This window comes from Pinus tabuliformis, chromosome 5_1, assembly GCF_031772625.1.
Source record: "Pinus tabuliformis cultivar Carrire ecotype Pingquan chromosome 5_1, CPIR1, whole genome shotgun sequence".
NCBI classification, from domain to species: domain Eukaryota; kingdom Viridiplantae; phylum Streptophyta; class Pinopsida; order Pinales; family Pinaceae; genus Pinus; species Pinus tabuliformis.
In genome coordinates, this window is record NC_142305.1 from 789,601,942 (window position 1) to 789,674,030 (window position 72,089).

Sequence of the window (72,089 nt, forward strand, 5' to 3'; positions counted from 1 at the left end):
TCAACAATTAGTTATGTCAAGTTGTAGTGTGTTGCTTCTTTAATGAAATTCAGCTTAGTATTAAGACTTTTCATGGTACGTTAGACTTTCAAGTCAAAATATATTTTATTTGATAATCTTACTCTGAAGGTAATTAAGAATAATTCTTTTAATGAAAAATGATTTACAAAATATCTCAATTCACATGTAATGCTTCTCCAATAAACCAACTAACAAATTCTACTTCATTTTTATATGATATATAATTTTGTTAAATAGGAAAAATCATATATTTTATTATTATTATTATTATTTATTATTATTTTATTTTTTTTAAATTTTAACTTTATACCATATTTTCTATAATTTAAATTTTAAATTTTATTTATTTATAAAATAATAATAATAATAATTTATTTATAAAATAATAATAATTTAAAACTCTGGAAAGTGAGTCTATTATTACGATGTCCTTTAATTTCTCATGCTATGCTGCATGCTCCACGAGGTATCTTTAGTTTAACCATATATGGCTATTTTTGACTTCATGGCAATGCATGAAGGTGGATGTGAAAAACATAAAGAAATTTGTAGGTGAAAGTACAGAGGTGGTGAATGCAAAATCATCCCAGGATAAAGGGAAAATGATTGCCCAAATAAACAACCATGAAGAGAACGCAAGAGAAGAAACGAAAGGAGATTCCACCAAAGTTTCCAAAACTCGGGCTCAAGTTATTAGAAATTCTGCTAATAAGGAAGGAGAAACAAATATTCAAGTTGACAACATGCAAGATAGTGAAGGCAAGGAAAGATAAAATAGGGCAGCAAACATAATTATTAAAGGAGTGAAATACTATGGGAAAAATGAATGTACTCTTGACCTTGCAAAAGACTTCTTGAAAGACAAGTTGCTATGGCAAGGACAAATATGCCAAGCATGGAGGGTGGGTAAGTTTAACGGGGAGAGAGCCAGGCCCATAAAAGTCATTATGCCTAGCTTGCGTGATAAATATATCATTCTAAGCAAGAAACATCTCTTGAGGGGTTCTCATTTTTTCCTAGAAAAAGATTTAACTATAAAACAACAGGAGGAAAGAAAGGAGGAAACTTTAAAGGTTAGGGCAGCAAGAGATGAAGGAAAGAGAACATGGATTTATAAAGGCAAAGTTGTGATAGCGCGATTTGGACCTCCTTCCAAAGCAGAGCAGCAAGATGGAAATAAAGAAGATGCAACAAACTCTTCAACAGGAAATCAGAAAGCAAGGTCAGTATGGGAAAGCAGGGACAAAGAATCAAATGTGAGTCTTGCATGTCAAAATAAATAGCAATAAAGTCATACCAAAGTTTCCTTAAGATTAGTTTGTTGGAACTGCAGAGGTTACCCATGGAGACGAGGACTTGGGTTAGGGCTTATTGTGGAAGATAGAGACATAATTTTCCTCATAGAAACACATGAGCATGAAGGGTGCAAGACACCTCTATTTGAAGGATACTGGAAGATGGCAAAGTGGAAAAAGGCAGCAGGGAATGGAAAAGGGCATGGTGGTATCATGGTTTTAGTAAGGGAGAAATAAGGTCGTCTCATTCAATTAGAAAAAGAAGACTCAAATAAGCAATTCATTTGGTTTAAAATATCAGAAAATGGAAACCACATCAGAATTGCAGCATGCTATTTTGCACCGTAGGTTTCAAAAGTCTACAGAGGTAGAGAGCTTGACCATAAAGATCCATTTGCAGCCTTAAAAGCGGATATTGCAACATATTCGTAGCTAGGTGAAGTCCTTATAGTGGGTGATTTCAATGCTAGGATTGCAAGTAAGCAAGCTAGCATTCTTTGTTGTAAATATGATTGTGACCCTATTTGGCTTACAGAAGAAAGTAATCATCAGTGGGAAAGAATTTTAGAGGGCAAGGGTTGCAATATCTTTGATGAACAATTGCTTACTCTATGTGGGGCCATTGATTTAGTCATTTGTAATGGCTTGACTAGATGGGAAAAGTTCGGTAATTTCACTTGCAATACTTACAATGGATCAAGTGTGGTAGATTATGTAATTTGCTCGCATGGTTTGTGTGATAAAATGGAGGAATTTTTGATTGGAGATCAACTGTGAGACTTGAAATCAGATCACAAGCCAATTTATTTATGTTTCTCTTGGATTGGAAAGAAACAAATAGAGTAAAAAATTCAGCATGTCCAACAAAATCTCCCACAGGGAAGAATTCTTTTGACCCCAACAAATTGTAATACCTTCAAAATGACACTAGATAGGCTCTTAGAGAAGGAGAAAATTACAATTCACAGCCTTCATAGCCATGAATGAACACATTTAATTCAATGCGCACTTGCAAAGTGCAAAAGAGAAAAAATTAAGAAGTTTGAAACAAATTTCTTTCCGGTTAATGCTTGGTTTGACGAGGAATGCAAAAAGGCAAGGAGAATGTGGAAAGAGTCAAACAAGGATAACATAAATCTCAAATCTTACAAGCAGTTATTAAGCAAGGAAAAGGTCGATTTCATGGTTTCAAGGAGGGACGAACTTATCTTCCTTGGGAAAAATAATCCAAAATTATTTTGGAAGGAGCTCCAACTGAAAAAGATACAAATTGGAAATAATATTATAGCTTCTAAATGTTTTGACTATGAAAGACAACTCTATGAGCAGGTTCCCAAGGTTGACCCTCCCCCCTTGGTCAACACTGATATTGAACTCTTCACAGTACAAGAGGTAGAGATGGGTATCAAGAAGTTGGGTGTTGGAAAAGAAAAAGACTTAGCTGAACTCCAAGAAGAATATCTAAAATGGGGCTCAAAGATTCTTGCACCTCACATTACAAAAATCCTCAACAACATCATACAACAAGGGCTCCCCACAGATTGGACAACTAGTCTAGCAATACATATTTTCAAGAACGATGACGTCAATAATCCCTCCAATTATAGGACCATCACGATAAACCCTTTGTTTGCAAAGCTATTTGGAAGCATTCTAGAAAACAAAATTAGCAAGTGGGCAAAAGAAATAGATAAGTGTGCTAAAGGGAAAGTAGGTTTTAGACCTAAACATTCCATAGTTGATCATTGTATAACTTTAAGGCATATCATTGAAACAGTTTGGGATAAAAAGGAAGAAGTCTTTTGTTGCTTTGTTGATTTCAGAAAAGCGTTTGACTCGGTTCCTAGGATAAGCTTTGGCATGTAATGGAGGAACTTAGGGTTCCTAAACATTTGAGAGCAGTTGTGCATAGGCTGTATGAAGAGGTGAAAGTCAAAATTAGAACTTCATCAGGCATTTCTGAAAGTTTTAGAAGCGATATCAAGGTCAAGCAAGGTTGCCCAATGTCTCCTACCCTTTTTGGTTTATATATCGACAAGCTTGAGGAGTGGTTAAATTCGCAAGGGGGTGATGGTATCTATTTGGGCAAGTTTGTTATAAGGGTTCTTTTGTATGCAAATGACCTTATTCTGATTGCTAAATCGAATCTTGGTTTGCAAGAGAACTTACTATCCCTTGAGCATTTTTGTAGAAGTGTGGGGATGCAAGTCAATATCAGAAAAACGAAAGTAGTAGTTTTCTCTAAGAAAAGAAAACATAACCAACATAAGTTCTATTTTGAAGGCAACATGCTAGAAGAAGTTACAGATTACAAATACCTCGGAATTGACTTCAACAAAAATCTAAGTTGGAATGATTGTAGAAAGAAAAGAATTTTAGGGGATTGGAAAGCATTTTATGATTTTCAAAATAGGTGTATAGAGGCAGAGTTATGGGACTGGAAAACCACTCAAACTCTTTTTGGGCTTTTAGTGATTCCAATGATTCTCTATGGTTGTGAACTATGGGCCAACAGTACATTCAACATGCAGTGGAGACAAATTGAGAAAATTCAGAAGCGTTTGATTACAAGCAAATTTAAGATTAAAAGTGCAGTTCCTTATGTTATCTTGTTAAGTGAAACAGGGACTGCTCCTATTGAAGCAATTGCTATGGTGTGAGTCATAAGGTATTTAAAAAAAAATTGAGCAAATGGAAGAGGGTAGATGACCTAAGGATGTATTTAATGATAGATTGTGCAAGAGCAAAAACACTTGGATGCAACAAAAAAACAAATGGTTTAGTAAATGGGGTATGTGCTTGAATGCGTGTCCCATAAACAACAAAGAGATAAAAGCTTTTGTTATGGAAAAGTTCCACAAGCGTACTTGGGATAAGGAGCTAGGAAGAAAGAAAAAGTATTATATTGAAGTGTTTAATCCCACTCATAGTCATCAACCAAAAGCATACATAGAGGCCAATATCTCTTGGAGAGCCAAAATTCTTATTTCTCAGTTAAGGACTAATTCTCATCAACTCCGTTGTGAAACAGGGCATTGGAAAAGGCCAAAGGAAGTGTGGGAGGAAATATTATACATTTTTTGTTCTTCCGGAAAAGTGGAAACAAAAAACATTTCATTTTAGGATGTGAGACCTTCAAAGACAACATGGAAGGTTATGCAGGTATGCTGGCAGCTAGCTCTTGGGATAATCTATTTAGCAAGGGGTTTGTCGAGAAGCTGGGAGCATTTATTTTGAACCTTCACAGAAAAAGGGCTGAATACATCAAGCAAATGAAGAAGCAATTTGTCCCATAGGCTATCTTTAGCCTCGTAGACATTAAAATGATTTCTTTGTTTCTTTCTTGTTTGCGTATTCATAAAGATCTTAAAAGTACAAATTCATTTGCAATGACCATATTGCTTCGGCCTCTTGGCCTTCGCCTGCTTATTTAAAGGTAAATGGCTGGTAATATACTTTATTTTTTTTAATGTAATTTAATCTTTATGAGATATTTCTTCATGTGATTTCTCTAACTAGGTTGAATACGTCTATATCATTAGATGTGTTTGATTGTCTCATCAAATATTTTAATGGCGGTAAATTATATGTATGGTGGTGAATTATATGTTTGCTTATGCGTGATCTTTTGGGTTTATGTGACATGTAATAGGTTTGTTTTTTGTTTTTTTGTTTTTTTGTTTTTATTTATTTATTTATTTATTTTTTATTTTTTTTTATTTTGAGCTTTGGAATTATGTTTATAAATTTTATTAAAGTATTAATATTATTGTATTTTTTCATATTTACTTTTTCTCATAAAATTTTAAGCATGGAAATTTATTTTAAAGTTTAGAAATTTTGGCGAATTTTACTAATTTTTCATAGACAAATTATAAAAGGTTTGATGATATTTTGTAAAAATATCAAGAATTTTTATTACATTATATTAGTTTGTATAAGATCTTGGTGATTTTTTAGGTAAAATAATTTTATACTATAAAATTTGACCAAATTATTTCTAGAAAAATAGAAATTGACGATTTTTTTGAAGTATAGAAAATTAACCCACCTACTAATATTAACCCTAAAATTTTCTCTAGTTTTTTTATATGTATTTTTTTCTAATTTACTATATTTTAAATTTATTCATGTTTAAAATAAATTTCTCAAATTAAATTACAAAGTAATTTTATTTTATTTTTTAAACAATTATTTTATTCTTTTTAATACCCAAATATTTTTCCCTTCTAAATATATAAAAATACTTAACTTTGATTCCAAAGCTATCTGTTATGTCTTTTGAAAATGAGCAATTAACTAACTATTTTAGCTTTCTTCAAATCAGATAAGGTATGTTTTAGATTCTCGTGATTAATAAAAAATAAATAAATAAAATATAATAAAAACTTCCCATATAATTATTCTTAGAGATTTAAAAATTTCAGCACAACAATATTCATCCTATCACACACTTTTCCATTCAATTTCTATACACCATTGTATTTTATCACTTTTGGCAACTTTTCCAATTATAAATATAATTTTCAAATAACTAGATAGAAAATAAAATAATGGGAACACTCTTAACAAGGATAATTTCACCGTATCGATTTTGTGTTACTTTGGATTTTAAGTAACTAATTAATTTATTTTAATCAATTAATTCAAGCTATGTTTGGTCTCCTTTTTATGCATCTGGTATGAACCAAATTCTACTTGAATGAGATACTTGCCAATTTAAGTTGTTTGACATTGACATATGCAGTTATACATAAAAATATTTTTAAGAGATACTTATGCAAAATATTAAAGTCTAACTGCCAAATTTATTCCCAAAAAACTGTTATAAACTTTTTTAATGGCCAAATTCCTTACTCTGCTTATGATTGGGGACTTCAAATTACATACTTCATGATCAAGTCATATATTTTAAGCAATTTTGGCTTTGTTGGTATGGTCACTTTGAAAACTCAAGAGATGCAGGTCTTAATGTTTTTGTCGGCATTTTTGTAACAGAGGTTTAAAAGGAAAAAATTTGAATTTTATAAGGTTTTATTTTATAAATTCAACTTTAATTGAGCACAAAAATATGTGGTTATTTTTTGCAAAATGTATTTGGAGTTATGATTTTTGCAGAACTGGCTCTGTAACAGTAGAATTAGATTAATTCACATTTTAATTTTTTAAATTGTAATTTTATTAAGTAAATATCAACATAGAAATCTAATTCAAAGGCGATAATTTTTTTTACAAGATTACATATTTTTGTTGTTTAAAATTCATTTTTGAATGTATAAATAAATTTAACCTCTTCAAAAATCTTTGGGACACTTGAAATGTGCAAGTCATAGAGCTCAAACTTATCATTCCAAGAAATTCTCACCGAATTTTCAATGAAATCAACCAAAAAATATTGCCCCAAAAAATTAAAAACATCTCACAAATAGCAAAGAGTTAAATAATTTTGTTATGGAGAAGTTCCTTCAGCACATATGGGGAAAAGAGTTGGGTAGAAAGAAGAACTACTATGTTTAGGAATTTAACCCCCCTTGTGATCTCCAACAAAAAAAAGTACATTAGAGCCAGCGTTCCGTGGAGAGCAAAGATTTGTATTGCTCAATTAAGAATTAACTCACATCAACTTCGGTGTGAAACGGGATGGTGGAAGAGACCTAAAGAAGATTGGGACGGTGGAAGAGATCTAAGGAAGCTTCGGAAGAACGGGTATGCACTTTTTGCAATTCAGGGCAGTGGACATTTTATTTTGGAATGTGATGCTTTCAGAGACCTAAAGAAGCTTGGGAAGAACAAGTATGTACTTTTTGCACTTTTGGGGCAGTGGACATTTTATTTTGGAATGTGATGCTTTCAGAGACAGTTATGGGAATATGTTAGTATCAATTCCTTGGCATTGTCTTTTCACTAAGGTGACTCTTAGAAGGTTGGGTCAACTCATCATCAATTTGAGTAAGAAAATGATTGAATTAGAAAAGGCAAAAAACAAGGAGGCCAGTAGTCCCATAGACTGTTTTTAGTCTTGTGGATGTTAAACTATCATTCATTCATTCATACAATTAAATTACACATTTTTAAATACTTTAGTCTATTTATTCTATGTTTTGGAGGGTTTTCCGACATATTTTTGGGTTTAATTTGTCCAGAATCCGACATCACAAATTTGCGTTGTAAAATCTCCACAATGCAAGTGCCCCAAGTGTTTAATCTCTATATGCAATAAAAAAAACCCATTTTAAACAACAAAAAATAAATTTTGAGCAAAAACATCACATGTTTGAATTGTAAACTCTCCACAATCCAAATGCCCCAACTGTTGAGTCTGTATATTAAATAAAAAACCCATTTTAAACAACAAAAATTAAAATTTTGCCAAAAATATTTAGAAATTCCAACAAAACTCCCAAAAATAACAAATTAAACAACACCCTTTTAAATTATACATTTCTAAAATAAAAACTTAAATAATTTTTATTTTTAAAAGACGACTATTATTATTGCTATAAAAAAAAAAATCCCTACATTTTCCATTTTTTTTTCATTTTTCTTATAATATTTGGTAGGGATTTTAAAGTATAACAAAACAGTTTTCCTTTATTGTTCTTTTTCTTGTGTAATACCTCGATGCATCATCAAGTTCACACCTTAATTGATTATTACTGCGATTCCACTCTGCTGTTTAAACTTTCTCCTCTACTAATGCTGCTTTCTACTCATTTCGACATGCAAATCTTCTGTATTATTATCTTAGTCTTCCTTGAAAAGAAAATCCTTAACTCCTACCTATTCATTTGTTGAGTTTATATTTCTTTTCATTTCTATTTTTTTGGGCTTACATAGGTTTGTTTTATATATATATACTCATAGTTTCCTCATCTTAGGGGCATAGCAGTTAAAATGGGCCTTTTCAGTGTTTATTTATTATTATTATTTTAATTTTACAATTTTATTAAAAAATCATTTGATACATGTATAAATATGTTCATTGTTTGTTAATTACTAATGTTATAATATAATACATCAATTTTCGACTTTTAAAAAATGGTTATATGATTTAAAATTTAATGGGTAAATTATTTCAAAGTTTTGAGGTATTTTAGAATTAATATTTTAAATTTAAATTTTATAATTTTTTTATTATGATATTTTTATATAAAAATGTAAGCATAGTATTATTTAGGAGATGATAAATATACTTCGTTAAAGCTCGAAATGAATAGACATTAAACAACACTGGGGATAATAATGCTTATCACAAAAAATACTATATTACATACACAAATTTTTATTCGTAAGTATTATTAATGATATTTATCGTCACCAATATTTTTCAAGGACTTTACATGCGGAAATCAATTTACTTCCTCAAACATTATCTCCTAAATCTATAATTTGAAAAAATAAAATTACATTTTATATTATGTTAATTTTAATTAGAAAAACACATTATTAATGAAATGTGGACTTAGTTGCAATTATGTAAAGAAGCAAAAATAACATTTCTTCCATCTTCCTACTCATCACTCCCATGGTTGTGTACAAGAGTATTTAACCAATGAAAACAATTTAGTCTTTTGCCCGCAATGGAATAATAAATCTTTAATGCCATCCTTAGGTTATTTGTTTGAATATGGAAAATCAAAAGTCTTCTAAATGTTTTCAATTTTATGACCTATTTACAAGAAATGTGATTCAAAACTAACTATGGCTTAAGTTTATTTTTACTTTCTTAACATGGTTTAACAACACTCAACAACCATTAGGTAGGAATCAATCACATCTATTTGTGGTATAAAGAGCTCTTAGCACTGAGTTAATTTCCATTAATGTTGGATTCTTGTAGGTATCAAATCTCGAAGGGTGTTTAATCTCTCCATTCATTACTAAGTAGAGGAAAAATCCCCTATGAAGTTTCATCATTTAATCACTAAATCTTGTTACCAGCTCATGTTTTTATGCTCAAGCTTCTAAAAATAGTTTTTTTTTTATAACAAATCAATGATCCTTGACGAAGATTCATTAGAGATATATCACTATGGCATTGATTTTGAATCCTTACTATGTTCTTATCTATATTAATAAGGAATTTTTCTTAGGCATCATGCAATTCATATCATGGTAAGATTCAATAAATGTGAAGTGAGGCCACCCATCATCTCATAGAATTAAGTAACATTTTAAGAATACAATCACAATTATAATCAACGCTCCTTGCATGAGGGCACTTGTTTGATTCCTTGGACCTCCTTTGACATTATTTTCCCTTAGTAACTTTGTATGATAGGAGCATCAATTCTTTCTTTTTTATAAGTTGTTTGGAGTAAATCAAGATTCCTTGCATATGGGAATTTGTTTACGTCCCTCCTTTCAAATTCCTTTTCCTTGGTTGCTCGAATCGTCGAAACATAATTTCTCTACTTCTATACATAATTTGAAGTAATTTATGGTTTCATAATTGTTTTCCTTGCTCTAGTTTTCTCTCAAGTATCCCACATAACATCAAGGGAAATCAATTAACTTGGGTGATTATAAACCTAAGCATTGGGGTTTAAAAAATCTTATGTTCAAATAGCACCAACAATAGGAGTGATGTATGTGTATGGATTTGTTTTCAAGTGATTTTGATACTTACATATAGGATTGTATGTTAATATACATGTATTAATGAATTTCTTATCCTCCCCACCATACTAATTTAGTTATCAAGTTGGGCCCTAAGTTTATATTCATATTTATTTTCTTATTCTTTCATTGTAATAAAAGTTGAGAATTGATATATTTCCTTTATGTACTTCATAAATTACACCTAATTCATATACAAATATAAGCTTACAATGTGTAGCAGACATGAACATTCATGAAGAGTGGGATCAAGAACACCTCAACACAATATGGTAACTTGATACATAACATCTCCAATGGACATCACACTACTATTCTAGGGTTTCAAGGAGTTCAAAACAACCATCATCCTCTTATTCTTATGTATCTTACCCATTCAACTATCTTACTCCAACTTACGTAGGCAGGATAGTGTGTGTTCCATCATAAGGGATGCATTACGCCTAATATCATCAAGAAAATAATGGGGTGATTGAACTTCTAAATATATATTTGTGCTTATCATCCACAAAGTAATGCATAGGATGTGTAATAATCCCTTTTGTTCCTCAAGTGAGGATGGTAAATACAAGTTAGCTTCTTAATACCTCATTAAAACCCAACAAATAGACAACCCATGTATATTCATTAGACATTCATCTTATATTGCATTGATCCATGCACTGTGACCTAGTTGTTTTGAAAGTCTTTCCTTTGAAAATTATATGGAGACACTTTTAGATGTTAAATCTATTGTATCCAAGGAACATCTATGTGTTCCAAATAACCAATGGGTCTCTTTAGGAAATATTTCAACATATGTACATCCTTGGTCAATAAAAATTTCAAATCTCTGATGATCATGAAACAAGAACTTAGGAGATGTGCACCATACACTTGTTAAATGGTGACAAGGAATATAATACATCATTGCATATTATTTCAAAACTAAACAAATCAAGGAGATGTTCAATAATGCATTGCAACATAACCAATTATTTAGAATCATTACAAGATATCCAAAGGATATGAGGAAGTTATGCACATATGCAAGTATAAGACTCAAAATAAGTTATACATATATGCATGGAATACAAAATAATGGAGAATTATCAAGAAAAATTACATCCATTCTTGTATTTTATTTCTCTACTCTAACATCATCCATGGAGAGGTTCAATTCACACAACTAACAAACCAAACATGAGTGAACTAGTAGAATAAGCACAACCAAAAACAAGTTATGATGAGTTCAACTTGACATACATAATTTAGATTATTAATTTATGGTGAAATTAATAATGAACCTTATTCATATATTAATTAAGTCAAACATGAAAAATACATTTGCATGGTAGACATAATTTTATGTTTACATTAATAGATAAAACTTTACAACGAGATATAAATGACATGTATCTAGTTAGAAGAAGAACTCACCAAATTACTAACTATTCAATCCATTTACAATCCCAATACAAGGTATAAATTATTTAGCTAAGGAAATATGAAATGCTTCAATTCTTGTTTGTTCATATTCTATAAATTACCCTATATAATATCAAATTAGGGAAGATAAAGAAATAGAGAGATGACTATGATATGTCAAATTCTTTAATATCAATGCTCAATAATCCAATAAGTTATCCATTTGCGCTAGTAGATCTATGATGACTTGGGTTGTGTTTTCATGATAGAGTTTGGCATGCCAAGGTAGAGTGATAATTTTGTCGCATGAGCACAATTTGAGACAATGCCACTAGATCGTAGAGCCCAAATGTTGTGACTAGGAGTATTAGTTCATCTACATAAATTGTCAATCTGATACTTTGATCTATGATGGATTTGTCTAGTATAATTCACTTATCATAATAATAATTACATGTTGTGCTAATCCTTTGATAGAAGGACAAAATCTATGTGCTCATACAATAAGTTCTCTTTAGTATGACTGCTCTATCCTTGTACTTAGTCTTTATTTACCTTTGTGGGATCAAACATTTTTCCATGAGAGTTATTTATTACCAATAAATATTCTACTTATTAGGGGAAACAAAATTCAATGTACTGTAATATGTACCACTTATTAGCATGGGGTAACTATAATTTTATCCCAATGTGATAAAGTTTTAGGGGTCCTTATCTGGTTGCTTTATTCATTATAGAAGTATACCACCCTCTAGTTTTGCACCAAATTCAATGATAATATCTTTCTAAATCAACATCACATATTATTTTGGATTAGTATCTAATATTAGTTCATAGAGATTTAGGAAATATACAACTAATAATAGATGAAAGCCCATGAAAATTAGTAGATTCAACTTGCACTACAAGGAAAATACCCTCTAGCATAAGTTTTTGCGGAAGCCCCTATAAAAATAGCCTAAAAATCCATTTGTAGCGGAGGTCACTAGCGGAGTTGGGTGGGCGATGTTTTAGCAGATGTTTTTAAACAGTGCGTCCATAATACGTTAACACACTGGTGTGTTACTGTAACTATATTTATTGGTGCTTAATAGCATATGATGCATTGTGGCAGAGTTATTTTTTATAAAAATAAAAAAACAATGGTGCCAAGTACATAATGTGCACCATGTGTATACTACTCAATAACGCCATAAAAGGGTTAAATTTTAAAAAATGTCAGTCGTAAAATTATTTTTTCTTAGTCTGGTGCTATACTCTCATGATTCCTTAGTGTTAAACCCATATGCGAATGCCTCGATGCATAAACAATATGGTACATCATTGTGGGGTTTTTAATTTAAAAATAGCGGTGCGTTGCTTATATTATACACACTAGTGCCATTAATTGAACGGAAGACCTCGATGCTTAATAGAAAACAGTGCATCATTGCAGGGTTATTTTTTATATAAATAAAAAAAACAATGCACTACGTATATAAGGCTTACTAGTGTGTATACTATTCTATAGCACCAAAAATGGGTTAAATTTTAAAAAGATAATACTGGTCGTAAAATTCATTTTCACTATTTTGGTGCTATACCCACACAAAGCACTAGTGCTTTTCCTTATTGCGAAAGCCCCAATGCATAGAAACATGGTGCATTGTGGCAAGGTTTTTAGTTTAAAAAATATTAGCGCGCTACTCATATAATAATCATCGATCCCATTAATAGAATTGTACGTCCCAATGCTTAATAAACAATGTTGCACCATTTGAGGGTGATTTTTTTAAAATAAAAAATAATGGTGTGCTAAGTAACTCTGGAGCATTGGTGTGTACACTACTCAATAACACTAGATTAGTGTTAAATTTAAAAAAATATCGGCTGTAAAATTCATTTTCACCATTCCGATGCTATACTTCCATGAAGCCCCAGTACTATGACCTTTTCTGAACCCCCCAGTGCGTATGCAACATGGTGCACCATTGCATGGTTTTTAATTTAAAAATAGTGGTGTGTTAGGTGAATCTGGAGCATTGGTGTGTATACTAATCAATAGCACTAGACAAAGGATGTTAAATTTAAAAAAGTGTCTATTGTAAAATTCATTTTCACCATTTCGGTGCTATACTCCTATGAAGCACCGATGTTATTCATGTTTTGAAATGCCCTAGTACATAAATAACATGGTCTAATGAGGTAGGGTTTTTAATTTAATAAATGGTAGTGTGCTTCATACCTAACTTATAAAAAATAAGCCTTGTTGGTCAAGTAACTATTTGGTAACCAAGGTCATAGTTTCATTGATCCACTATTGACACATCATCTCAAAGTGAGCCTAACAATATGTGTAGAAGCGATTCATTCCAACTTCCTCCAAATTTAAATTCGACTTTTAGGATTCTAGAGGTTTAGATTGGTTATCTCCTTTCACATGGAAGGATTTGAATGGCTTGTAATTTGATGTCCCCTCCACAAAGTTATTCTTAATATCAACAATTTCATTGGATAATATTGAAGGACACCCTCTGAGTCTATAGGTTCATTTTCCATAGATTTGTGGTCAACAAAAGCGGTATATTCCCCACAAGTGTAGCTTTATTTACTTCACATCATCACTTTCCTCCAAGTATGAGCATTTCTCTTTACACATTTTCGACCTCTTAAAATTTTTCAACTAAAGCGGTTTTACCATCTCTTTTAATAAACATGGAAATCAATATATGCAAGCTAGACATGTAATATTCCACTACTACTACTCCAATCAATTGAGCATTAGTAGGGAATTTGTTAAGGATAATGTTGTAGAATTGATTAAAATATTTAATTATTCCCTTATTCTCCATTTATATAGTATAATTTCTTTCATAAGGGTAGTAAGAATTCTCTCTTCACCAAATTTATTAAGGAATTCCCCTTCAAATCACCCTTGCCTAATGGAGCCAGCTAGAAAAATATAATACTAAGTAAACACTTTATTCTTGAATTCAAAGTGAAAAATATACAAACCACATCCTCATGCTCAACATTCATAAGCATTATATCAAGGTAGAAATTCTGAATATGATCTTTAAGAGTGCTTGACTTTTTGGGATCATTCTTAGGTAAAATCCTCATGGGATGCTTAGGCAAGTCATGCAGTTATCTTGCCATGTTCTCTGGTTGTAATGTTATGTTTAGGTTCAGCAATACCATCCAAGAAGAAAAAACGCTGCTGCCGCGAGCCGAGAGCCCCTGCCTGCCCCCGCTGCGTGCTTCCGCCCTGCCCCCAGGCTCAGCCTGGTCGGGCCTCATCGCCCTTGCCCTCGCAGCGCCCCTGCTAGGATCCCCTCGGGTCCCTCCGCCGCCGTTGCCCTGATTCTTCGCTCTCCCAGCGGGCCTGCCATGGCAGGATCCGCCTCTCCTCCTCTTGGCCCTGAGATCCAGAAAGAAATCTTTGACTCTCTGCTGTCTGAATCTTCAGATCCAAGACCAAGGCCTTCTCAAACTAAGTTTATCAAAAAGCTGGACGAGATTCCTGAGGTGGATTTGCCCCCTGCATTACCAAGGAAATCAGCTATAGCTCTCGCAGAAAGAGGTCTGGTTGGTCAGTTTACTGGGCTCTGGCCGTCACCAAGAACTGTTCAGAAATGGGTGGAACGAAACTGGAGCCCAATGATCCAGGGCAAGATCGCCATAAGATTTTGTGGACGTGGATTCTTCACATTCTTGTTCGAATCAAAGGAGGATAAGAACCTCATCTTCCGCAATGGGCCCTATTTCATGGACACAAGAGGCTTATACCTGAACAAATGGACCCCGGAATTCGATCCGGAAATGGATATCCCAAATGTTGTTCCTGTCTGGGTACGCCTCCCCCATCTCCCACTTCACTGCTGGGGGGATGAATCGGTAAGAGCTATAGGCAATGCACTCGGAAAATACATCGACAGATCGGAACCAAGAGAAAACATGCACGCATGTGCAAGAATCTGTGTTGAAGTCGATCTCGGGAAAGGACTACCAGAAGCCATCAAAATCAAGGTGGACAAGTGGATGCACATTCAGCAGCTGGACTACGAACAACTCCCCTTCAAATGCAAGGTATGTCACGAGTATGGCCATTTTGCAAATAGATGCAGTAAGTTAAAAGTAAAAGAAATAGATATTAATGAGGAACACACAGAGGGGCCATGGGAACAAGTCAAAAGGAGAAAACCCTCACAAAACCAGGGCCCCAGTACCTCAGTTCCTCCAGCATCAAGCATTCCCCCCCCGCCTCCTCCCCCCCCCACTTCAACCTTCCCATCGATCTCCAACCCCTTTGAATCCCTAGTAGCTGAAACCCCCTCATCACCTCCTCAATCCCCTCGCCCAGCCTCTCCATGCACAAACCCCCCCCCCTCCCCTCCTCACACAGTTGAAAGAATTCTCACTAGAAACAAAGCAAAAGAAACCAATCAGCAATCAGATCCACCAAGAAAAGTGGGCAGGAAATCGAACAAGGAGCTCAGGGACGAGACAGCAGCAAAAGAAATGGCAACAGGGACTCAGCAACCTCTGGATTCCTATTTGGGACGGCCAAAAGGCAGCGGCGAGAAAACAAAGGAGAAAGCAGGATCCCACCCTTCAGCGGGTAAATAATGATCTTGGTCTCCTGGAATTGCAGGGGGATGGGCACCCCTCCAAAATTAAAAGCCATCAAGGACCTACTAACTCAGGAACAGCCAGACATCCTTCTAATTCAGGAGACCAAACTCACTAATCAGGACTTTCTTCACCAAACCCAGCGATTCAAAAACTTCTCAGGCCTATCCAATGATTCCGATGGAGCATCAGGAGGGATTGGAACACTATGGAATAAAACAAAGTGGGAAATCAACAACTCTCATCAATGCACGTGGTGGATTAGATCAGACCTAAAGAACAAAAGCTCACAGGAAGTGTATCATATCTACAACATCTACGCCCCCAACCACTACAGGGACAAAGCATGTTGCTGGAACACCTTAGAAGAAGACATCTCCTCTATACAAGACAACAGATTGATTCTAGGAGGAGATTTGAACCTAATAAGGAATGTGCAAGAAAAATACGGAGGGAAGTATCACACAGACCCTTCAAGAGACAAATTAGAAAATATAATACAGCTCTTCAACCTAATTGACACCCCTCTGTCAAATGGGAATTATACCTGGTCTAATAAAAGAACAGGTGCTCACAACATCAAGGAAAGGCTGGACAGGGTATTAGTTCAGGAAAGGGTAGCAGAAAGCTACTCAATCAGGAGCAAACTAATTCATGGTTCCGCCTCGGACCATAAGCCGGTGGTCCTCACTCTGGACAAAGGTCCAAATCTCGGCCCTCTTCCCTTTAAATACAATAAAAATTGGGACCTCAAAGAAGATTTCAGTCAACTCATTCAAACTCAATGGGCAAGAGAAGTAATTGGGTCGCCATATTTCGTTTGGGAAACAAAGCTGAAGCAGCTCAGGACAGCGATAAAACAATGGGCAAGGGAGCAAGCAATAATAGACAAGAAAAAGAAAACAGATCTGCTAAACGAAATGGAGCGCTGGCATACCCAAATGGAGCAAATTCAATACACAGCAGAGGATAACGAGAAGGAAAAGAATCTCTACAAGGAGCTCTACCGGCAAAACCGCGCAGAGGAAGAGGAACTTAGAACAAAATCTCGCTGTCTCTGGTTAAAGGCTGGAGATAAAAACACCTCTTTCTTTCACAATAATATCAAACTCAGAAGAGCATGTAACCAAATAGATAAAATCGAAGTAGCAGGGGTTGAGCTGAAAGACCAAGAAAAAATAAAAGAGGCGGCATACAATCATTTTAAGGATCTTCTTACAGCAGACAACCATCATCATGACAGCGAGACCTTCCTCAACATAATCAAGAGCAAAATCACAGAGGAACATAATAAGGAGCTGGAACAAGAACCCTCAGAAGAGGAAATCAGAGAAGTCATCTTCAGCATGCAACAAGACAAAGCCCCGGGGCCGGATGGCTTCACAGTTGCATTCTACAGGCGACATTGGGAAACAATAAAAAAGGATCTGGTAAGAATGGTAAAGAACGCCTTTAGAAATCAAAAGGTAGGGGAAAATACAAAGTCCACCCATATAGCTTTAATCCCTAAGGAGGCAAACCCCAAAACCTTCGATAGATTTCGTCCCATTTCGCTTTGCAATGTCTCATACAAGCTCATCACCAAAATCCTTGCCAACAGAATAAAGAAATTCCTCCCTTTCTTAGTGTCTGAGAATCAGGGCGGTTTTGTCCCAAGTAGGCAGATCATTGACAACGTCATCCTAGTCCAGGAAGCCATTCATAGCAGCCTCAATAGAGGAGAAAGGGGAATGATCATAAAATTAGATATGGCAAACGCTTTTGATCGTGTGGACCACTCCTTTCTCACAGCAGTCCTACTTAAGTTCGGCTTCTCCTCCCTTTTTGTAAACATCATCAAGGGATGCATCTCCAATCCATGGACTGCGCCTTTGATCAATGGACGCCCAAGTAATTACTTCAGAAGCTCAAGGGGGCTAAGGCAAGGCTGCCCCCTCTCCCCCTTCCTTTACATTCTTATGGCTGAGACCCTGAGCGCTCATCTAGAAAAACTCCGAAGTAAAAAAGAAATCACGGGCATCCGCATTGAAAGGGGAACAAAGGAGATCAATCACTCCCTCTTTGCGGATGACACACTCTTAATCGGAGGAGCATCCAGTTTGATGGCCAGGAGATTTAAAGGAGTTTTGGATGCCTTCCTTCTAGCCTCGGGGGGGAAGCTAAATAACAGAAAATGTAAAATTTATACATGGAATGTCCCTCTCCAGATTCAACAAAGGATCTCCCAAATCCTAGATATTCCTCTTCAAAGAAGCTGGAGTTCCTTCTCTTATTTGGGCCTTCCTCTGGCCAAGGAGCACATTAAAGCAGAGGTTTGGTCTAAACATATTGAGAAGATGAGAGGTCTTATGCAGAGCTGGGGTGCTTCCTGGCTAAACCTGGCAGGTAGAACTATTCTTATTAAAGCGGTCCTCTCAGGCCTTCCAATCTATCAGTATGCGATAATAATGGCCCCTGCAAGCATTCACAAGCATATGGAACTCATTATGAGAAGCTTCCTCTGGCAAGGAGGAAAACAGGACTCAAAGAAGTTTAGTCTTGTCAATTGGGACCAAGTCACCCTTCCGTATGAAAAAGGAGGTTTGTCAGTAAAGATCCCAAGCCTATCCAATCAGGCCATGGGGCTCAAGTTACTTTGGAAGATCATTTCAGGACATGGATCTTGGTGGGTCGAAATAATAAAAAGGAAATATCTTAATGGTCCGAACTCCAACATCCTTCAAGATCCAATTGTGGATAGGCCGTGTACTCCAATGTGGAGACTGATTAAAAAAGTCCTCCCTCACTTCAAAGAGAATGTCTCCAAGAAACCTGGCAGTGGAAAGAATGTCAAAATATGGCTTGACAGAATCATGGGATCAAGTCCCAGAGAATCTCTCCAAGAACTAAGACCCCTTCAAATTTGGATGGAGACTCATAACATATCCTCTTTATTCGACATTTCCTCATGGTCCCAAAATAGATGGTTAGAATGGAAGGCTTTAAACCTGCCCCCGGATCTCAGAGATCAATGGTATAAGCTGAAAATATCCCTATCTGGAGCTGCCCCAATCAATAAGGAGACGGAGGACAGTTACATTTGGGACACCTGTGGGGGCAGTTTCTCAGTGCGTGAGGGCTACAAATCATTGCAAGACAAGACTCACAGTGCAAGCTGGAACCTCCACAAGGCAGCCTGGAACAATGAATGCATTCCCAAGGTGAAGCACTTTAATTGGGCCCTTCTAAAAGGGAAAATTCTTACTGCAGAAAACTTGAGGAAACGAGGAATCCAAGGTCCCTCGATTTGCTGCTTTTGTCAAGCAGAGGAAGAATCCATTCTCCACTCTTTCCTTCAATGCACTTTCGCACAAAACTGCTGGAAACAGCTCCTTAGCCCTCTGGAAATCAGAAGCAGGGATGACCAGGTAAACAACTTGCAGAGAAACTGGAAAAAAAATTACCCTCTGAGCAGGAAAGGGAAAAGAAACCTTCTTCGAATCTGGAATTGTATCCCGGCTACCCTCTGCTGGAATATCTGGCTGGCAAGAAATCATTATATTTTCAAGAACGAGCAGATCAAAATAGACAAGATAATCGCAAGGACTATAGCAGGGATCTCTGAGGCAATCAGTGCGAATCACATAACTCTCCCTGATTTGCAGGGATGGACAAAAGAGGAGATGGATTGGTACAAAAGGTTCAATATCAGCCACTCCCAAAATCTATCTCCCCAGATCAAAACCAAGCAGAACGGACACAATTGGAAACTCAGGGGGGACAAAGATGAAGTAAATAATTGGATCAGAGCCCAGAATCGTCCCCTACTCCTCTTTGATGGAGCATCAAAGAGCAACCCCGGGAAAGCAGGCGCGGGTGGAATAATTAAAGACCAGATGGGGAACACAGTAAGCAGCTACGAATGGGGTCTCGGGCAAGCAACCAACAATGAAGCGGAAGCCTACAGCTTACTTTTAGGTGCAACAATTCTTCACAGACTTGGTCTACAGGATGCCTTAATCCTCGGGGACTCAGCTATAATAATCGCAGCCATGAACACAGGAAAGGATTTTTGCAAAGCCACCCTCAACCGCATCAAGGCAAGGATAAATGACACCCTCAGCCACTTGGGAAAAACCACCTTAAAGCACGTGTTAAGGGAACATAACGCAGAAGCGGATAACCTTGCAAATAATGCGGTCAATCGCCAGCAGGGACAGGTCAGAGACAACACCAGAATATATGAAAGATCCATACCATAAGGTCTGCAGCTGCCAGTCTGATCACAGGGCAAGTTTCATCAGGAAAAGTCAGAAATACGATCTCAATCTTGGTCCTCCCACCCGCGCTCATAAAATCCTCACCAAAATGCCGGCGTCTCCCTCCCCACAAGACCCCAGAGCCTCCCCTCCTCGTGACAATCCCATGCTTCCTCTGGGCAAACATCCTTTCAACTCCATTGATATGCGCCCCCTAAATCTGCTGCCCGATTTCCCCTCTGCAAACTATCGGAAATATCTTGTCCACCATCATTATGAAGGCCCTCTCCCTTGCTCTTATATTCCCCCTTCTACTCCTCCTTTTCACCAGTATATCGAGAAGCAGTTCGGGCGAGAAGTTCTCACTGAGCCCTGTAGACCCCGAGGAAGCAAGAAGCGGCTCCTCGCTCCGGTTCAATTAGCAAGCAGTCAGCAAGACAACAGGCAGGACATTACAAGCACCTCGACTCTCCACGAAGCTATCAGGTATAACAAAAGCTATTCGCAAGGTTATTTTCTGTTAACCAGTGTGTACGCAGTCATGGCAGAGGGACAGCAGCCGGAAGCTCGGGGAAGAGCAGGCCCCCGCGAGAACCCTCTCGACCGAGTCCTGGAAAACGACTCTTGCGACCTGTGCAAAGACCATTGCTTTCTGATCGCCCGTTTCATGAAGCATCATAATGACCTGCGTGAAGACTTCATCGCTGATAGCCGATCCAAGCGTAAGAAATTGGAGAAACGTAAGAAGGAAATAGAGAGCCTCAAGGACAGATGTGAGCACCTAGAGGAGGCACTCAAGCACATTCAGTCCATCACAGCGAGTATGCAAGCAGACGCCTCCACCAAGGAAAGCCAAAAGGAACAGCAGCAAGAAGATCACATGGAGGAAACCGTCAATCAATTCTGGTGTTAATCTCATGACCTGTAAAATCTGCCTATTAGATGGCATTTTTGTAAGACAGTATAGCAGATATCTTTTTCAGTATTTCTTCCTCAAGTTAATCTTTCAGACTTCAAGGGCTGCGTCCCAGCTTAGTTTCTCCTCTCTCACTTTTCTTCCAGCATATCATGTATCTTCTTCTGCTCTTTGCAGTTTTTTATAATACATAAGTACTCGATCTTGTTAAAAAAAAAAATGTTATGTTTAGGTTCAAATGATTAAGATCAAGGTGATTCCAACGGTGATGGTCATATCTAGTTCAATGGTTGAGGGATTTCTTCCAAGGAAAGTTTAACCAAATATTTTGTCAAATCAACTAGCACTGCTTGAGTTTGGAGATGGATTCCATGGGTCGACCCTCCTCTCAGTAACAAAGGTGAAATGGGTATCTCACTAATATATCAAAAATACACTCAAGGTGGGTGATAGAAAGAGTTAACTTAAGGTTTTAAAACAATAGAAAAAAATATCACAAGGTGACTTAGTAGTCTCAAAAATAGGTGGAATGTCTTCATAAGTGGATTCTAATTTGGATTATCACATTTTTTAGGAAAAATACTTTCATGAGGTTCACATGTTCTCAGGTCAAATGTTTGTCCATGAGAATATCAAGTATCTCTACCAATCATATAGCCTAGTGGCCCTCCTTCTGACACAATTTCTACTACCATGGGAAAAATTCACTTCAATAAATAAGGTTGCTCCAACATATGAAGTCCTAATTAGGCCTTGTACAATTTGGGATAGGAGACCCATCCGAATTCTAGCTTGACAACCATTATTCAAATTAGTGGGGTGTAGCAATTGAAAATGTAAGATTCAGTGTGCAAATTCTAGTTAATCTAAGTATTAATGGAAAACTATTATAACTCGTCCTAGCTAGGAGAGAACTAATAAAGGAATTCAATGGTCAAACTAAAAATCCCCAGTTGCACTTCCAAAATAATCAGTTGTTAAAGAAAATAAGAAACTTGTAAATAATTAATGGTATAGTGTATTACCTAAAACAATAGTAATTTTTAACCATCTATTTATCAAAAAAAAAACTAAATAGTAACTAAGATGTAAAGCCACAAAGTTCACAAAAGAGTAGTCAACACAAGAACATCATAATCTTGTAGTCCGCAATCGCCTGAATCTCGAGACGCTCTTCGAACCGATCGTATACTTTATTGAGATAGGTAAACTGAAATTCCCCCTCTGAAAACCGTACATGAGAATTTCCCTTCATACGGCTTGAACAAGAACACGCAAATGCTTTTGGACATGAATAAATAAATTTTGGAAAAGAGATACTTGAGGGTTCGTTGCCTGACCGGCTGGAGAAATGAAGATCATTCGAAACAATCCAGCATTTCTATTAGAAGACTCTATAGTGCCAAAATTTCAAAAAGTGCCAAAATTTCAAGTCGGCTCATCCCTATGATAAATCACTATAGGCCCTTTGAACGATCTTTTACCCTATTCGTGTGATATCAGTTCCCTAGAAAAGAACTAATATAGACGATTTATAGGAATTATCTTGTCGAGATCTCAATAGATGAATCAATCCAAACCTCAGATTTCAATTAGACCCCGATGATTTTATCAAATCCCCAAAAGGTTCTCTGGGTAATAACCTTTTCATTTTCGCTCATTCGACGAAATATGCTAACTAAGAGAAATCAAATACTATATCATTCTTTGGTCATAATTAGCATAATTATGAGAGGGGATAGATCCTTCGATTTATTATAGGAAATACCTCTTTCAATTTCTTTATTGGAAGTCTGGTGACGAGGAAATGATAGGTACAAACCATAGTTCAGATCTTCTGGAACATATCTATGATAGACCTCGTGCTCTAGAGATTCAATATTCTAGAAATTAAATATCCAACGAGGTAGGACCATCTTGATGAAGATAACAGATCGGTCTTCTGTACTATAAATATGGATCGATTTCAACAAGTCGCACACCCATATTCCAAAAATCCTTAGAGAAAAGTAATTACACGATCAAACTATTGGAACAAGATAAGCTAAAAACTCAAAGCCACTATTTGGTCTGGGTTTGAATCCCTCAGTTCTTTTTTTTTCTTCAAGAGCTCACCAGGTGAATTTTGGAGTTCCTTAGCCCCAACTAACCGGAATCCCATCCAATAAAACGGAAGAATTATAAATCTCCAAGATAATAGATAGGAATACTGCAAATAGAGCCATTGTAAAACCCATAAGAGGAGTAGTTCCCCATCCAGGAGCTACTTTACCATATTCTGAATTAAGCGGTTTTAAGGTTGTTCCTACAAGGGTTTCTTTTGGCGTGGTTTTGGAAGTATCATCAATGGTCTGTGTAGCCATAGAAACTATTGTATTGGTTGAGATCTGTTAACTTTGTTATTATATGGTAAACATACCATGATATTGGGATCACCTAATAATGGAAACTGCAACCTTAGTCACCATCTCCATATCTTGTTTACTTGTAAGCTTTACTGGTTATGCCCTATACACCGCCTTTGGGCAACCCTCTAAAAAACTTAGGGATCCTTTTGAGGATCATGAGGACTAATTGAAAGAATGACCTTCCCTATAGGGAAGGTCATTCTTTCTTTGATGGGAGAGAAAGAATGACGATTTGGAGAAGCAAAATTATTTTCCCCCTTTAGTCGGAAGTTTGGGTGGTTCTCGGAAGAAAATAGCGAAAAAGATTATCCCTAGGGTCGATACCAACAGGAATGTATAAACCAATGCTTCCATAGATTTGATTTGATCGTAATTTACAATTATGGAGATAGCTTTCGTACTAATATTTATTAGAGAAGAGATAGGAGCAATATCATACCACTTGTCTTTTAGTAGTTGGATCTCCCAGTTTTTGGAATGCTCCAAATTCTATTCGATCATCCAGATCCGAGTCGATACCAGCAAAAACATCTCTGAATAAGGTCCTAGCACCATGCCAAATGTGTCCAGAAAAGAAAAGGAGAGCAAATGTAGCATGTCCAAAAGTAAACCACCCCTTGGACTACTACGAAAAACACCATCAGATTTTAGAGTAGCACGATCTAATTCAAAAATTTCACCTAATTGAGCACGTCTAGCGTATTTTTTAACTATAGCAGGATCACCTAAACTGACCCTGTCAAGTCCACCACCATAGAACTCAACAGTTACACCTACTTGTTCAACACTATACTTTGATTCTGCCCTCCTAAAAGGAACATCGGCTTTCACAATTCCTTCTTTGTCCACCAGAACTACTGGAAATGTTTCGAAAAAGGTAGGCATACGACGTACAAAAAGCTCATTTCCCTCCTTATCTTTGAAGATAGGGTGTCCTAACCAACCAACAGCTATTCCATCTCCATTGTCCATTGCACCTGCTCTGAATAACCCCCCCTTAGCTGGATTATTACCAATGTAATCATAAAAAGCGAGTTTCTCGGGAATTTTGGACCAAGCTTCTGATAGGTTTAAATTCTCGGGAAACCTATAAATCTATCACTGATCCAACTAGGACACTTTTACGGGACGAACCCCAAAGGGAAACTGAGGATAAATGACAGCAGGTGATTGGATTCAAAAATTGTTCATATCGGATCATTGGTTCCGAAGATATAATAATATGGAGAGGACCTGATTGTTTGTCCGAAGCATGAACAAAATGGGATAGAGGCACCCTCTAAAAATACAAGTTACTCACATTTGATCTGATGGTCAGAGGCGGATTCGGAGCTGGACAGTGGTAGTAATTCCCAAAATAAAAAGATGGGGAGAGGAAGTAAAAAGAGAGAGAAGAGAAAAAGATGTTTAATATGCCTCCTATGTTATCCATAACATACGAAAGTATTAGCGTAATTTGATAAAGTCATTCATTCTGAATGCTACATAAAGAATATAAGCCAGATGATGGAATAGAGAGACCTAGGATGTAGAGAATCGGGACATAGAGAATACAATAGATGCTCCTTCTCATCTCGATTATATTTATTCAATATATGTGAATATAATATACATCCAGAAAGTTGTATGCCCTGAGAGAGGCTTGTACAGTTTGGGAAGGGATTTTTATTCATCGGAATAAGAGTCTACTTCAACCAATATGCCCTTAGGCACGGCTATACACAACATAGAAATAACACTTGGAAAGGGTGGACAATTGGCTAGAGTGGTAGGTGCTGTAGCAGAACTGATCGCAAAAGAAGATCGATCGGCCACATTAAGATTACCATCTGGAGAAGTTCGTTTAATATCTGAGAACTGCTCAGCCACAATTGGACAAGTGGGTAATATCACTGCAAACAATAGAAGTTTCGGTAAAGCCGGAGCTAAACGTTGGTTGGGTAAGCGTTCTGAGGTAAGAGGAGTAGCTATGAACCCTGTAGACCATCCTCATGGAGGTGGGGAAGGAAGAACCCCAATTGGCAGGAAAAAACCTGTGACCCCCTGGGGCTATAGTGCACTTGGAAAGAAAAGTCGGAAGAGAAATAGATACAGTGATGCTTCAATCCTTCGTCGACGTGAGTAAGAATGGTTGGATATCCATAAAAAAAAAAGGAAAGAAAGGTAATTGATCATGGCACGTTCACTGAAAAAAAATCCTTTTGTGGCTAATCATTCATTGAGGAAAATTAAAAATCTAAACATAAAAGAAGAAAAGAAGATAATAGTTACTTGGTCCCGGGCATCCGTCATTGTACCTGCAATGATCGGTCATACAATTGCTGTTCATAATGGGAGGGAACATTTACCCATTTATGTAACAGATCGTATGGTAGACCACAAATTGGGGGAATTTTCACCTACCCTACTTTTTCAGGGACATGCAAGAAACGATAAGAAATCTCATCGTTAATTGAGAAAGACTTGTCATTCATTAGGGAGGATGGAGTCAATGGGAAATAATAGTCCAGGTCCAGAGATACGAGCTTTGGCGAGAAATATACGTATGTCTGCTCATAAAGCGCGTAGAGTAATTAATCAAATTCGTGGTCGTTCATATGGACAAGCACTTATGATATTGGAACTGATGCCTTATGGGGCATGTTATCCCATATCACAATTAATTCATTCTGCGGCGGCGAATGCAAATCACAATATGGGTTTGAGCAAAGCCAATTTACTCGTTGGTAGAGTCGAAGTGAATGAGGGTGTTGTTTTTAAAAGGATTCAACCTAGAGCTCAGGGACGCGGTTATCCAATACAGAAACCCACTTGTCATATAACTATTGTATCGGAGGAAATCTCCAGATCGAATGATCCGATTATGTCAATAGAATCCCGAAAAAAAGGATATGTATGGTGCAGAAAATAAATCCACTTGGTTTTAGACTTGGTGTAACTCAAAATGAGCGTTCCCATTGGTTCGCACAACAAAGGAATTATTCCAAAGATCTCCGAGAAGATAAAAAAATACGTACTTGCATTGAAAATTATGTACGAACGCATATAAAGAGCTCCTCGAATTATGGAGGAATTGCACGTGTAGAGATTCGCAGAAAGATCGATTTGATTAAGGTCAAAATCTATATTGGATTTCCCAACTTGTTGTTAATAGAAGGTAGGGGTCAAGGAATTGAAAAATTAAGAAACGATGTACTAAATATGCTCGATTCTGTGGACCGAAAACTTCACATTGCTATAGAAAAAGTTGCGAAACCCTATAGAAAACCTAATATTCTTGCAGAGTATATTGCCCTACAACTAGAGAAGAGAGTTCCATTCAGAAAAACAATGAAGAAAGCTATTGAACTGGCTGAACGGGAAGAGGTAGAAGGTATTCAGATCCAAATTGCAGGACGTCTCGATGGAAAGGAAATTGCCCGGGTCGAATGGGACAGGGGAGGTAGGGTTCCCCTACAGACAATTCGGGCTAGGATTGATTATTGTTATTATCCGGTTAAAACCATCTATGGAGTTTTAGGGATAAAAATTTGGATTTTAGAAGAGTAGGAATAATTGGTCTTTTTTTTCCAATCTGCCCGATCATGGATCATCAATTCTATCAGATCGAATAGAAATTAGATTTACCATTTTGGAACCGTGCTATGCTTAGTGTGCGACTCGTTGGAATCGAGCTTTTCATTCTTTTCCGAAGTTATGTTATGGAGAACTCGAAATAAGAACGGATTGGTCTCTATAAATAAACTAGAGACTAACTCATTGCTTCATATTGCCAAGATCCAATAACTATGGGTAGATACTATCACCTCGTAAATACTTTCTTCCAGGAGAGAAAAAATGATATTTTGATCTCTCGTGAAGCGAGAAAGGTGTTTGGTAATGCGAAAAAAGAAGAAAAAGGAGAAATATTCTCCCAATATTGTATGGTTCATTAACTACCCTCCAAAAAGCAGTGTGATAAAGCATAAGAATCATCCTGATTCATTCAAGCAAGATTGAAGGAATTCAGTTTATGAAGGAGAAAGAGCTTCGGGTCGATGGAAACTAAGGAAATTGATTCCGTAACAGATGAAAAGAAAGCTCCATTGCGGAGGAAAGACCTGGGCATTTAGATAGAAGCTATGGAACGATGGAACCTATGACTGCATAATATCATATAGGAATCTTAATCATTCATTGGATAGGATGGCGAAATAAACCAAAAACCAATTAATCTCATTGGAGTCTATAGGTAAGTCGACCCCATGGAGCAAATACTGGAAGAGTAAATATTCGCCTGGTGCATATGATAGCACAAAAATACTAGAAATAGTTCACAACCAACCAATCATGTACACTATCCTTAAAAATGGTCCTAAGAGATTTTTCTTATTAAAATGATCAAAAATATATTTCAATAATTACAAAAAGTTAGAGTCCTTGTTACTAGATGATCTTAGACATATATAGCTCATAAGTTGCAGGTATTTCTTGAGACTCTTTGGCTTCCCATTAACATTTACAATGCTTGGAATTCCCTCCTTTTATATTTTCATAACTTTATGCAACTACACATAATTCCTAAAAACATCAAATTCACCCTTGCGCTTTGTCTTGAAGTTATGTGGTCTAGACTTCATTCTAGGAATCGATTGCTAATAATTGCATAAATAATAGATATTTTAAATAAACCTCATAGGTGGCTATCTCCTTGGCCATGGGGTCCATTTCCATTTTCAGTGTGCTTAAAAATGAATTAATGAAATTGGCATATTTGGAAGGCATGATGATATTTCGTTTAAAGCTTCTTTGGTAACCTAAGGAGACATTCTTATAAAAAATTATCTCAAATGCAGGTGCTCTTATAAATAAACCTTGATTTCATCCATGGATGTTAGTGCACTAATTTTTTCATTTCTTTTTTTTTATATATAGCATTGAAAGGTATTCCCACATGCCTAAGTCATCTTGAAGTAAAATCAAAATAAATTTATTTTTTGGGGAAACAAGTCAGCCCAAGAAGACAATGAAAGCATGTGTCCCTTAGGCTAATTCACACCCATTCAACTAGTATATATACATGATGTGAAATTTCATTTTGGTAATCATCACATCATTGCTTATCTCTCTTAGAGGTAGTCACACGTGTAATAGGAGGCCAAGTTGACTTAACTTTGACCAAGATTATTTGTTGTTTGAATGAGCCATTCTATTGGGGTAGTTGACCATAGAAAAATCCTGCAGCAGAGCATAATCTTACCACAAGGCCTGGTCATAGTTGACCATAAAATTTGGTCGTAATTGACCACATGATCTGTTAACAATTGACCACAGAATATGGCCATAGTTGACCACAATTTGATCACAGAATATGGCCACAGTTTACCTTAGTCTAACTACAGGAGCAAGTTGATCGTAGACCTTAATTTGATTAGAAAAAAATTGATTTATTTGAATGGTTTTGACCAAGTTTGATTGGTAGTTTGAATTGGATATTGGCATAGATTTCTAGACAAGTTGGAATTGTAAACCTTGATGAAGAATAATTTCTCCTAGAAGAAAAGTTGTTGGGTTTTCTCCCAAGATTAGATTTCCCATGGTAAATTTGTTATCTTTATTGTGCATGGTTTTCTTTCTCTAATATTTATTTTTCTGTTGCATTTAGCGTAGATTTTTTATGAAGTGTAATTTCTCAATGATATCAGTAAGAACATTAAGTGTATAAATCATTAGGAAGTAATTATCTAGTATAAAATTGTATTCTATTGTGCATCTTGTAGAAAATTAAACATGGTATCAAAGCATTTTTGAAACAACAACCATTAAATTTAGCATAAGAGTCAAGTGTTCAACAACTTGATTACATTTTTGATCTCTTGCCAAATGATGTCGAGCCTAAGAATGGAAGACATTTTGAAGAGTGTTGTTCCAGAGCCAGAGGGAGATAAGGAGAAAGTTAATTTTTCCACTCTTTTAGGAACTATTACAAATAGCACTCATGTTTGGTTAGTGGAACATGGTGCCTCTAGACACATGATTGGTTTTCGAAATTCTCTCACAAATTGGATATAAAGGAATTCAATATTACAAGTGGAACTTGGGGATAAGAAAAATATGCAATGAAAGGAGTTGGATATGCTTTGTTTCTGTTGGAGTCCAGAAACTCTCTTCACATAAGAAAAATTTTGTTTATACCAGGATTGAAGAATATTTTTTTCACTATCTCAGCATTGAAAGATAAAGGTTATAGAGTTTCATTTGTGGATGGACATGTTCTTATATGGCCTAATGGCTCAAGCTTGGACTCAAAAATTAATTGATGTTCGAGAGGGAGGATTATATAGAATGATAGGGTGTCCAACCAAGATATTGGCACATGACACTATCAGTCTATGTGAGCTATGAAACCAAATATTTTCTCACCTACATTAAAAGGCTTTGTTTTCATTGAGAATATGGTTACAAGTCTTCTAGAACTTCAAATAGAGCATGAAGACATTTACAAAGGTTGTGCACATGGAAAGAATACAAGGGGATATTTTCCAAGTTGTGATAGTATATCCAAGGAATCTTGGATCTAGTACATTTAGATGTATGCAGACCTATGCTTGCATTGTCCTTGGGTAGCTACTTTTACTATGTAACATTCATTAATGTTTTATTCCCAAAGACTTGGATCTACTTTATGAATGGAAAGGATGAGATCTTCAGAAAGTTCCAGGAATTCTAGGCTCAAATAGAGAACTTGTAGGAAGGAAGGTAAAAGTCTTGAGGTGAGATAATATAGGAGAGTATACTTCCAGAGAGTTCTACTATTTCTACAAGGAAGTAGGGATCAAGTGGGAGTGGATAGTTCCCTACAACCCTCAGCAGAAGGGATTTGTGGAAAGGAAGGACATGACTATTATGGAAGTGTTGAAGGAAATGATTCATGACTAGTATATACCCATGTTTTTATGGGTAAAGACAAATAGCATAGTTGTTTATGTTTAGAATCGAAGTCCTCATTGAATATTGCAGTACAAGACTCCTAAGGAGGCATTCACATGACTGAAGCCAAAGGTCATTCATCTGAGGATCTTTGGTTGTCTATTATATGTATGCATGCCCAAGGAGAAGAGAAAGAAGTTGGAACCTTCTGGGAAGAAGGGTACCTTTGTGGGACACAATGAGACGTCAAAGGAACACAATATCTACATTCTAGTACAACATCAAATCAAGGTTAGTCGAGATGTTATTTTTGATGAATAGGTAGCCTTCAAGAGGTCTAGGGAATCTCACTTGGAGATTTATGGTGAGGAGCAAGAGGTTTTCAAGTATGCAGCTATAGGTTCCTCTATTCCAATTGATCATCCTTTAGATGATAGAGAGGAGCCAGTAGAGTTAGTAGATCCTCCAACAGATGTGGCCATGACTAGGAAGGGGCCAACATGGCTTCATGATACTTTCTAGGATGATGGACATACAAATCCTAGAGGTATTTTCAGGGATAGAAACTGACCACACATGTTCTTGATTTATTTGGCATTAATGAGTCACATCATTGATTTTGAGCCTTCTAGTTATGAGGAGGAAACAAGCTAGCAGGTTTGGAAGGCTGCTATGATGGAGGAGTATCGTTCCATCATGAATAACAATGTGTGGGAGGTAAAACTAAGACCATAAAGGAAGTTAATGGTGACTTCCAAGTGGATCTATAAGATCAAGCATGAAACAAATAACATCGTCGAGAAGTACAAAGTGATGTTTGTGGTACATTAGAGGAAATTCCAACCTAAAAGTGGCCTCCTCAGGAAAAATAATAAAATAATAAAATAGGAGTGTTGTAGCGGCTACAACCACCCTCCAAAATTTCACCTTAGCTTCGTTTTGGAGCCTCCCTACCAACCTTTCATAGCACCTTGTCTTGCTTCATTAGGTACACAAGCTTCAGTGTTTTTCTTGCACAAAGACAATCTGTCGATCAAATCTTGATGCATTCCCCTCATAGGTTGTTCATCCGGAATTGGCCCAGCTACAGGCTGAGCAACTCCCCTAATAAATTGCACAATTATGGAGGGAAACCAACCTTCCCTCTTGAAATTGCACAATTCTGTCTGGTAGCCTGTTGGGCTCTAGAATTGCTTAATCCTGCCAGTCAAGCTTCACCCAGAAAACTGCGCAACCCTTCCCAGTAGGGTTTCTCAACCCAGGAATTGTGCAATCCTGGGAAGCAGTTAGCTTCTCTACCTAGAAATTGCATAAATCTCTTGGGCAGCCAGCCCAGCTCCCATCCAGAAATGTGCATTTTCTCCCAGCAGTTGAGCAACCTCATGCATGGCTTGATTTTTCCCAGAATAGAAAAATGAAACATGAAAAAAGAATCCCTTGATTCAGGGAGCTATTTTTAGCAGCTAGAGGTTACATGCAAAGTTCATTTTAGAAACTTTCCTCCAAGTGTCGCTTTTTCCTAGATTTGTGGCATGTGCGTCATGAGCTCAAACTTATTTATTCGATGCATCATAGCTCATTCTTTCACATCAATCTTGGAGCTCTGACATCCCACAACACATCTAGGACTCTTCGACACATCTGACTCAACTATGCATAGGTAAGTGGTCTCAACTTGTCTTTTTCAGCATTTCTATCGCTTTTTGTGTTTTCACTTGTGTGAGTGTTGTTTTCTTGATTTATTTGAACGCTTTCTGTCATTTACATTCGTACTAGCTTGTACTGACACCATTTCAGTTTTCATTGCTATCTCACTATTGTCGCATGCGTGAAACTATTTTTCACGAACGGTCACCGATTCAACGACTCGCTTCACCCACATGCATGTTCTTCTGTTTTCTAAGTCTTTCAGTCAATTTTTTCTTGCACAATCAATCACTTATGCTTCCACTTAGTGTCGCCATGCATTCAATTTCACATTTGCTTTCAGTTGCCCGTTGGAGAGTCTAGCCAACCTTGGCCCGGACTCTGCCTCACCGAGACAACATTACGCAATCTGGGGAAGGAAGGCTTTGTCTTCCTCTCTAGAAATGTGCATTTTTTCCCAATCACTATCCTCCATGACTAATTTGCACATTTCTGAGGGACAGTGACTGCTAGCTGAGAAAATTGCGCAATGCAGTCCCTAAGCCTGAAGCCATTGCCAGCTGGAATTGCACATTGCGAAATCCCAACAGTCAACAGTCAGCCTGGATTGCGCATTGTGAAAATCCAACAGCCAGTCTTGCCTCCCAGACACCCAGACTACCTTTTGTGCAGTTCTGGTAGCTAGTCACCCAGCCTCCCAGAAGAAATTGTGCAATCTTTGCATATCATTACCCAGGTGTGTGTTATGTCATTCCCTAAATTTTCTTTGGTTTTCACTGACATATTTCTTTCCATGCATGCCGCTTTGTCTCCAGATATTTTAGGTGTTCATCCACCTCTTAGCAGTGCAGGATCAATGGCCTCCAAGAGAGCAGGATCAAAGCACACTAACGGAAGTGAAACTGGAGCAGTAGTTGAACAGGTGTCCACATGTCTACCGATCTATGAAGTTACCAAGTTGTTTCTAGACAAGGACATCAAGCTGAAATGGGAAGAGGTCAGTGAAGCATTTGCAGGCAGTTTTGGGGAAGACCTTCGAAGACTGCCAAGTGAATGTGAACATTCACAAGTCCGAATTGTACCGGATTGCATGCAGATACCCCGCGTTCCCATGCACATACATGATACACTGGATCGTCTCACACATTGATCTTGAGACGATGACTTTGAGCAGTGTCATTGGGACGCAGCTTACAACCTTCTAGGCACAGGATTATGATGCAATGTACCAGATGTCGGATCCCGTGACTACCATGGAGACTCCTTTCATCTTACCTAGCAGTAGTGCCAACTCCAGAGACATTATGAGGAAATGGGTAAAGGAGTTGGTTAGATTCAGGATGACACCCAACCAGATCTACAAGAAAAAGATACTGGGAAGGCGTATCAATACTTGGTCATATTTTCATGTTGACTGTATGGCTAAGAAAGCACGGAAACCTTCCCATAGAGTTGGGTGATCACGCTGGACCAACTGGCCTGATAGGGAAAACCATGTAACTGGTCCATCATGTTGGCTCATCAGCTGAAGGAATAGGTAACGAAGGCTCAACAATCACCCAGAGGTATGCAAACAGAGATCTACATGTCCGCCTACATCTTAGATGCAATTTGTGCCCAACGGGAGTTTCGGGGCTTGGAGTGGGCATGGTCACCGGCAAAGACTGTTGTGAACACATATTGTAACTTGTTGTCCAAATGCAGCTTTAGGGGAGTTATGACATGGATGTCTGATCATTTTGTCACCCTAGTTTACAAGATGATAGTTGAACAGGATCGACCCTGCATGTCGAGGGAAGCAATTTATGATTGGTATGTCTCATTGTCCGACACCTTCATATGAATGTTCAGCGCGGAGAATCCTCCATATGTTCTACCAAAGTTTGCCTTGGACATACTCGTTATGTAGGAAGTAGCATATCACATCTTGGCAGGACTGACAGTTAGACTGCACCGGAAGAAGAAGGCACCTTGGCCCGCTCTTCTGTTGCGGATTGGGTTATATGAGATCCGGAGTTTCAAGCAAGCGGATGTCGAAGCAGAATAGATGAAGAAGTATCCATTTGACCTCCGAAGTTACAATCTGTATGACCCAATGAACAGGTCAGCTTCACTGTGGAGTGGTTAGTGAAGCGGCATACTGGAGAGCACCACCAGCAGCAGCAGAGGAAAGCATACCAGTGCACGAAAAGAGTAAGAGAAAGATTTTTGATCACATGGAGGAAGAGTAAAGATGCAAGTTCCAAGCAAATCCACTAGTAGAGAAAGAAGCTATGGCTATAGAGGCGAAGATGCAACAACGCAACAAGCGAATCACACAAAAGCAAAGGGAGAACAGAAGAATGGAGGAAATGGAGAAGGAGTTGCATGAGATGAAGGAGCAACTTTGGAAGGAACAAGAGTTGCGCAAACATGAGAGGGAAGCCCAGCAACAACAGGTAAAACAGGGGGCGTAACATGTGAAAACATATGAAACAACACCCATACATGTAGTGGATTCATCAGAACAACTAGAATTAGGTAGATAGGGTGAACCATCGCAGGAGCAGGACTTCGCTCGTGAGATAGAGCAAGCACTTCAACAATTGGATATGAATATGGAGCAGTAGGAATTGGAATAGGACACAGACCTCATGCCTCGTCACCAAGAGGTCAACTTACCCGCTTCACCGCATCCAGATGATGAGCAAGTCTCAAGTGACCAAGGAGGCACTGAAATCCTTGGAGATCAGCCGGAAGGAGAGATAAACAACATCTCATTCGATGAGTCTCAATATAGAGTTGTGCAGTCTCATAGAGTGTCAACTCTAGATTATCATACATCTCCTGCACAAGTTGAGGAACGAGTGACCGTGTTTGGCGTGCGCAAACATCCATCAGCCTTGGCCGATGCAACTAGAGTGTATGCTGAAGCCACTAGCTCAAGTGTTCAGTTTCTGATAGTTGAGAATAAGCGAATGACTAAGGATCTACATACAGCCAAGCAAGGAGGAGAGTTGGTGACAACGTCGGCCCGAGCTAAACTGAAGAAGGCAATACTAGATGAAGTATTGTCCCTTGACACAGTTATGCGAGCGTTGTACTCCAAGTTTGGTATCATGCATAAGGTAGTCATCCATCTCAATGGATGGCAGCAGCGATGTGTTAGAAGAGCACATATCTTGACGAACTTGCAAGATGTTGTTGATTGCATGCAAACATGGAAAATGAGATACAAGGGAGCCCCACTTCGCTTGCCTAAGATGATGAATTCCAATGCAGTCAAGCTGAAGGGATGCATCCAGAGTCAAATCTGAAACTATGAAGAGCTCCCGCAGCTCATCACTAGTATACAGGGTTCCCATGCACATGTATTCAAGAGTATGGATGTTGTGGTGCGTGCACATGTGATCCCATCTATTGGGACTCTCATCCTTGCGAAGACAAAGGCACGGGTCTGACTAGAACTTGACTCATACTTCGACGAGTTGATGCACATTTCCACCAGCCCAGACTTTCCCATCATTGCAGACATCATGCACAAGTATGTTGTTGGTCCAACCGCATTGAATACAATGATGCGCATGCTTACAAATAAGTTGAACAGAGGAGCCTGAGCAGTGTACCTAGATGTTATGGAGGCAAAAGTCAGGTTCCAAAAAGATGTCACCTTAGAGCACACGGACACCATCGCGGACTATCGATCTTGGCATCAGTATGTTACTGTTGATCAGTGTGAGGATGTTGAGGAGTTGGAATTCCATGGTTGTCTAAGTCATAGCGATGTCTAGCATGGCTTTCTCAAGCCATTTCTCTCATATGGGTACATGTGCATTGTAATGTAATGTCTTATCAAGTGTAATTCAAGTATCGATAGTTGGATGTAACAGTCATAGAGTAGATGAAGAGTTATGAGGGTAGTTGAACTGTCACAAAGCGGAATGTTAAGGAACACCCCACCCTTTGCTATAAATAGTCCCTCATAACTCATTGTATGGGATTTTGGTCAGCCAAGCTTTTGATAAGACTATCTTGGAGAGAGCTTGGACAGTATTGTAACGAGCCTTGGCTTCTCCACTGCGGAGAGGTAGTACATCTCTCTGGAGGAGCAAGTGGTTGTGGCTGTAACGTTCCACTATCGGAACTAGTGGTTGGACATGGATGTATTGTATGATTGGAACTTACACTTATTAATATAATAAGAGCCAACATATTTCATGCATATGTTTTATTGTATTCTATTCTACCTCTCCTTAGATTCTCTCTCTTTAATAACCCTAATTAATTATATTAAGAATATTAATTATATATTCCACCTGCCGACTCTGGGATTCCCCTCATCTATCATTATATATATCCTTATTTTTCCTTGCCCTACTCCACACCAATCTTCTCAAGAATTTTGGCATTCCCCTGAAGATGGACTCACATAGAAGTCTGAAACGTTGGGTTTAAAACTCTGAACAGGTTATTCCACAAACATTTAAATTTTGACTCACCTGTATGGATTCTCTCTTTAAAATCATCCAGTCCTACCATGGAAGGGACATGATGGACAATGCTACCCTCTTTGAGAAACTGTGGTTATCCAGGGAAAAATACCTATCAAACCTAACCTTTCTTAAACATTGCAGAGACTACAACCTTACTCAAAAATTTTCCCTCTGCAAACATCCTCTCAAACATGGCCGCAACCTTCCCATCTTTGAAAAATTAAGTAAAACCCTAATTAAAAATGAAATAAAATCTACCAGATTTCGCCTTATCAAAGTCTCCCAAGAACTGTTAGGTCTACATCTCTCACTGGGTTCATCTCTAAGATTCGATTTATGGAAATCCTTAGATTCTCTCTCTTTAATAACCCTAATTAATTACATTAAGAATCTTAATTATATATTCCACCAGCCGACTTCAGGATTCCCCTCATCTATCATTATATATATCCTTCTTTTTCCTTGCCCTACTCCACACCAATCTTCTCAAGAATCCGGACGTTCCCCTGAAGATGGACTCACATAGAAATTTGAAACCTTGGGTTTAAAAATCTGAACTGGTTATTCCACAAACATTTAAATTTTGAATCACCTGTATGGATTCTCTCTTTAAAATCTCTATGTTTTGTTTTGATTGGCTGCCATTGGGTAGCTAGAGGGTGGAGGTTGTTGGCCTCTAGATTCCCTATGAATTATTTAACTTCTAAGTGGTTGGTGGGTGGAGCAAGGAGATCCTATGGAATCCCTCTTTCAACTAGTAGTGGTGTTTTAATCCTTTGAGAAAACCCCCTCAGTCACTAGAATTTGACTCGAGGGTGATAGCTTGGTTGCAGATATTTACGGTTGGGTGGAGAGTCCTTGTCCCAGACTCAGTTTCCCAAAACATTCCAAGATAAGATCTCATATGTCTTCATGAACATGTGTTTCCATTTTTACATTGAAATGGTGATTTTAAATGTAATGGACATTTGTTTGCATTTCTATATTGAAATGGTGCATATAGATGTAATGAACATGTGTTTTCATTTTTGTATTGAAATGGTGCATATAATGTAATGGACATGGACTGAGTTCCTATTTTTCACATGAATGATTAATATAATGTGCAATGTTAAGGGCTATGAATTTTTCTTTGAGAGCCTGATCCAAACCATAATAATGAACAGTAGAGGAACTCTTTTTATTACATGTGCAATGATTACATTGGAGAGAACCTGTCATTGCAGGGTCTACATGCTTATGTTGGCTACAAGACTATATTGCAGTTTGTATGCCAAGGTGTTGATGTCGAGGATTACTTCCTCAACCTTAATAACCTTGCATCAGGGGCTTCTTCAACCTTGCATTTTCAGAAAAATGCATTCTCGCCTCAACGACACTGGTAAGAAATCTCCTCATACTGGACACCATCTTTTGTGCCACACCTTAGGGGTGAAATAATGTAGTTGATTCTTTCCTCAAGGGTTGTTGATAGCCATGGTGTTCTATGGAATGATATCTATTTCATAGGAGTATACCTCTAGCCACTTCTATGGGCCAAATTCTCCAGAGATCTTCAAAAAGTGGCACAGTGTTGTTGGCTAAGACACTACAAGTCTAAGGGTGCAACTAGGTGTGTAAATATTTGAGTATTGATCTCCTCAGAGTCCTCCCAACATCTTATGTATTCCATGGACTCGAGAGGAGCATATACATTATAATCATAGGAAGGGTAGTGCCTGTAAGGGCTTAACAATCCATAACATCCATGGCGGAAAATTGGAGTGGATCTAGTTGGTTTTAGAACCCTTGCAGTTGAGCCATGAATGAATCCATGCTTGAATGGAAAATTATTTACAGAGATATGTTGCAATGAATTTGGGCAGGGACTTAACTTATAGCTTAATTGGATAAACTTATATGACCAGTCTAATGGAAAACCTAGTTGTGGAAGCTTTGTATTGGCACGCCTAGATTTTCCTCATCACTATTGGATGAAGGTAAGGTGATTTGGTTTGGAGGCCACATCTTGGGAGTTTGTTTTTGTAATGCCAAATAATGGCAAGGATGACTAGGCACCAGACCAACTGAGCTCACAACTTGGAGATGGGGAGTTTTCCCATTGGCCGAGATGGATCCCACATAATAGCTCATGCCCGGGGCCATATCCCGGGGGTTTTAATCTAGTAGCTCAAGGAGCAAGTGGAATGACATAATCCAGGGTGCATTGGAAGACACACAAGCCCAACGACTCCACTATTCATCGATAGGTAGGCCACTTGAAAAAGCATCCCAATGAATCAACCTAGAGTCATTCATGACAATGCACAAGAAGGAAATCATAGATGACTAGGCACTGGGGCAGTTGGGCTCATAGCTAAAAGGCAGAGAGTGTTCCCATTGGCCAGGATGGAGCCCACATGATAGCTCATCCCTAAGACCATACCCCAAAACTTTATTTTTTTGGCATCGCAAAAGAATGGCAAGGATGACTGGGCACCGAACTAGCTGGGCTCATAGTTTGAAGGTGGGGGAGCCTTCTTATAGGCTGGAGTGGAGCCCATTTGACAAATCATCCTGAAGGCCATTATACAATAAGATATTATGAGGAGTTCACTCTAGAGGTGTAGGATGATGTGGGGCTAAGACAGGGTGACCTCCACATGACCCCCTGTTACATTGGGATTGGTGTGGGGAAAACCATGAGACAACTCAGCCCCTAAGACTTTCCCAGAGGTTGGATGTAAAGCGTAGTGAGAGAGTATCATGATGACCTGATACTAGATATCGTGGCAATACCACATTTTGGGCCAACTAGAATCAGGGATCGTGCGGAGGCGTGGCCCATTGATCCATGTAAAACTAGGGTGTTCTCCCCTAGAAGCCCAAAAATAGCATGTTACTGGAGCATTTAGGTGTTGAGAACGAGATGATGTGTCTCAGTGGTTCCCACCCCAGAGGTGCAAGAAAAGCAGCCAAGAGGAATTGTTGGGAAGGCCAAGATCAGGATGACATGTCTCAGTGGTTCCCATCCCGGACGTGTAAGAGCAGTGCGCAAGGGGAATGACGGGGTGTTGAAAATGGGATAACATGTTTTGGTGGTTCCTACCTGGAGGCATAAAATGATCAAATAAGAGGAGTCATTGGGATGGAAGGGATCAAGATGAAATGCTTTGAGGGCCTTTCCCGAAGGTATAAGGGAGATCAATGAGTGAGAGCGTCGTGATGAAAGCATCGGGATGACGTGGTGAGTTTATATAGGCATCAAGGAATAAAATTAATATGTGGGGACCATTTCATATGGGAAGTGAGGCATATAATAGACTAATAAAATTAATGTATATGGTTATGTCGATATATATATAAGGTTTCAATCGTACCTTCGCCTTATGATGGTCTCCTATCCTTTTTGGTTTATATATCGACAAGCTTGAGGAGTGGTTAAATTCGCAAGGGGGTGATGGTATATATTTGGGTAAGTTTGTTATAAGGCTTCTTTGGTATGAAGATGACATTATTCTGATTGCTAAATTGGATCTTGGTTTGCAAGAGAACTTACTATCCCTTGGGCATTTTTGTAGAAGTGTGTGGATGCAAGTCAATATCAACAAAATGAAAGTAGTGGTTTTCTCTAAGAAAAGAAAACATAACCAACATAAGTTCTACTTTGAAGGAAACATTCTGGAAGAAGTTGCGGATTACAAATACCTCGGAATTGACTTCAACAAAAATCTAAGCTGGGATGGTTGTAGAAAGAAAAGAACTTTGGGGAGTTGGAAAGCATTTTATGCTTTTCAAAATAGGTGTAGAGAGGTAGAGTTATGGGATTGGAAAACCACTCAAACTATTTTTGGGCTTCTAGTGATTCTGGTGATTCTCTATGGTTGTGAACTATGGGCCAGCAGTACATCTGACATGAAGTGGAGACAAATTGAGAAAATTCAGAAGTGTTTGATTACAAACAAATTCAATATTAAAAGCGTAGTTCCTCATCCTATCTTGTTAAGTGAAATAAGGGTTTCTCCTATTGAAGCAATTGCTATGGTGCGAGTCATAAGGTATTTAAAAAAAATTGAGTAAATGGAAGAGGGTAGATGGCCTAAGGTTGTCTTTAGTGACAGATTGTGCAATAGAAAAACAAACAAACAAACAAACAAACAAAACATATAAACAAACAAACAAAAACAAAAGAACAAAACAAAAAAACAAAAATAAACAAAAACAAAAAAACAAAGAGATAAAAGCTTTTGTTATGGATAAGTTCCACAATCGTACTTTGGATAAGGAGTTAGGAAGAAAGAAAAAGTACTATATTGAAGTGTTTAATCCCACTCATAGTCATCAACCAAAAGCATACATAGAGGCCAATATCTCTTGGACAGCCAAAATTTTTATTGCTCAGTTAAGGACTAATTCTCATCAACTCCGTTGTGAAACAGGGCATTGGAAAAGGCCAAAAGAAGTGTGGGAGGAAAGAGTATGCATTTTTTGTTCTTCCGGAAAAGTGGAAATAGAAAAAAAAAAATTTTAGAATGTGAGGCCTTTAAAGACAACAAGGAAAGTTATGCAGATATGCTGGCAGCTAGCTCTTGGGATAATCTATTTAGCAAGGGGATTCTCAAGAAGTTGGGAGCATTTATTGTGAAGCTTCACAGAAAAAGGGTCAAATACACAAAGCAGATGAAGAAGCAATATGTCCCATAGACTATCTTTAGTTGTGGATGTTAAAATAATTTCTTTCTTTATTTCTTTCTATCTCTTTTCTTTTCAATACCATATTTTGATGTGAAAGCATACTCGACCACTGGGAGAGGACACCCGCGTGAGTTTAATAATAAAAATATTTTGCACTGCCTTATTTCCCTAGCCCTAATTTATATTTCCTCCACCTTGAGCCGTATCTCCAATACACATAACCAGTAACCATTGGAGCAAATAAAGAACAGAGGGGATATAACTGCAGTGTGGTTTTTTACTACTACAGGGGCTTTCGAAGGATTTATGCCCATATAATAGTGGTTTGGAGGATTTCAAACTTGATGTTCCGCCACTTACTTTGATCTTCTGGGTCAAAACTCTCCTCTTCTCCACCAGGAACAACACCTCCAACATGGGGAACCATAGAATATCACACCTAAGGAAGAACCACACGAAATGACAAATCACACGGTATGTATATGTATATGCGTATGTGTGTGTGTGTGTATATATATATATATATATATATATATATATATATATATATATATATATATATATATATATCGAGTTGCTGAAAACTTGGTGATCTCCACATTTATAAATAAGTGGCAGAGCTAATAAAAAAATAATAAAATGAAGTTGTTGAGTTATGAGTCATTGTGCTCAAGTGATAAGAGAGGAGCCACAAGCTTTAATTAAAGAAATTTGAACCCTCAATTGGAAGGATGAATGTAAGAGACAAAAAAAAATATCCCATTCTTCTGATAGATAACAAGAGGAATTGAATTAGTAGTGACAACCCATCCTGCTAGGGTAGGTGGACTGGGTTGTTACATTTACAATTGAAAATTCAACACGGTATCAAATCTTTGTGTGAAAGGAAGGAGCACTAAGATCACACACTCCAAAATGAAGGTCGAAGTTATCTTATGTTCAGAAGTATGATATATGTATAGAAGCCCCAATCCAAAATACTCATAGGGCCTTTGTTCTAATCTCAAGAGTGTCAAAAAAGACTCCAAGATTGAAGGATCTTAGAAGGCAATTCAAAATGCCTCATTCAATGTCAAATCCACTAAGTATTCTTCCTCAAGAAATCTACTTGCAAGGTATGTACTTGTTTAAAATAAAAGTTCTATTGAGGTTTAAATTGCAAAATATGTACCCTCTATCCAAGAAATCTATTTTGTTCCATATAACCATTTCTAAGGGTTAACTCTCTACTCGCAATTCAAAGATAGTATAAGGCCAATGGAGTTAGAAAATTTTGAAGATCTTGAAATTTTTAGTCACATCAAAAATACCTAAAGGATATGAGGAAAATAAAGGCATCAACCAAGCATCCTAATATATAATGATGTGTTGTCAAGAATAGTTGATAGCCTAAAGATGAGTTAAGAAACATTCAGTCACCTCTGTAAAAATGTGCAGAAATCACCTTGTGCCATATGACCGATCTCTAAATTTTATTTTCAACCCAAGGAAGTAAAGAAATCCAATTGCAAAAATTTGTTTGGATGATTCTCATGGAAAGGGAAATATGATTAAAATCAAGGATTTTATGATCCTTGACATAAAAAGGTAATTTTCCACTAGAATTGTTGAATAATGTGTGAAGATTTTGAAGAAAAAGTTGAATTCCTCTTTAATATGGGAGACCAAATTCAATTGAAGAACTTCTCATTATCATCACCATAAAGTCACTTGGACTTTTGTCAAAGTATGAGGATTGCATGAATCTGCTAGAAGCACAAAATAGACCTTAAAAGATCAAGGGTTTGAAAGACTCTAGGGATTATGAAAAAAACCATAGATCCATCACGTGCATAGAGAGCATATTGATCTTTGGACATATAGGGTTTGTAAACCCTAGCAGGAAAGGGCTTGGACTAGAAATCCTACAGTTATGGAAAAAACCATAGGATGGGATGTTTCCACTGAAGGCAGAAAATCCTAGCTCGTAAGGAGATGGCATAATGGATTCAAGAAGTCTAAGATCAAGAGGGATTTTTTATTCTTCATAAAAGATAAGTATTCTATATCTCTCCTTTAATCATTAGTATTGTTGATTTCCCTAGTATTTAGTCTCTTGCTTTTTCATTCCTTACTTGGTTGTAACTATTTTTCCATGATCTCCTAGTGAGGAGTGAGGTACATGAAGAAGGTTGTCTAAGTTTTGGAAGCAATTGATAAGATTAAAATAAAAAATAAAAGCTCATGACAGGATTTGGATTTAGATGGAGTAGGATCTGGATTCAAGGGAATAAGGATCTATATTCAGAGGGAGTAGATTTATCATCAAGGTTAAAGTATGTCTTGATGTGACATCTTGTCAAGACTCATGTGTTAAAAAGAGCATATGTGGCAGAAATATTTGACTTTGTTATAGATTAAGAGGGAGTTGGATATTGAACTTGATATGAATGGATTTTTTTACTACCCGGGACTATAATTTTGGAATAATGGATTGTATTTACATGGTGAACAATCTGAGTCTGAGCAGTTGATTGGCTCACTAATAGGTTGGACATTTTATTTGCAATGTGTATTCAATTATTTGCATGATAATATGGTTTGAGGTGTTTCAATATTATATTGATTGGGAAAGGAATGTTGAAAGACAGGAAGAGTATATATGGAAGGAGCAGTGGAACTTGTGTGAATTTCCATGGATAAGAAGACAACTATATTTTGTCAAAGCCTATTTCTAGAAGGAAGATTGTGCACTTCTGGGACAAGCTTGTATTTGTGGATATTACCTCCCTGGTTGAGAGGGATCGAGGATGATATTGCATCCTTGATATGGATTCTCTTTGTGTCATATACTTTGACCACAATTAGGGAGGTTTTCCTTATGTAAAGTACATTGACTGGAATTAGGGAGAATGGGTTGATATGTTTGATAGCATCCTGATAATAATTCTTCTTGTGACATGTACTCTAATCAAAATTGGGGACATCATCCTTGTATCAATTACATTGACCGAAATTAGGAAGAATAGTTCGATGGAAAAGAATTCTCCATGTGTCAAGTACTATGAGTGGAATTATGGATATTATCCCAACATCAAGTATTGAACTGGAATTATGGAGAATGGTTTGGTAGAGGCTACTCAAAATATTGGGTGTTGATCAGTGTTTTGGATTTGTCACTCTGTAAGAGTAGGTGCATTTTTCAGCATTAGGATTGGTTACTCATTGAGTCATCCCATCTAAGATCATGGCTTGGAATGAACCTTGTGGTGTAAGGACGTGAATTCCCTTTAGGGTTTGATAGTGATGTTGGAAACCTTATGGTGTAAGGATGTCCTCTAGGGTTTTTCAAAACCCGTGAATTTGTAACATGGATGTTCCCTAAGGATTGATCATGGTGATGGAAAACTTGTACTAGTCCATATACCATGATTTTGAGGTGTCCACTGGTTCATGATGAACAGTTGTTGTACCATAGGCTAGGTGTACTATCCTAGATGATGGTACCTAATGCATATTGGTGTACTATCCTGGATGATGGTACCTAATGCATATTGATGTTGTACCATAGGTTAGGTGTGCTAACCTAGATGACGGTATCTAATACCATAGGTTATGTGTGCTAACCTAAATAATGGTACTAATTGAATGTTACAATTGCTATAGGTCAAAGGTATTGACCTAGTGATTGTGAAACTTTATTTTTAGATAAAATATTTCAACAAAGAACATCTGGATAGTCATTATGAATACCTCCCTAACTAAGAGGGATCGTTGAATTTGGTAGTTATAGTCGGTCTTCATAATGTAAAAAAAGTGTACTTATAATGATGAGAGATTAATTATATTTATGACAAAAGAAAAATTATATTTTAATCATGCTTTTCATGCTTGTGAGAAAAGATAATTTATTTTATAAGCCATGTTCTGCATGGCCTTTTGAAAAGAATGAAATTGAATTTTTGAATTTTTATTTGTGGACACCAACAAGATGTTAAGTTGGCCTCTTGTGATAAAGTTGGATCGGCGCCTATTTACACCCATTCAAACCCCTCTATTACATATAAATAAGTTAAGACGTCCTCCCTCCAAGATACAATTTGACTACATACATAAAAGATACATCTGTTCTGATCTAGTGAAAAGAAAGAAGTCTTATGGAATATACGAATAAGGAGAGAATCCAATCAAGAATTCAAGAAGATATGAACAAGTATGAGTTATCTTGTTTGATGAGATTTCAAGCTACTCTACCAAATGATCGAAGTTTTGTGATGAGAGTTTCAGCTACTGTAGCATATGATCTGATTTTTGTAATTATCTTAGCTCTCTATGATGCATGATCCAAGTTCTATGTTATGGTTTGAGTTTTTTTTTATGACTAGTCCAAGTTATTTTTTGAGTTCTATGATATATATAGAGACCTTTTCATGCGTCTGAGCCTATCCATAGTCCAAGCCTATGTTTTCTAATTTGATCCTCCTCTTGATATGACAGTGGTATGGAAATGATATGACAGTGAGACGATAGTGGTATGGTCGTGATATGATAGTGATATGACAGTGACATAATCTAAGAAGAAAGAACTATTGTGGAGAAGTGAAAGATGTTGGAATTGAAATCTTGTTGGTGGTATGTGAAAGAATCTTGTTAGTGAGTGTGTTCATAAGAATTTATTTTGATGTATCTCATGTTGAACCAAATATTTCTCTAGGAAGAAGGTTGTTGGGGTTTTTCCCCAAGTGGGTTTTCCCAGGGTAAACATTGTTTTTCTCTTTTGCATTGTGATCTCTACTACTTCATTATCTTCATGGTTGAATTTATGAATCTGTAACTACTTAATGATATATTGAAGTGCTATCAACATGGTATCAAATATTTTGTTGAAAGGAAGGAGCATCGAGATCACACACTCCAAAAGGAAGGTTGAAGTTATCTACTATTCATAAGTATGATATATGTATAGAATCCCTAGTCCAAAATACTTAGAGGGCCTCTATACTAATCTCAAGAAGGTAGAAAAAGGATCAAAGACCGGAGGATCTTAGAAGGAAATTCAAAATTCATCATTTAATGTCAAAGCCACTAAAGTATTCTTCTTCAATAAATATTCTTGCAAGGTATGTATTTGTTTAACAGAAAAGTTTTATTGAAAATATCTCCCCCTTAATCCAAGAAATCTAGTCAGTGTGATATAACCATTTCTAAGGGTTTCCTCCCTATTCAATTTTCAAAGAAATTATAATCCCAATTGAGTTAGAAACTCATGAAGATATTGAAATTTTTACTGGCAACAAAAAGACCAAAAGGATATGAGGAAAAGAAAGGTATCAACCAAGCATCCTGAGATATAATGACAAGTTACCAGGAATAGTTTATAATTTGAATGAGTTGAGAAAATATTGTGTCACCTCTGTAAAAATGTGCAGAAGACACCTTGCACTATATGCCCCAATATTTGAAGATTTTGTTGAACTCGAGGAAGTTAAGAAATCCAATTGCAAAAGCTTGTTTGGATGATTTTAATGAAAAGGGGAATATACTTTAAATTAAGTATCATATGATCCTTGACATAAAAAGTTAATTCTCCACTAGAACTATTGAATAATGTGTGAACCTTCTGATGGAAAGACCAAATTCCTCTTTAAGAAGGGAGAGTAGAGTCATTAAAGAAATTCTCATTATCATCACCATCAAGTCACTTGGAATTTTTCCAAAGTATGAGGATTGCATGAATATCCTGGAAGCGAAAAACAGATCTTGAAAAATCAAGGGTTGGAAAGATGCTAGGAATTCTGAACAGAAACCCTATATTTATAACTTGTATAGAGATCATATTGATATTTGGACATCTATGGTTTTTAAAATCTAGCAGGAAAGGGATTGGATTAGAAATCCCTATAGTTATGGAAAAAACCCTAGGGTGGGATGTTTTCGCTCAAGGTAGAAAACATGAGCTCGTAAGGACATGCCATCATGGATGAAAGAATTCTAAGATCAAGAGGGGCTTGTTATTCTTATTAAAAGACAAGTAGTATATCTTGGTCCTTTAACCATTACTATTGTTGATTTCTCTAGTAGTTAGTATATTTCTTTTGTATTTCTTGCTTTGTTGTAACTATTTTTCCATGTTCTCCTAGTGAGGAGTGCAGGAAAATGATTAAGGTTGTCTAAGTTTTGGTATAAATTGATAAGATTAAAAGAAAAAAGCAATACTTGTGACAGGATCTAGATTCATGGGGGTATGATTTGGATTTAGAGGAAGGCTGATCTAGATTTAGAGGGAGCAATATGATCATCAAGGTTAAAGTATGTATTGAAGTGACATCTTGTGAGGACTCATGTGTTAAAAAGAGAAGTTGTGGCGAAAATATTTGACTTTGATATAGATTAAGAGGGATTTGGTTGTTGAATTTGATATAAAGGTTTTTTTTTACTATTTGGGACTAGAATTTTGGGGACTATATGTCCTTTATGAACAATATGAGTCTGAGCAATTGACTGGTTCCCTGATAGACTTCACATTTATTTTGTCATGTGCATTGAGTTATCTACGTGATACTATGGTTTGAGATGTTAAAAGATTATACTGATTGGGTAGAGAATGTTTAAAGATAGGAAGAATACATCCAGAAGGAGCAGTGAATCTCGTGTTTATTTCCACTGATAAGGAGACAATCAATATTTTTTCAAAACCTCCTTCTAGAAGGAAGTTTGTGCACTTATGTAACAAGCTAGTATTTGTGGAGATTACATCCCTAGTTGAAAGGGAGAAAGGATGATATTTCATCATGGATATGGATTCTCCTTGTGTCATGTACTTTGACCAGAATTAGAGAGGTTAATCTTGTGTCAAGTGCAAGGACCAGAATTAGGGAGAATGGGTTGATAGATTTGGTAGAATCATGGAAAGTCATTCTTCTTGTGTCATCTGATTGGAATTAGAGATTTTATCCCTATGTGAAGTATATGGATTAGAATTTGGAAGAATGGTCTGGTGGATATGCATTCTCCCTATGTCAAGTATTGTGATTAGAATTAGGGATATTATCCTTATGTCAAGTACTATAACCGAAATTAGGGACAATGGTATAGTAGAAGCTACTCTAAAGAGTGAGTGGTGATCATTGTTTTAGGGCGGTCACTCTGTAAGAGTAGGTGCCTTTTCAGCATCAGGCTCGGTTACTTATTGAGTGAGCCCATATAGCATCATGGTTTGGAATGAACAGTGTGTAAGTACATGAATGTCATTTAGGGTTTTTCCATGATGATGGAAACCTTATGTTGTAAGGATGTGCATGCCATATAGTATTTGGCCAATGCTGTGAATTTGGAACATGGATGTTCCCTAAGGTTTGATCATGGTGATGGAAAACCATTACTAGTTCATATACCATGAGATTGAGGTGTCAATTGGTTCATGGTGACTATTTGTTGTACCACAGGTGTACTAGCCTGGATGACGGTACCCAGTGAATATTGATGGTGTACCATAGTTTAGTTGTGTTAACTTGGATTATGGTACCTAGTATGTTAGGTTAGGTGTGCTAACCTAAATAATGGTATTGATTAAATGTTATGATTTTTATAGGTCAAGTGTAATAACCTGGGTGATTGTCAAACATTATCCTTGGAGAAATTATTTCAACAAAGAGCATCTGGATAGTCATTATGAATACATCCCTAGATAAGAGGGATTGTTTAATTTTGTATCTATGGTCAGTCTTCATAAAGTAAATTTTTTGTACTTATAATGATGAGAGATGAATTATATTTGTGAGAAAAGAGAATTTTTATTTTAAGCATGCTTTTCATGCTTGTGAGAAAAGATAATTTATTGTTATAAGCCATGTTCTTCATGGATTTTTTAAAAGAAGAAAATTGAATTTTTGAATTTTGATTTTTGGACTCCAACAAGATGTCAAGTCAACCTCTTGTGTTAAAGTCAGCTTAACCCCTATTAGCACCAATTTGGAACCCTCTAGTGCATATAAATAAGTGAATATGTCCTCCCTCTAAGATACAATTTGACTACATAAAGAAAAGATACATCTTTTATGATCCAGTGAAAAGAAAGAAGACTTAAGGAAGCCAAGAAAAAGGAGAGAATATTGTCAAGACTTCAAGAAGAAAAGAACAAGTTTGAGTTATCTTTTGTGGTGAGGGTTCGAGCTACTATAGAATATGATCTAAGTTCTGTGATGAGAGTCTAAGCTACTCTAACATGTGATCCAAGTTCTATAATGATTTGAGCTCTTTGTGATGCATGATCTGATTTTTGTGTTATGGTCTCAGTTTTTGTACTAGTTTGATTTTTTGTTCGAGGTTTGTGATATAAACCAAGACCTTGTGATGAGTATGAGCCTATGTTTTCTAACCCAAGTCTCCTCTTGATATGACAAATATATGACAGTGGTATGGTACTGATATGATAGTGAGATGACAGTGGTATGGTCATGATATGACATTGATATGACAACGACATAATTTGAGAAGAAGGACCTATTGTGGAAAAGTGAAAGAGGTTGGACTTGACATCTTGTTTGTGTTCTATGAAAGCATCTTGCTAGTGAATGTGTCCATAACCAATGAATTTTATGTATCTCATGCTGAAGTGAATATTTCTCTAAGAAGAAGGTTGTTTGGTCTTCCCCCATGTGGGTTTTCCTAGGGTAAACATTGTGTTTCTCTTGTGCATTATGATCTCTACTGCTTCATTGTCTTCATGGTTGAGTTTATGAATGTGTGATTACTTAATGATATATTGAAGTAAATAAATGTCTTTCTCATTAATCACATCATTATGATTTGATTGACGTTTCAAACCAACTAATGTGGTTCATCCTCAGGACAAGGTGATCTTGTCCTGAGGATGGATGAACCACATTAGTTGGTTCAAAATGTCGACCAAATCCTAATGATTTCATTAATCCGAAAGAGATTTATTTACAATATGGATCACAATTTATTTATAGATGATATATTGAACTGCTAAATAAACATCTACATCACTGGAAGTAATTATCAAGTTTCATAAATAAAATGATTGTATAATTTGCACTTAAAAAATCAACACTTTCCACCTCGAAACAAGCTAGACATTGCACCTTGATCATGGTTATGATTGGCTTCTGAATATGTTTTTGGTTTTGATCCACCAACTAATATATCTTCCTCGATAAAATTAGTGGGGCGACTTGTAGAATCTATCTCCTTTTTCACTTAGGTATTTGATTTGCTTGTTATAGTTTTATCTTATTTGTCCTTCTTGAATATCTACCCACCAATGATTTAATGTTAGAACGAGGAGTCTTAAAAGAATCTGGCCTACTCTACCTTTAAATTTACACCTACCTCTACTCATACAACTCCTACATAAATAAATAAAAAGGAAATTTAAACAAGAAAATAGAAAAAAATCCACACCAATGAGGTCTTGGTGCTACTAGGATCTTATCATCAATAAGTTATATCTTCACTCTGTTAGCAAGTGATATGGTGCAATCATTTTACAACATTAACTTATAAAATATATCACAACTAACCTAGTTTGAAAACCTTGGTGTTGCTTTTATAGGTTATAGGACATATAATGGTGTTCATAAATATTATTTCTACATAGATATACTAAGGAATGATTCAGTAATACGACCATCCCTGTATTAATTTGGAACACTAAGGATATGGGATGATTTGATTGCACTCAAGCTAAGTATATCTAGTATGGAATCCCACAATCTCAACTACTCTTTTCGCTATTTTTCTGGTGTGCCAAACTTTAATTGACCATAGGTTTAATTTCTAGCATGTCCTTGCCTAGATGTCCATCAATCCGATCAGAGGATTAGGGAGCTTCCCAAGGATGTTGTGAAAAGAACCCATGTGCTCTTTTTTCATCCTAAGAGTGCACACTTAGGTTAATAATGGAGTATGGTTTCAAGAAATTGAATGAGTTACAGGACATGTCTCCATCAACCTTCATTAGTGAAAACAATAAAAATTCATCCCTTTTAATGCATTCAAACTATGGACTATTAATAATTAACTCATTTTTTTATCTCTTGGCCCTTGTTGCATGGTTTTCCGTAAGTGGACTTGAAGTAAGGGTATATTATGGAAAAATGGGGGCTTATGGAGGGTATAAGGAAATTATATGATAGTAGAAACAACATCAATTCATGACCCCAATAAGACCAAAGTATGATATGCAATTTCTTGTAGCACAAACTGTAGGTTTTAACCCTGTACAGAAATTACCTGCAAACGAATTCTTAAAAAATAGAAAATAAACAATGGCGAGAGCATAAAACATAAAACAAATATACATAAATATTTTCCCCTAGATCCCAAAACTAGGACTACTAGATTGATTTTTCATTATATTCCTTTCAATGTTACAATACATATATATACATGTCGAAGCATCCATAAACCCTGGATTAGAACATAATTGTAGTTCCCTTGACCGGATCTACAAAATACCATGGGAATAAAACTATCATGCCCAATACCAAGTGCGAAATCCATGCACAAAACCATAGGTAGGTCTGTCCACCTAATATAGGGTCCAAAAAAAAATTCTTGGGGGGCTACCACCCGCAGTTGACCCCCCCCACCCCCTAACCCCCCGGCTTTGCTCCTAGGGCTAGTTGTGGAAATAATATAACACACGCCCAACACAAACTTGTGTGTCTGAGATTTGGGAACCATTAGGGGAATTTTGGCATCTAAAATAGGCCTCCTAAGGAAAAAGTAAAATAATAATTAAATAAAAGATGATATTTTAAAAGAAAAGAAAGATTTTTTTTTTTTTAATTGTACTTTTGTATTATCTCCTTATAGTTTTACTCAAGTTTTGCATCTAAGGAATACTCACTATGCATATTTTAAAGTAGACCCATACTGGAAAAAAAAAATGAAAATACATGAAAAATGTGTTTCATGAAAAAATAAAATATAAAAAGTGATATAAAAAAACAACATGTTTCTTTCAAGAAACACATTTGTTCATGTATTTACATTTTTTTCTGTGGGTCCACTCAATAATATGCAAAGTAGGTTCTCATTGGATGCAAGTATGCATTCAATGGGGGCCTACATTTAACATTAGAGAAAAACTATAAAAAGATAAGTCAAAAATACTTTAAAAAAAGTGTGTGTGTGTGTGTGTGTGTGTGTGTTTTTCACAAATTTTATTTTATTTTTTATTTATTTATTTTTTTTCGCAATCATATTAAATCTTATACATTCTTTTAAGGTTCATTTTACAGTGCATTTTTTTATTTTGAGGCCCATTTTTTACCTCAAAATTCTCATAATTTGAAGTGTGGAGCTTTTGCAACACCATAAATCCTTATGTATCCTCCCTACTCTATCACATACCAATTTCCAATTTTATTTACCACTTGCATAACTTTCTTTAACATGCATGGTGTTGGAGAATAAAATATCACTTGATATAAGTAAATCACAAGTGTTCAAAAACATTATGATTGACCCATACTGGAAAAAAAAAATGAAAATACATGAAAAATGTGTTTCATGAAAAATAAAATATAAAAAGTGATAATACATCAAAAACAACATGTTTCTTTCAAGAAACACATTTTTTCATGTATTTACATTTTTTTTCTGTGGGTCCACTCAATAATATGCAAAGTAGGTTCTCATTGGATGCAAGTATGCATTCAATGGGGCCTACATTTAACATTAGAGAAAACCTATAAAAAGATAAGTCAAAAATACTTTTAAAAAAGTGTGTGTGTGTGTGTGGTTTTTTTTTTGTTTGTTCGCAAATTTTATTTTATTTTTTATTTATTTATTTATTTTTTTCGCAAAAAAAATTAGCCATGGGAATGACACCATCATATTAAATCTTATACATTCTCTTAAAGTTCATTTTACAGTGCATTTTTTATTTCGAGGCCCATTTTTTACCTCAAAATTCTCATAATTTGAAGTGTGGAGCTTTTGCAATACCATAAATCCTTATGTATCCTCCCTACTCTATCACATACCAATTTCCAATTTTATTTACTACTTGCATAACTTTATTTAACATGCATGGTGTTGGAGAATAAAATATCACTTGATATAAGTAAATCATGAGTGTTCAAAAACATTATGATAGCGGATGCAATACTTATGACCCCAAAGGTCCTAATAGTATAAATAGAATAGGGATAACACTTGATTACAATTCCTACCCATGATTGGGAATGCATGTATCAAACAAATAAGAAGATGTATGAAACACAAGGTATTTTCCTATCACTATATGTTTAGATGTATATCAACTTCCTCCAAAGTGGTAGAGAGGATGGAATCCTTATTTAAACATGTATTGGTTTTAGTGATTTTCAGTATTAAAGGCACCCCTGGTTCCTTAATTTCCTAGGTGTCTTCCTCTTCATATACTTGGAATAAAAGGGATACAAAAAACTTATATGGAGTAATTGATAGCTTCATAAGGTAGGTTCCTATTCTTCTCACCTTCAAATTTGTCCCATATACCCATCAATTTTTTATTATTTCTCGACATCCATATGGGAATAATAGCATCCAATCATCAATGATATCCACCTCTTCTATAGGGAGCTTATAGTAGTGTGTATAAAAAATGTATTGAATAAGTAAATGCCCTTTCCTTGATTATTCTTTATTATCTTATTATCTACATCAACCTAGTGTACAATCCATGAAATTCCCTTTGCACATGGGAACTACAATTTTTATATCCAATTTGTGCTATCAGAAATTCTTTATCATTTTATAGACTCCTTCATCAATGTAGCTATCTTCATATAGGAGTGAAATTATAGATATGGATTTTGATGAAACATATAATATATCTCCCTCCAAATATAAACCAAACCAAGTTCCATTCAACAAATGGTGTCATTTTAAATTGGTCCTAGAGTACCAACTTATGCCATTGTTTCCTCCTCTCTATTCAAGTTCACTTTGACCATAGGAAATTTTACTTTCCAATGCTCTTGGTTACCATGTCTAGGTCATGAACTTCACCCATGTTAACAACAATAATTTTGGTTTCACAAAGGAACAAAATGTCGATATAGAGATAGATTTTAGGGATTAAAAGATTATCTTATCTATTATCAGTATCCATTTTCAAGGAGGATTTATTTACTCAAAACAAAAACCATTGAAAGGATCCTTCAAAATAAATAACTCGCATTGTTGACATTTTGTAAAGCAAATGATGGAAGGGAGGGAACAAAATGAGTCCCATTTGTGTCTTCTTGTAAGCTCCAGTAGAATGGTCGAAATGCAATCCAATGTGCCTTATATTTTTTCTTGACTGCATCTTCACATAGAGAAGTGATTTTGGGTTAAGACTTGGGACATATGTGTGTATATGCTTTGATATTAATTAGGTGAGAGGGAAAAGCAGGTTGCTCTAAGAATGTCTCATGGTGAGAGTAGCAAAGTGAAATAGTGCCGACCCATATATGGGATAATGCACAAGGGGAAGGAAAATAAACTTGGATTGGAGAAAATGTGGTATCACTAGTAATCCATATTTGAGACAATTGACCCCAAACATTGTTCTCTTTTGTATTTTATGTTGGTTGATTGTTGATAGTTTATGGTTCATATTAATCTATTATTTAATAGCATGGATTCCTTAATTGTTTGTTCAAGGTATGGATAAAAAGGTATGTGGAATCCCTATCAAGTTACACTTTAAAAATTTCCCCAAAACCTAGTGGCATATGGCTAGATCATGTTGGCCATGGTCATTTCTTTTAATAATTTACAGAAAGAAATGGAAGAAATCAAACCCCTAAAATTATGTCTTGAAGCTCAATATAGGTTTTCAAGCGAGAGTGGTATTGGCGAATGAACCAATGGGAAATGTATAGATTCAAAAAAATCTTTACATTTTTAAAACCCTCTTTAAAAAGTTAAAATTCCATCATATCAAGATTCATCACAATGTGTCACATAAAATAAACTTTGGTGGGATGCAATAAAATGTGGTCATAAAGATAGAAGTTTTGGTGTCATGTGCATTATCACATGTAAAATATTTGTGTGGGATATAAACAAAGGGAGAAATAAAACTTCATTATATGCAATATGTCACATCGAAAATGGTTTTCTATATGATATGTCACATAAGTGGAAACTTTTGTTCTGTGCAATGTGTTGCACAAGTAATATATTTCTTCACAATACACCGAGAGACTTTGAGTCTATGTGATGTGTCACACAAGAAAAAATAATTATTCCATGCAATACCTTACAAGAAAAAAATATGCAAAGGATGTGGTGACAAAGTAGATGCAAAGGACTTCTCTTAGAAAATTCCTTTTCTAGCAATAAGGACAAATTTGGAGTGATGTGATATGTCATGACCAAAACAGGTTGGAGTGTGATACATGTATTACGGGAAAAGGAACATTAGGTGTGAGATGCACTATGTCACAAGAAAATATATTTCAAGCACAATATGGTGCAAGGAAGAATTTTTTTGTGAAATGCGAAAAATGAAGGTTTTGTAAAAGTTTTATGGATAAGTTTCAAACAACTTGTTTAAAGATTGGAAGAAAAATAAAAGGAAGTTTTTGATGAGCCTAGTGAGATTAGAGGGAAAATAATGTGGATAATCTCCATAAGAAACAACATTGGATTAAATGGATACAATATACAGTAAAGTACATAAAGGTCCATAAATCCAAAAATAAAATGAGGGTCCCCATGCTATATTGCATCCATGAGATGTTGAAGTTAAAAACTAATATGTAAGAGTCATTGCTAGCTCAACACAATGCAATAATAAAATTAATTTTTGGTGCTCCCAACAATTAAGCTATGTTAGTGTGATTCCCAAGATCATAAAACTAAAAATAAACATTTTTCAATAATTATGTTAATTCCACAAAAAAATATACCACATCTATTATTCTACTAATACCCCGTATATCATTATAGAACTATAGTAATGAAGCATTAAATGAAATATATTCTAAATAAAACCTACATGTATATATTATAACTCAAATAAATATGTATATAGTCTGAGTCAAACCATCATGCAATATGTTCCAAGAAATCAAATGGCATGTGATAACCAAAATTACCCAATACAATAAATGTAAAACCATAATCAAAATATAATCCCAATGTACATGGAAATAATAATGTCTCATAATATACGTAATGTCAAATAATTCATCAATCTCTAATTAGGAAAATAAAGTAGACAAGATGCAAACTGGGGTGCTACAATTCGTCCCTCCCAAAAAAGTACATGCCCTTGAAATTGATCTATCTACAAATAAAAAAGGATAAAGTCCTCCCATCTCATACTCTCATTCCAAAGTGTCATCTTTCATTGAGCGCCAATGAGATTTGACTACATTAATATGTTTTCTTTGCAAATGTCACTACCCTGCTCCTCAACCATTAGGGGTTTGGTTTAGAACTCCCATGTGTCTTCCATATGTATGGCATAAAACTTTAAAACATGCTTTCGACCATCTACATATTTCTTAAATATACATGAAATACATTATGAATAGTCAAGTGTAGTGGTAAAGAAAATTTGTAAACAATTACACCAAAATCTTCAAAGTTCCACAATATTTAGGTGCCAATATTACCCAAACATAAGGACCTTGTTTCTATAGTAACGTTATAAATATTTTATCACCAAATTTGAAGTTTCATCGTGTTATCTTCATATTGGCATAATCTTATTCCTATCATGTGTAATATTTATGTTTCGCTGCACATGTTTCACTATGCTTTCTATTTTTTCTAAGGTATAACTTCCTTGAATCATTCATACTTCCAATTCATCCTAACTAGTGAATTACATTTCTTTCTATATAAATCTTTCAACAAGTTCTTCATTATATTGGTGGTAAACATTGTTTTTTAGGCAAATTCTACCAATGGAAGATAATATTTCCAACACCAAGTTTGGTTCATTACATACATTTGGAACATACCTTCCAAGCTTTGCTTAACTCTGATTGTTTTTCCATTGGATTATGGGCAATCAAAGTCAACTTCAAACATTTGATATGACACAAAAATTTTAGTACACCATGTAATAGTACCACTTCTAAGGTAAATATACATATAGTTATATGTCCCATGAATAATCCTAACCAAAATGAAATTTTCTACCTTGATTAAATGATCAACCATTACAAAGATGAATTATTGGTCTTGGAATTCTTTGTAATGACCCAAAATTAAATAGGCAAACTAACTACACCAATTTATGAGACTAATAATCATCACACAGACTATTCAACTAATTAGCATAGAATTTTGAAAACCACGAGCACAGAAGACTTACATGTAGTGATGATATACCTTACTTGTGATTTCGGAGGTTTAATGTTTCTTGAATCTCGTTGAACACAACAAAGTTTTGGGGACAACTCTCCATCAAACTGTAGATTCAACAACACATAATCTTTATACCGTTGGTCACCCTTGAACCCTCCATCAATTGATACTGCTAGGGAATCCTTTGTCTCACATCACTCTCATTCAAAATGAATGAATGAATGTTTCTCATCTCCCTTTTCATCCATTAAATAGAACAAACGGTTCCAAAAATGGAAAGGGATCTGCATGTACACAATCCCTGTGTCAACATGCCAACATTTATTTCTCTATTAAAGTTTTACTTAACTCAACCTTCTTTCTTAATTTAACTTTTGTTAAGTTTACTTATTCTTACTATTTTTATAATTTATTTTTATATATATTTATTTAGAACTTTAGCTTATTATTTATAATTTATTATTATTATCTTATATTCTTTATTTATTATTTATTTGATATTATTATATTTTTCATAGTATTTATTGTTTTGTTTATTTATATATTAAAATTATTTTATTATTTATTGATTTATTATTATTATTATGAGGTATTACATACTCACCTTTTTAAGGAACTTAGTCCCGAAGTTAAGTTTAAACATTTAACTTTTATTATTTTATTTATTTGTCACTTCAATTTTTCCCTACACCCTTTGTTAAACTAGTATACCAGCAGATATCGAAAGTTTACACATCATTGTGGAAATTCCAAGTTATCTCAAGTCCTTTTTCCCAAATTTGAAACTAGGCATAAAGCCTCATCAGTCAGTACCTTAGCCCCAAGTCTTATACTTCATTTTCCCCATGGCAGGCACCCGCATCAGTACTCCAGACATCTCAAAAGGCTGGCCCAACTCCCTCCACACTCACTAAGGTGCACATGCCCAGGCATCGAAGTCCTCACGCCCCCTCTAGACTTCGGCACCCTAATCCAATATCATGCACTCGATCTCCTCAAGATGCTCTCATGGCCCCTCAAGAGCTATACAAGATAAAGGAACCATTGGCATATGTAGTGTTGATTGATTTTGTCCTCAGCCCATATGGTGTTACCTATTCTCCCTCGCAAGTATGGGCTCCCACGAGATTATCAAATAAATCAACCCTCTCGACCCATTTGTGGATTTCATGTTAATCACCACATCTCAACATGAAACAAATGCATTAGTTATAACATCATAATAAAATAATCCACATGCCAAATCTTGCATGTCAACATGAGAACATAACATCATTGTTATCACAACATTCCGAATAGTAAAATTGCAAGCTCATGCATTCCATAAGATCCACATGCTTCATATCTTGAAATATCATCATAAGTTATAACATTCACACATCTATATTAAAGTTATATCATGACATCACATAATAATTGGACCCACATGTCAATATAACATCATCTCATAACATATAAATATGAGAATCATACATATCAAATATAAAACAATAATACACTATATTCTTATCGTGATTCGTCAAAAAATCAATTTGTCATAAAAAATGAAGACCAACGATGAAATAAGATTATTCAACATCCATCTAGGATCTAGGTTATCTCATCATTACTATTAGTGTCATGTTTTAACCAGGATACAAATTACTTTTCAATAGTCATTTCCACTTCTTCAACTCATGGGTATAAACCATATGATGAATATGTTTGCTGCCATGTAAATTCAAAGATTGCAACTAGTCAACTCAAAGAGTCAACAAGTCTTAAGATGTATCTTTTAGGTTATAACTAGTGGACAATGACTTTAACACTCACTGAGCCTTTTGAGTTAATTGGATTGGGGTTCATTGACTCTATCATGATGCTCACATACTAAAATGTGACACACACACACACACACACACACACACACACACACACACACACACACAGTAATGCATATCCTACACCTTAACTAAATTTAGTACAAGTATAAGACATTTTTGTGTGTGTCTATGTGCTTTTTCTTTACTTAGTTAATATCCTTCTATATCACCAATCATTCACTTGATTCCATTATTCTAAATAAATTCCTTTAAAGTCATTCAATACTATTAACATTCAAGCATTATTACTTTTGATCATAGCTGAAACCACTTAACCCTTCATAATAAAACATGACTATTAGAATTTTAATTACTTAACCTTAAATATATGATAAATTAGATTTATATTTATATCATGTTAAGGTTTTATTACAACAATATTAATTTTATTAATTAATAACCTTATTTTTAGAACACAATAGAATACATTATGTTGTATTGTAAAATAAATAATCATTTTGAAATCATTAATTTTAAGCCATTACATATAGTATCAGAGCCAAATTACAACCCTTGAGACCTATAAGTTTTCACACAATCATTTTGAAATCATTAATTTTAAGCCATTACATATAGTATCAGAGCCAAATTACAACCCTTGAGACCTATAAATTTTCACACGTATGTTTGGTTTTAGTTAAAAATCTATATATAAATTAAATTTTTAATATTCTTTAAAATGTCTATAATATTAAATAATTAATTAGAAAAATAACTTAATATATTTTTTTTACGAAAAAATATTTAATAAGATTAATTTTACTTTCCAATATATATATTATTAAAATAACAAATTATTATTATTATTAAATAAAATAATATATTTATATATGTGAACTTTTTATATTTAAATTTTCATGTCATTATAATCTGAGTGCATTGTTGTGCGCATACTCTCCTTTAAAGATAAAGTTAGTAATTTGGATGGAGAGGCACTATTGAAACAATTATGTCACTTCCCTGGTTGGTTTCTGGTTTCTCTCAAGGTAAGAAAATATTAATGAAATTACTCAATTAAAGTGAGCAGGGCAAGGTACGTTTTTAAAGATATTTATTGGCTTAAGGAAGCATCGGGGTTTGATTTTAAAAGGTGTGATGAAAAGATTCAGAGTTTAGCATAGGTCTGAGTTAGTGAAATTAGAAAATTGGAAGACTTTTAGGCAACTCAAGCAAAATTAATGTCTGGGAAGTGTAAATCTTAAGTTTTAATGGTAACCAGTGTTAAGATAGGATCTTGGGGATGGAATTGTCCTAAATAAGATTCTTAAGAATTTTTGCAATAAATTGTGATACTTGATATAGAAAATCAAATGTTTTAAAATTTTTAAGCTTAATTTCCAAGTTATGATTCGAAATTTAAATAATGTAACTAAAATTTAGTTGGTTTCTACATCTGATAAAAAACAATAGAAAGGTTTTCTTTTCTAAAAAATTTAATGCTTTAAAAAATGTAAAGATTTTGTGTATATGTTATAGTTAAATAAATTATTATGTTTTTTAGTTTAGTGATAGATTTTTTTTCGATAAAAAAAAAATTAAAAATTAATTAGAAAATATAAGAATAGAAAATAAATAATAAATAAAGAATACAAGATAATAGTAATAATAATAATAAAAAATATAGAATAGCAAATAAAAAATAACAACATAAAAATAGGAAAAATAATAATAAATAAAAACTGAAGTTCTAAATAAATATATATAAAATTAAACTATAACAATAGTAAGAATAAGTAAGTTAACAAATAAAATAAGAAAAAGTCAAATTAAGGAAAAAAAAAAGTTGAATTAAGAAAAACTTAAAATAGAGAAATAAAAGTTGGCATGTTGACACATGGATTGTGTGCCTGCGGATCCATTTCGAATCCCTTTCCATTTTTAGAACCGTTTGAATGGATGAAAAGGGAGATAAGAACATTATTCATTCATTCTTTTGGAATGATAGTGTTGTGAGACAAAGGATTTCTTGGCAGTGGTAGTTGATCAAGGGCTCAGGGTTGGCGGACTGTAGAAAGATTATGTGCAGTTGAGTTTGTGATTGGGTAGAGAGTCATCTTCAAAACTTTGTTGTGGTCAGTGGGATCTACGTAACGTTACAACTCGGGAATCACAAGTAATGTATATCGTTGCTACAGGTAAGACTTCTTTGTTCGCAGTTTTCAAAAATTGTATGCCATATAGTTGAATAATTTGTGTGTTGAATATTGATTGCATAAATTGATGTAATTAGTTGTATATTTTAATTCAGGTTTGTTAGATATGGTCTCAGAGCTCAGTTGCCTCGAAATATACAATATTTGTTCCCAACTCTAGTGAGGTACACTTAAGACAATGAATTTATTTATGGCTAGTAATACACTCCTTCATATTTAGGTATGTCTTTTAATACCCTGGACGTCTCAAATATGGGGCATTAAAAGTTTCATGGATTATTGTTCTTCTTTACTTAGATTTTTTCTAGCGCAAATTTCAATTCTATGCAATAGTATTCTAGAGTAGTCTAACCATCAAACTTTTTTACCTTTCTTATCTAAATTCATGAATAAAAAATCTTACAAGATTGTGTATTTTTGTTGTTTAAAATGTGCATTGGGACACTTGAAATGTGCATATCGCAAAGTCCAACATACCATTCCAAGAAATCCTTGCCAAATTTCAGTCATAATCAATTGGAAAATATTGCCAAGAAAGGTCGAAAATGTCTCATAGTTAGACTACATGATAGTATTCCATATTTTTCTAGATTATAGTTTTCATAATTCCTAACTTCCTTTTCACTCAAATCCTCCTTTCTTCCCAAGGATTGACATACCTCCTAGTAAACTTGTCTTCTAAGGATCGCACCCAAACCATTGTCCTCAAATCTAATTGAGCTCACTATATTATGATTATATGCTTTCTTTAACTTACGAGATCAACCAATCAACTCTATTTTCCTTTAATATGTAGTAATTCATAGTCATAACTATTCAAAAATGTTATTGATCGCCACCAATTACATTCAATTGAGGTTGAGTCTAAAAATATCTCAAACATTTATGACTGGAATGTAACTCAAGTTTCTCACCAATCTAGTAATATCACCATGTATTCAAGGCATGCACTATCACTAATAGTTCTAAATTGAGTTGCTTAATTCAATGCACACGTGAAATTTACCATCATTTTTCTTGACAAACAACATCAGTGCCCCCCCCCAAGGAGATACCCTTCGACAAATTATTTTTTTGGTGAAAGGAGCACTGCTTAAAACTAGTTTCCTTCACTGGTCAAGGTCCCTACATTGGTCTTATTTCCTTAGTCATAGTTAGACCATGGCTCCTATGTTGGTGAGAATTCTTGTTCCCTCTCCCACTAGCATTCATGTTCTCGCATCGATCAGAGTTCCTTGGTCAAATATCTCTTACAACTATGAGAATTGTCTCGGTCAAATTTCTCACATTCCTTTGTCAAAGTTCCTTCATTCAAAGTCCTTTACGCTTAGTCAATTTTTATTTGTCAATCAGAATTCATGTTCATTCATTAGTCAAAATTCCTTGGTCAACCAAAGTCCCTTCATTGGAAGTTCCTGTGAATATTTTTTTATTAAAATTTTCACATGTCCTTTTCCAAGTGATTATCAAAGGGGAAAAAAGGGGACCCATGGAAATCACCCATGGTATTTCATATGACCCTTGATAGTCTGCCATGGTATTCGGATGACCCATGGTATTTTCCCATGGTATTCGGATGGCCCATGGTATTCTGATAGCTTATGACTTTAAAGGAAATACTAGAGCTCTCCCATGAGCATGTGTTCGTTATTTGTATTCTTAAGGATTTGAGACCTTTTGAAGCTTGAGTGTGAGGGTGTTAACTCGCTAAGGAGGATATTTTCGATGGTGCGAGATCCACCCTAACTGATCCAGCTAGATTGGTTTTGATTTTCAGATCATATACCCTAGTTGATCAAATCTAGTTTCAATGGGGAGATTTAACCACCATAGTTAGTCTAGAGGAGGATCCATCCAGGTTTCTCATTAGTGCTCTATGCTAGGGATTATTATTTAGCCAAGTGTGTTATTTTGCAAGAATGTTTACATGTTTTAAATATGAAGCATTAGCATGTATTTTTGTAACTAATATAAATAATGATTTGACCAAGTTATTATTTGTTACTTATTTGGGTTTTCAATGTGAGTACTTACTACTTAATTTGCACACATGTTTAACAAAATGTCTCTATGAAAAAATGTTTCTTGATTGAACTTGAAGTGTTTTAATATGTACACGATAATTTTGTGAACTTTTGGCACATATCAAAATAAAGGACATTAAAAGTTTCTTCATTTAGTTAAAATTCCTACATGAAAAGTTCATAGTTTGGTTAAATAAAGTTCCTTTGCCAATGTTTCTACATTTGTTGCATTGGTTAATGTTCATGTTTTTTCAACTACACTACCTCAACTTTAATATCACATTTTAACTTGTTTTTCTTGGTCTTGTTACCCATTCCATGTGCATAGTATACATAGGAGAAAATTTTCTCCCAGATGGTCTTAAATTGGTAGCCAGTATCTCTTTTGCAACCACCAAATAGCTTGATGTACCACTATCTCTGTCACCAGATCCAACCATGTGGTCCCTCGCCCATCTATTATGATTGTATGCTTGAAGGTGGGCCTCCTGGCCCAAAGGTATGACTTGTCATTGGTTTAGTTGAGTAATTATGTTTACCTATCATGGACACTTTTGGGCATGGATTGGTGGGGGGATTCGGTAGAAAGAGTGGGCTAGGATTGTACTTTTTTCTCCTATACTTGATTTAGTTGTTAGCCTTGTATCCAAGTCTTATGGGATCTCCTTTACTAGCCATTAGCTTTAGGGTTGACACTACACGAGAAATCTCAATTTTGGTTGTGTGGTCCCACTTCTTGACACCATACACATCACTCCCTTACTCATTTCAAATCCCATTCATCAATTTTCCAATCAGGGTCCACATGTGCCCACTGGGTCCACATAGGGTTACCCTCCCCCTCTGCTTGTTCACACTTTGGATCAAGCTTGGAACGATGCCTGGAGGTTGATGCAGCTAAAAATAAAAGAAAAAACATAATTTGGCCACTCATAATAGGGAATGTACCACAAAATGCAAAATATGGTTGGGACATACAAATTTATCACGTGGGAAAAATCCAAACATGAGCTCTACCCCTCATTCATGGCCATCACCCTGGTTCCTATGGGCCCTAGATGAGCCCCTTCACATTAAGGAACCCGTTATTTTCCCAATTCCCGGTGGGAAATAAGTTTCCCCACCTTAAAAGTGGGTATCTATTGTTATATCCTACACTTCATGCTCTCATACCTTGGATCCCTGAGCAGTTATAAAGAAAAATAAATCAAAGGAAAAAGGCATATGAAGAAGGGTGGAAAAACAAAGGTCGGGGTAACTCATATAACACAATTTTATCCCTCCTATACTCATATACACAAGTGTGGCCTTCCCTCATCATAGATACCCTTGTGCCATGACATGTGGTCGGGAGCCTTCCCCTAATCCCCACTCTGTTCCATCACTATATCACATGCCACCTACCCATTGATGATGTAACATGGACATGTTGCACCCTTTAAAGGTTGAAACCACCTAATAGGGTTCTTGGTTAGCCCCCTTATTGAGTATGGAGACCCCTGTACATGTCAAAGCCCACCATGGAAGGGCATGCCACCATAAAGTGCCAAATTGATTCCATGATTTGTAAGCTCTTTTACTTGATTACGCTAATGACTTTTTATGTTAGAGGGAAAGGAGATGCATTTGATTTTATGCGGGATTTAAAATGAGTATCCATTTGCGGTTTAATCTCCCTATACGAGGTCCAAGACCTCCGGAGGGCCACGTTGGCACTTGTAGGGTGAGCATTGAGAGGCATGGGCCTCCACCATAGTAGAGAGTACTTCATGGATCCCCAGCATGATTTAGTGATTGATTGTGTTCCACCTTTTTCTGGATGAGGATGATGCACCTGGACCACCATGCCCAGTTGACTACACACTTGCACCACACACTTGGCAAAGGTTCTACGGTCCATATGAGGATGTGTCTCAGTACAAGAGACAAAGGCGGGGGCTAGTCATCATCCTAGCCCTTACAGATAGTTTACAAGCATTATCGATCTACCTGGAGACCCATGAGGATGTCATAGTGCCCCCACACCCACCTAGGGACACCACATGTGACTTGCTTGGATATCAAGGGGTCAACCCCTTATCCACTTTGTTTGGAGTCCATCTTCTCACCATGGCACACTTTGCACTTCATTAGGTCTTATCAATAGCCCGACTCATTATGTTGATTATTTTTTCCTCTTGAGAGGCTTATTTTTATGGTATTGAACTATCTTGTTGGGATTTTCACCAAGGGATGTTACTATTGCGCGTTATTTTATTATTTTGGGCTTAATTTGGCCTAATTAGGCAAATCAAACTCTTTAGAGAAGATATAAATATGAGAGAGGCTCATTCTAATCTCTCATCATCACTTTTTTGGGTTTAGTTACTCTTGTGAGAATTTTGCATTCCCCTTTGGAGGACGAGTTTGGTTTCATGGATGAATATTGATGTTTGGATGCTATTCTCTTGATCTTTGAGCTTCAAATTTGTCTTGATTTCATGATTGGATATACTCATTTGACATGTAAGTTCTCTTTTCATGTATATTCTTTAATTTTATCTTGTCACATGAATGTTGCTGGTATTTTCGCTATCTAGGTCTGAAATTGCCTCTAATTTATGTGAAATTGTGGAATATTTGATCTATTATAGTGCTTCATATGTTAAATTTGTCATGTGTAACGAATGAATTTTCCTACAGGTTAAATTCCATTGAATGCACGTTTATAAGTCATCATCCTTGCACATCAAAGTATAAAATATTATGGTAGTTGCTCTCATGCCCTAATTTCCACGCGAAGCTTCCTAGAAGTCTTCTTCATTGGGTATAGCCTCTCGAAATCACAAATTCACCTTGACTCCATCTCTCCCAAAGGAAAAGAACTGATCCAACCCCTGGTGGTCACTTAGAATATTATTCTTTATTGCCTTTTCCCTCTCCTTCTAGGCCTAACCCTAATAGTTCATCTAGGGCATCAATAGAATTATTTTCTACCCATCCAAACACCTCAATTTTCGGTCCACTACCGTGTTGGGGTTATCTCTAGAGGTCCTCCAAGTTTCAAGAAAATCCAATGGTGGAAACCTAAGATATATAAAGCCTAAGAAATAAGATCAATTCTTGTCCTAGGTTGATTTAGGTTAGTGTCCTCACTTGGATCATTGCATTCAAATTTCAAAAGAAAACTTGTCCTTTGATCCTATTCTATCACCTAATTAGGTCAATCTCCTCCTTCGTTGATAAACTTCGTACCCTTGACCTAGTTTGCGTCCCCTTGGGTTCTTTTTGGTACTGCAACTCTACAACTCAAATTCCACTAGGATTACATAGAATCCATTTCTTCACAAGGATCCTTAAGCCTAGGAATCCCTTAGGTATAGGAATCCTCATAACCCTTCTTAGAGATCCAATCACATTGCTTTAAAAGAAAGCAAGCCAATTACTTGAGCCTCTCATTTGAATATGCTTTAGGAATCACCTCACATCCTATATATTCTAGTGATTCCTCTCATACAAAGACTCCTCCCATGGGTGAAAGTCTGTAAAGAGAAGATACCTTTAGCTAAGTTTACAATGGTTTATTTCTCCATTGTTTCCCCTTGACCTAGTGGTTTCTCTATAGGATCCCCTCTTAGGGCCCATGCTAGTTTGAGTGGTAACATTTTTGGTGTCGTTGTCAGGAGGAAGCGGGTATATCTCCCTAGTGAATCATTGAGGAATTGATTCATAAAAAACAATTCAAATATTCCTCCAATGACTCTATTCATTGTCAAATGCCCTAGTCTGCTTGAAGGTGACAACATTCCTCCTTTAACTAGGGTCACCACAAGAAGGAGAGAATCAACTCCATCACCTCTTAGAACTAGTTATCTCCATGAATTTGAAAAGGTTGGTGATCACACACCTGAGATGGAAATTGATTCTAGCACTGACCTAAACCAAAAAAACCAAAAAAGACACGAAGTGAAAGTCCTTTGATTAGTTTCTTTTCCCCTCTGAACTTGAGTAATGATCCAAATACTTTACCTGAGATAATAATTGGCTACCCAAGTTTAAGGGCAATGCTACCATAAGTTCACGTGACCATGTTGAAGAATTCTATTGGAACATTTCTCCTAGGTTAGTATTTGATGAAGACATGATCATGATGCTATTTCCCTTATCTTTTGAAGGATAAGAAAGGGAGGGTACCTTAGTGTTCCCGCAGGATGCATTGGTAACTCTGAACAATTTGAGGATATGCTCATGAGAATATGGTCATGTGATGCACAAGGAAATTTCAACATTGATACATTTTACCAAATAAGTAGGGGAACGGGGGACATTAAAGAATTTATTCAAAAATTTGATATGGTAGTTAGGGATATCCTCGACCACTTGACACCCATTGATGCTTGTATACTTGACAAATTTATCAAAGTTATGGGTGGTCATTTGACGTATGCATTAAGGGACAAGAAACATATGACCTTGGTTGAGGAAAAATAGTTAGTCAAGGAAGTTGAACAAAACCTATGAATTTCCAAAATGGATGTAGACGAACACCCTAGATCTAAGGTTGAAGTCAAAAAGGGAAAATATAAAGACCAAAACGAAGAGATCCCTTTAGTGCTCCTTCAGAAATTCGACAAGCTAAATGAAGAGATGAACTCACGAGATAGACTCTATGTGAACAAGCTCAAAACCTTAGAAAGGGCCCAAAAATAAAATTATATTACTAAAGGCAATCCTTCCCCTAGGAGAAAAAATGATGAAGACAATCCTAGCTCATGTCAAGTCCCAAACACTTTAGCTCTGAAACATTTTGGTGGAACATGAATCATCCTCTGAAGATGAGAAAAGTGATGAACGTGAGAATGAAGATGAAGAAATAAATGAGCAATCTAACATCGTTGAATATGAATCCTTTCAAAAAAAAAATAGGTGATTCATATACTCACCCTCCCATTATTGAAGTGACTATTAAGGAAGAACCAATCCTTAACGTCGATGATAATGGAAGGTTTAAAAGGGTCCAATATTCATGAAATAACAATTATTAAAACCCCACAACCTCCAAGGAAACCAACAAGAATTAATCTATTCCTAAGCAAGCTCCTCACAAAGAACCTCTCCTTAAATATCACCTTAAGAAGGATCCCCCAAATAAAGTCAATCCCAAAAAGAATCCTCAAAAGGGGACACCCACCAAAAAGGATAAGGACAAAGAGGTCGAGCTTGATGTTGATTTAGAGAATCCTATAGGGAAGATTATCGTACAAGTTCCATTAAAGGATCTTATAAAGATTTCATGGTAAATATGGCAAGCTAAGAAAACCCTGGGATTTGAAGAGGAATACTTACTCGTAGTGTTACAAAATATCCAACTTCCCGATATTAACCCTGGGCATAAGCCATTTATTCTCACCTTAGTTGTTAATGACCTCCTATTGCATAGTTGCATGTTAGATTCAGGGGCTTCCGCCAATATTGTTCCATTAAAAGTCATGAAGCAATTGAATCTTCACATCACTCATAGGTCCAAGGCGGTTTGTGGGTCCAATTCTCAACCAATTGAAGTAGAAGGCCTCATAAAGGATATTAAGGTTTCTTTAGCTATGAATCCTGAAATGTAATTACTTATGGATGTTGTGGTCATAGATATTCCCAATGTTTGGGGGATTCTTTTATCAAGGAAGTGGGGAGAAACTGTTGGTGGTCAACTTCAAATGGACTTATCATATGTCACCATTCCACAATCTGATGGGACTCCTTTCATTATTTATAGAAATATTTCCTAACTTACTCATGTGGTCAAGCATGGGCCAATCCCTTATTATAAGATGCCTGAGATTGAGAAGCTTTCTCCCAGACTTCCTTCACAAGAAGTTTGTATTCTTAAATGACAAAATCACAAGACAAACAAGAAATGGAAACCCAAAAGAGAATATAAGGTTGGGGATGGATTCTTGGTAGATAAAAATATTGTGCCTATTAAGATTCATGGAAAGGTTGGAGAAGATTATTACTACACTTCCAGCCTTAACATTGAACTTTGGTTGCAACCAGTCAAGTTAAGTCATATCACCCCTTTCCTGGACACTTGACGTTGTATCATATGCATGTTATGGTAGGATGCATTGCATGTTGATTTTCTCATTAGAACTAAAATCATATGATATTATCATGATATATTATTTTCATTTAGATTAAAAATTGCATGGGAAATAATTGTATTTTCTTGTTGATTTTATGGCCTAATTCTAAGCATGGGTGATCATAAGTCACCACAAAAACATGTTTCCCTATGTGTTTGGTCTTTGATATGTGCAGGTAACAGGTCTGTGGTACCAAGATATTGATGGTTTTCTCATGACCTCCCATTTTAGTAACTTCACGCACCCTTCCGAGAGCTCATGTCGCAGTTGGAGTGAGATGTTACCCACTCCTTCTGGGTAGTATACATAGGAGAAAATTTTCTCCTAGATGGTCCACAATTGGAAACTAGAAACCCCTTTGCAGCCACCAAATAGCTCTATGAGCCACTATCTCCGCCACCTGAGACATCCATGCCATCCCTCACCCATCTATTATGATCGTATGTTTGAAGGTGGGCCTCCTAACCCCAAAGGTATGACTTTTTATTAGTTTATTTGAGTAATTTTGTTTACTTATCATGGAAACATTTTGGCATGGATTGGTGGGGGGATTTGACAGAAAGAGTGGGATAGGTTTGTACTCTTGTCTCCTATACCTGATTCTGTGGTTAGCCTTGTATCCTAGTCCTGTGGGATCTACTTTACTGGCCATTAGCTTTAGGGATGAGACTACATGGGATACCCTGATGTTGGTTGTGTGGTCCCACTTCCCAACACCATACATATCACTCCCTTCTGCTCATTTTAAACCCCATTCATCACTTTTCCCATCTAGATCCACATAGGGTTTGCCTCCCCATCCCCTTATCCATGCTATGGGTGGAGCTTGGAATGATGCCCAGAGGTTGATGCAACAAAGAAAAGAAAAAGAATAATTTGGCCACTTACAATATAGAATGTACCACAAAATGAAAAATATGGTTAGGACATACAAATTTAGCACATGGGTAAAATCCAAACATGACCTCTACCCCTCATTCATGGCCATCACTTTGATTCCTATGGCCCTTAGATGAGCCCATTCACATTGAGGAACCCATGATTGTACCAACCCCTCGTGGGAAATTAGCTTCCCCACCTTCAAAGGGGGTATCTACTACTATTTTATCCTACACTCCATGCTCTCATCCCCTAAAACCTTGAGAAAGTATAAAGGAAGATTAATCAAAGGCAAAATTCATATGAAGAAGGGTGTAAAAACAAAGGTTGGAGTAACTCATGTACCATGATTCGCTCTGTCCTACACTCATATACCCAAGTGTGGGCTCCCTCATCATAGCTACCCTTGTGCCATGACGTGTGGCCTAGAGCCTTCCCATGATCCCCACTATGTTCCATCACTATATCACATGCCACCTACCCATTGATGGATGTACCATGGACATGTTACCCCCTTTAAAGGTTGAAACCACCTAATAGGGTCCTTGGTTAACCCCTTGTTATGCGGAATTTATGATTATGGACAAAAGTATCTTCCCTAGACCTAGTGGATTGGTCTAGAACAATAGAAAGCAAAGAATATAAAGTTTCCCTTAGAGAAATTGAAGAATGGGAAAGAAGCTTACTTGGGATCTATCATAAATTTCACTTTCCTCCCAACCTATAAGCTCCAATCTTAGCTCTGATTGTTTTAATTAGAACCTACACATATAACCACAACAAGCCAAGGATCTACAACATCTATGTATAATAATTCAATTACTCTATTCAATAAATCATCAAGCCATTGAAATATATGAATACAAATGAAACACAACACATATAGGAAAACAATGTACTCTTTGTATTAATATAAATTGGAGAGAGATTAGAACCAAGAATAGTAGCTGATCTTGTAGAGATCTCCCCAAGTTGACTTATCCTTCCTGGTCACAAAGCACACCTCAATGTCACCCTAATACATGAATATGATGACGTTCTTATATTCAATCTAGAAACATGAGGGCCTGATCAGTCTCCAAAAGCCAACCCTATTGTTGTAGATGGTAGTAAATTTATAGGAGAACGATGGTAGTTTAAGAATTATTATCCATTTACCAATATATGCTTGAGATCCTCTTAAGATGGGAGAATGAGCTCAAGGGATAAGAGGTGAAGTCTCCAAGGTGGGATCAGATAGTACTTGGGCTTCGTATCCAAGGTAAATGGTTAAAACAACCTCTGGAAGCTTCTAGAAGAGGAAGCTTTGGAAATATTTTTAATTTTCCTGAATTTATACAATCAATACGCCCCTAGCAAGGAGAAAGTTGTTGCTAACCAGCACTGGTGTAGAAGGGAGCAGCCACACTGAACGCAGGTCTCTAAAGGGGCAGGGTGCGTTGGGGCTTAAAATCTTGATTTTGAGCATTTAGACCTAGAAACTCAGACTTTTTGGAAATGCCATGCTTATGCCTTTGTGTAGGGATG